The following is a 58,549-nucleotide window of genomic DNA, read 5'->3' as shown; positions in this document are numbered from 1 at the left end:
AGAATATTACTTGAGCACTTAAAATGGGACTTAAACTTTTAGAAGTCTGACTAAGCCCAGAAATATGACTATGGAAGCTCTTGCTTGGAGGCTGCCTGTGCTTTGAGGCTCCATGAAAATGCCTCTGGAAGCATAAAGGTTTCCCAAGTTCTTACAGTTTTCTTTAATCTGTCTTGCCCTGCACATTAAGTGGCTGTCGCTTTCCTAAAACTTATTAACATAACTACACCGTAGCTCAATTTAAGCCCACTTTAATCTGTTTATTAGCAATTTAATATTTCTACTAAAAATTAACAATGAAACACAGTTAACATTATGATTAATCTACTTCCCATGTTAAAAGGTCTGTCTGCAGTGGTTTTTTCTGTGCTGTTTTAGAATGACAATTGCAAGACCTTTAAAAAAATGTAATGGGAGCTGTGTAGTGCTATTGGTGCTTGTGAATTTGCAAGGTTGGATAACTGATATTGCTTTTATTATTATATAGTTCCATAAAAATCAATTAAAATACATACAGAGGGCATGATTGTTCTCATGTGACCTCTTCACTGATGCATGGGTTTGACAGCTTCTGGAGAAAACATGCTCTGAGCATAATAGATAAGACAGATAAATATTATGAATGTGAGCAGACATGTAGAAAATTGCCTCTTTTCCAGGAGTTCCTTGGGATTAAGCTGTTTCAGAAACAGAGCTTAGTTCTCCCTAGACATTTCAAGATATCTCATCAAGTATTTGTCCAAGTACCATCTCTGAATTGTCTGCAGTACATTCAGTACAAATCATGAGGGCTTTGGTCTGGGGGATTGTGTTCAGTTTTTGTTCTGATTCAGACTTTGAGTATGACCTTGGACAAAACTTCTGGTATTCAACTTGTATTTCTTTGTGCCTGTAATCTGAGATACCTCAGAAGTACATGACTTAAAACACCGAAGAATCATTTGGCTGAAAAGGAAAAGAATAATTCACATCTCTCTTCTAATATTGTTTATTGGACAAACTGATTTTGTTAATTTTTGGAATGCAATGATTTCCAGAGAAAAAATGCTGACCTGCACCATGGAGGTTAACTGGTCTTAAATTGTTTTTTTACAATGCATGGACATAGTGATTGTAACTTTTTAATCCTCATTACATATTTTTCTTAAACTACTAGAAATTTTACCACAAACATTAATTGAGGGTGTCACACTGCTCTGAAACTGGAAGCATTATATATGTCATGGCAGTCTTGAAAGCTGTGGCTAATTACAGGTGGGAAGATCTATGAGCATAAAAGGAAATATAATGTAAATCAAATTGGATAAAGGTTCCTCTTCACAGAAGACCCTCAACTTAGGATACAAGACGCTAAATCACAGTAATTCATTAGAATGTGTAAATCTACCCTTGATGTAAAAGAAGAATTACACCTGTTTAATGCCTTTTAAAAACGCTGTCCCCTTTAAACAGATGCTTTATTTGTAAAGCAAAGCAGTGCTGTGATTTGCTGCAGGCATTTCAAAGCCATTTCGGGATTAGTGGTCAGTGTGCTGTTTCTAAGGGCATGTGAAGGGCAAGAATCTGCATGAAGACACAAATAGTCTTAATGCCAAACTTGCACTATTGACTTTATAATATTTATTGGTTCAGGGTGGAGTCAATAAGGTTTTTGGCATGGGTACGAGAGGACTGATAAAGAACATGTTGAATGTGTGTTACAGTCAAGGCTTGCTAGGGAAGAACACATTTCATCTGGGCAGAATATGAAATTGAGATTCCCTTATTTTAACACAGATGATCACACTTATGATTGACTTTTATTTTTGAGTAGCAGAAACATTTATAACAGAGAATCTTGAAAGAAGTGCTTCCAGATCCCTATTTCAGCATTGTTTAGATGAAAAAAACCTCTTCCATTATGCTTCAGACCTTTCAGGAAGGCTGCCTTCATTTTTATGAGTTCTCATTTGACTGGTTCATTTATAATGATCACTGCTGCATATATAAAACCCTAGGCTTTCCAGGTGTGCAGGTCCTACAAAGTTGCCAGGCATCTTGGGCACAAGTACACTTTCATATTTTTTAAATCTGGAAAAGGTTTACAGAGGTAAAGGAGGACAGATCAAGAGTGTGAGACAGCGTCTAGTCATCCCAAGTTCATCAGACTTCTGTTACAGCCTGATGGATACCATTTTAATCCCTTTCGTCCTAGTGCAGGAATAATAGTATCCGTTTTTCTCATCTGTTGCTTTTCAGACTTTTCCATAATTGAATATTATGCAAGACACAATTGCAATATGACTTAGCTTTACAGGCCAGCAAACTACCAGTCTGTGGAATGTTTAGCTGGCTAGTTTCAAGATTTCTATGCACAGTGAAACTCTTCAAGGTGGGAAATTATGGCAAATATTTCCCATACTGATGAGAACTTGAGCAATGTCGAACTACCAAGCCCAGACTACCAGTTGTAGTCACAATCAAATTTGGGAACCATTCTTGCTTTGCCTAGTGCTTAGCCTGTTGGCTTCTCCCTCTTGCATATTTCTGTCCCCAGGCCTTGGTATGGTGCTTATGGTGAGGTTATTCTCAGCAAACTTTGCACAGAGTTTCTGGCAGAGCCTGCAGTTTTCTGGTAGAGGCTTCTTGCCGCGTTTTGAAGAAAGAGCTAGATGAGCTTGCCGGAGATTGGTCCATTGGATTTGTGAGCCTTGCAGACTTCAAGGACACAGAGCTTGAGTTTGGGGTCCATTCTACCCAATTCCAAGAGAAATTCAGTAAGCAGAAGGAACAGATGACTTATATGAGCCGGTCTTCAAGTTGTGAGCCACTGTAGGGGACAGGCATTGTTTTGGTAGGAGGGTGGTGGATGAGCTGAATGATTTGAGATGATACAGAGCTGGATCAGGGGACAAGAGCCTCCATCATGCCCCATGCCAGCTGAAATAGTTGGCAGAGAGGAGGAGAATCCTCTGCCTGGCACAGACTTTACTGAAGTGATTGCACTTCTCAGGAACTCTGGAGAAGTAGTGTTTCTCTAGAGCACTCTGTTTATTAGACCTTGCTCTGGGGTCTAGAAGGACACCAAATAAAAGAAGTGGTGGCCTATTAGCATTGCTTTCTATGTTTTGATGAAAAAGGGGCTTCAAAAAGGAAACTGAAACCCCCAGTATTAAAGTATCAAGCTATGGAATAGTGCTATGTTTATGCTCTCCTGCTGTCATCGGTGATCTGTATCAGTGAGAAGGCTTCGTTCCTGGCTTTCATAATTGCACTGGGTGCTCCTTGATTTCTGAAAGTACAAAGACCAGAAAAAACAGCTTCAGACACACTCCATAGGTGCAGACCCCCATGAGGAAATTTGGCCCTAAAACTACCACTAGAATTCCTCTCCTGAGGGAACTTAGATCTTCCTCACTCATGCACTTTAGGTGGCCCTAGGGAAGGACAAGTGGAGTTGAAGTATTTAATCCCCTGGGATGCATATAATGATCCCATCCACATGACAACCAAGGCAGTCAGTGATGCAGGGCGGGTGGATTACACTGAAGACTTGTAGTTGATACAAACATTTTCAATGAAAGGCTTATGCTGCACTAGGGCATTGTTTCTGCGTAGATCTACAGGCAGTCTTTTTGGGTTCCTGACCACATGAGAAGGAACACGCCCATTTACGTGCACTTTTTGTAAGATATGCATTATCATACATATATATCACTGCAAAAACAATAGGCAGCTACCAAAATATTTGGGGCAGTAGCAATTAGATAGCATTAAAAATATTTTGCCATATTTTAGCAAGACAGTTCAAGAGGAATTGTCTTCACTTTGTACAAATCAGCACCACTAAACTGAGCAGATACAGTGAGCTCTAAATATGTACACAAGAATATATGAACAAAATAATGCCACATTGTTTAAAAAAAATGCTGCCAAAGGTCTGTTCCAAGGTTTTAAGGGAAGAGAAATGACTGGAAAGTGGCTCATTGAATTGCTTTGGAGTAGACACCAATATGATTCAAGGAGGTTTTTTTCTGAACCATAGCATTGTGATGGTATTTTACTGTTTTCACTCTTCTCACTATATTGTGCTTTCTTGAACGAAGGGAGGAGTAAAATCCATGACATGAACTCTCAAAGCTTAGCCTGTGATTTTCTAATTTATTTTACTTCTTCCTCTATTTTTCAAAGCATTGATTCACTGGCTTGTTGTTCTGCAGAAGAAAACAAAGTAGAGTTTGTAATAGTCCCTTGAGGCATAAAAAATCAGTGGAATTAATTTGCTGCTTATAAACATTCATTTGGACTAAGTCTTTACAGAATTTGAAAATAGATGCACTTAGCCTGTCAGAAACAATTTGTAGGCAAAACTTTCTATTCTCAGCAGAAAAGTCTCACCCTTAGCAATTCCTTTAGAAATGGAAGGAAAGACAAAAATATAGTTTTATTGGCTTTGTCATACCCTTATCTAATTACTTTTTGAGAGCATATTTCTTCCTTCTAGCCTCCAGGAACTCGGAATCCTTTAAGGCTCTGCTGCAATAAGCATATCACATAAATAAATTGAGAATAGTTAAGCATCCCCTGCAAATATCCTTTCTGTTTTACAGACAAGAATTAATTTGGCTGCCGAGATAAGCAAAAGGTTCTACAGAAGAGACAATATATGATTTACAGGAAGGACAGCATGCAGTCCTCTTGATTTAGATTAAACAATTGCAGAAAGGCATGATTCTTATAACTCATTTATGCTCCAGGCTTCTTATTCAACAACTCTTAGCAATATATTTCTTAAGAAGCAGAAAACTTACTTATAACTTTCTATTGCAAACTTTCTTTATCACTATAGTGAATTACCCCTTATTGATTTTTTTTTTTTTAGCAAACGCCTCTGTGTGCTGACAAGGTTCTCTGTTGTATGTAGGGATACTCTGAGCCAAGACATGAAAGATGCTGAATACATCTAAGTTCTACTTCCCTGCCTGTTCCTGGTGTTGGCCTTAGGTGTGTGAGATGGACTGTCTCTGATACCATGCAGTTTTACCTCATCTGTGCCTACAGGCTACAATCATTCTGCACTTCCCCAAAAAGCCATAGGAGCACAGGGTTTTACAAGTCCATGACCTAATTTAAAAGTATCTTTCTTGAACTTGACCAAAACCTCTCCTTTCTTTGTCTTCTGTACATTGCCCATTCTTCTGATATTTCTGATAATCCTGCCAATCTTAAGCAATAATGTTAGAGTCTCCATAAAGGTATTTAACAATCAATTGAAAGTGAAGGTTTTTAAAAGGGTCCATGATTTAGATGATTCACGTATCTTCTCTAATATACTGAATACACTGATACACCAAACAGTTATCCAAGTCCTAAGAGAGTTCGTTATTTTAAGGGCGGAAAGTAGTGAAAATATGTTACACAGCCCTCACAATACAGTCTCAAAATTTTTGCTTATTTCTGGACAACATAACTCTTCTGCAGATGAAATTTTTAAACACAGAAGTCGGCTGTTACATTGAAGCTGCTGCATTTGCAGACCTAATGTTCTTCAGGCTGACTGACGATCTGCAGCTTGTACTAATTTAGTGGAATTTGCAGCTAATTGACATACTTGTAGCTGTCAAGACTGAAATGGTAAGCAGGTGCTAAAACAGTGACATATGTACTGAGATGTAGGTACCAAGGACAGAGTGATCTCAAGCATCTACATGGTTTCCATTAAGACTTCCAGAAATTAAATGCTACATGACAGATAACATAGATAATTCAGTATTTATAGATTTTATAATTAAAAAGCAAGTCTGCTATGTACTTATTGTACTTATAGCTAAACACGACATCTAATAGAAGCTTGCAGTTATAGCACCATGCTGGGCTGTGACAAGGTAAGAAAGTGACGTCTAGTATTTCAACATTCATAACTGAATCTCCATTTGCTATTTGAAATGCTGGCGATATAAACCAGTCTTGAATCCTTGGGGCAGCCTAGCATCACAGGTATAAGATACATATCTGTTGCCTTGCATTTTAAAGTAAATGAAATGTATTTTGTTGAGGAAATAAATGTCACTGGAATGCAAAGAAGCTTGTATTCTTAGTTGCTTTAGGGGTACAGACACAGAAAACTGGGAAGGCAAATATCTAGGAAACTAATGGCAGCAGATAAAAGACTACAAAGAATGGTGATGAAAGATTAATTGACTTTTCACATGCTGATGCTTTTATACTACACTTAACAGAATCTTAGTGTGCTCTCGTGATCATCCGCCTTAATTCCTCTGCTCAGTCTCTGAGATGCCAAATCTGTTTGCTTTACTTGGACAATAAAAAGAAAAATATTGCACAATATTTTGCCCAATCAGACTTCCGGCTTCTGATTAAATCTGGAGTGGTGAGCTGCAATTACTGTTTTGAAAGCTCCTATGATTTGCTTGTGGTGCAGGAGGCCAACCACATCCAGGGCTGCATCAGAAGCAGTGTGGCCAACAGGTCAAGGGAGGTAATTCTCCCCCTCTACTCCACTCTCATGAGGCCATACCTTGAGTACTGCATCCAACAGTTCTGGATTTCATGTTTTCCAATGCAAACAGTCCATCCTGCCAAGATAATTCCTTAGGACACCAAAATGCATGAGGCTAGGGGTGACACTCACTGATGTCACTTCTGCAGTAAGCATGCTTTGCAGGTGTTCATAATGGCCAGAACAAACTGGACCCAATCTGTGGGGTCTGTTCTGAGAAAAAAGAGGACATGGATGACCAGTTCATAGGAGGACTACCTAGAAGGCTTTAAAAATCCTTTCAGCCAAAATGAGTGGCTAAAACCTGCCTGCAACATAATTTTGAAATAATGTTTTGCACCAGTTATTACATATATAGACAAATAGATTTTTTGTAATGCATGTACTTTCTTTCTTCATGTAATTTCTCTTAATTATAGTGCGTAATGCTTTACAATGGGTAGTTTAATGCAAATTACTTTGTTGAATGTATTAAGGTAAAGATGAGAGCTGAAAATGAGGAGAATGGCTGGTGCATCTTGTGCTAATTCCTGTATAGCAGAAGTGAGAATCTGGAAATATGTTTGTAGGTGCTGGTAGTTCTCCTTAGGACAGGAGATTTTACTTGGAAACAGATTGGAAGTGAAGAATACTTTACCTGGTGGGTCATGGAAAAACATGGGTAGTTTCAGAATTAGAATTGTTGAATGCATCAGGCATGGTTGATGTGATGTGCTTCTAGTTCTAATTTTTATAAGCTTGATGGACAGATTGAAAAATCTGGACTGGACAAGCAAAAATAAACATATGCATGATGAGAGATGTGTGAGAAAAAGGCATTTTTTTCATTTTTTTTTAACATGTTGAAAGAGAAGCCCAGAAGATAAGGAGCTACTGTGTATGTCACAAATATCTATAGCTCGATAATCATGGAGCCAACTAAAGTTTGTTGGTAAGAACACACTGTGAAAAAAACAGGATGTGGCTGGAGAAGAGGGCCACATGGAGGTCAGGCAGCACTTTTCTGGGATGAATGGCCTTGTTCTGTCTCCTGGAGATAAGCACAACACACTACAGCACAAGTGCAGGAATGAGGTTGAGAAGTGGGCATGGGATGTCAATCAAAGGCCAATCCAGTAGGAGAGGTTCAAGACTGCCAAAAATCCCCCAAAGCCCTCTGAGCCATTTCCAGAAAGGTCTACAAGAATGGATTGTGCATGACACCTAAGTGGCATAAGAAAGTAAGAAACCTAGCTCCAGGGTGGGAGAAACCTGTCTATAGAAAAGTAACCCCACAACGTCTGGGCATGCATGCACCCCTGGACACCCCATCAGCTGGATCGGTGCTGGAGCCAGGACTGGTCATTCATTCATTCATTCATTCATTCATTCTCTCTCAAATAAAATTTGTCAGCTTTTGCAGACCCTCTGACTTCTGTTGTTCCTTTCAATGACAGGCATCTATGAATCTTGGGTGTTCTTTGCTCTTAAGGATGGGATGACACAATACTCCAGAGGATGTTGAATGTACAATTACAGGATATATATGGATAATTTGAGAATACATGTACACAATGGCATATATGCTTTTGTGTGGGGAAACGAGTCATCTTCTGCTGAAAACATGTGAAGTTCCACAAATGAGACATTTAAAAGTTAGAAATAGAAGCAATATAACGATATTCCTGTTATAATATTTTCTTTAGTAAACAATGTAATAATCGTTCCATGATTTTCAATTAGTTTTCAAAATGTATAGTTTGAGAAAATCTGTCTTTCACTATCAGTCAGTATCTTTTCCAAGCATTGTGTGTTCTTACTAAAGAAAGTTACTGTAATCCTAAGAGGGAAGCTGTGAAAGATTTTAACATGCACATAGTTTCCACTTCTTTCATGGAAACATGACTTTGTTTCTGGTAGGCTTGACAGCAGGGTACTGCTGCCTCTTTGTGCCTGGGTGACTGGCTGAGTGCCACTGCATCAGCATGTTCTTACCGGTAGTTCAGTCCTGTAAAGCATCATTTACTTAAATGTGACAACAAGTTGAATTCACCCTATCTTACTCAATACACACACCAATAAATGTCTGTTTTGAAGCAGCTGAGTCAGCTTGTGCCCAACAGCCAGGGTTTGTTCCAGTCTGCATGAGAGAACTGACATAAACCAGCTGATGATCCAACTATAAAGATGACTTAATGCTGCAAGTGTAGAACATGTTTTCTTTTTCTATTTACCTGTAATGTAAAAATATCCTCTGTAGCGTGTGTTTTTTGTTGTGAAGTTTTCTTATAAACCACAAGGTTTTCCCCAAATTCCAGCTCAATCATAATTCCCCAAGAGAGATTTTCACCTGTAAATTTCTGAGCAGGGTCATCTACCATTATATTTGGTATGTGAACTGTATCCTGATCTTGGTTTACAAACACAAAGAATTTTTTTTCACTTGTAATTGTGTTTGCTTCTCCATGAGATACTTTTAATAAGGTTTTTGTATAGCAGATTTGCCTATATGCAAAGGAAAAGTTTAAAAGTTTTTTGAAAACTCCTCTCAGCCAAATAATATTGTTCACAAGCTATGATAGAGTCCTGCCTAGGCTAAGAGGCAAGGCGAGGGTGACTCACTTCTTGCCTCACCTTGAGAAATTGTTATATGGCTATATGCCTACGTTTATATGACTTTCTAGATTTTATGCAATGATTTTTTCTTGGAAAACTCTGTAAGTCATGTCAAACTTCCCAGTCCAAACAGGTACGGGGTGCATAGGGTCTGCTATGCGTACTGCGATAGAATTTCTTATATCCCTGTATGACAAACAGCATAGCAGGGATTCTTCTGATCAGTGAGATCTATGAGTGGAAATACAAATCATTAAAATAAAAACCTGGCTGGCTTACAAGATATGGGAAGAAGGTATTGCTTTTTATTCATACTGCAGAACCACAGCAGAATGCTGGATGGCCCCTTTGTTAAGAAATGATGTTAGAAATTTCCACATTTATGTCTAATTATGAAAAGATAACTCACAGATCTGAAGATGTTTTTCTCTCTATGATAAAGGCATTACAGAGAGTCCAGTACAGTTCACCTAAAACATCTTATTACTAAGACTAAGGGATTTTGGGTTCTAAACTGTTGTAGTGCTAGGTTTAGCTTAGCAAGCTGCGGCTTTCCCTGAGAGCTCAGCGGGGCTGCTTAGGGCAGTGTGATCATTGTCGCCCTCCCGTAGTCCTTTTTGGATGGCTCCGTGGTTTTGCTCTGGTGGCTGTCAGCTTTACAACACAGTGATGGTGAAGGAGGTGAGAAGGGTCTCTCCATAATGGCTTCAGAGGGCCTTTAATGGTTACATCCCGTCCCGGCGATCCCCAGAGGCAGAGAGACCTCATCATCCGGGCGCAGAGGGGTTTTGTCAGGGGCTCAGGGGCGGTACATGGGTGGAGTTGGGGTACAGGAACCAATAGGGAGAGCCTGAGGGAGAGGCCAGGACTAAGGGGAATGTGGGGGAGGAGCAGATGGGATCAGAAAAGCAGTGGGTAAACAGATTGCCACACTAAACCTTTGTTTGTACCTGCTACAAACTGTACTGTTAGTGTCTTTTCTAATAGTTGCCATAAAAACTAAATTCTTTAATGCCTTTATGTGAGTCCTACACATATTTTTCTGTCAGATCCTCACTTTGTCCCTTTACCAGCCACCCAATCTTACGCCAGATTTCCTTGTGTTCTGTAAAGTCTCAGTTTACTGTTTCTGAAGTCGTAGCACCTGTGTATTATAGGTTGAGCCTAAAATTAGGCAATATGTCTCTTCTTTGCTGCAATGAGAGGCTAAGCCTAGGGCAAAATTATGAGAAGACTTGCGTGTAGTCCAGCATGCCTGTTGTCCTCCCCATGTCTCATTGTGTAGTGATGCGCAGGGAAGTGCTGCCTCAGGTGGTATCACCTCCACAGAAGAAAATCAAAGACTAGAACTGGCACCTGTCCATCAGGTGTAGCATAAATTTTGCACCACTTTTTTAAGTGGACAGATAGTGATAGGACAATGCTTATAAACAGAAAGAGGAGAGATTTAGATTAGGTGTTAGGAAGAAACTATTTACTCAGAAGGTAGTAAGACACTACAAGTGTGGAAGTTGTGGATGTCCTGTCCCTGGAAGAACTCAAGACCAGGTTGGATGGGGATCTAGGTAATCTGACCTAGTGGATGCCATGGTGGGAAGTTGAAACAGGATGATCTTTTGGGTCCATTCCACCCCCAGCCATTCTCTGATTCAATGATTCTCTGATAATTGAACCAATCACACGCTGATGATGCAATGAAATGGGGTAGTTGACCTATCTCACGGTGATAGGTCACATTCACTCACTCATAAGTCACATTCACTTATGAACAGTTCTCCTTGTTGTACATAGTTGATATGTGACTTTCGTGAGTTGAAATGAAATAAAAAGACAAATGTACAAAAGACAAAAAGATGAAAGATCAGCTGTTCTCAACAATGGCTTCTGGGGTAAAATGAACTCAGCATTGGAAACAACCTACCTGAGACAGAAGTAGTTTTTTTCCTGATATATTCACAGAATTCTAGTTGGTTATTGGGGCTCAAATTACAGAATTTTTGAATAGTTCAAATTATGCAAGATTAATCCCCTCCTTGCTCTAGAAACTGCATTGATGCCGTTCAAGAAGTTGACTGACTGACAGCTCCTTGAAAATATGTGGGCCAAGTGTCTTTTCATGGGAAGAATATAAAGGCTGTGTCAATCCCAAGGACTAATTGCAAACATAAATAAGCCATCTGCGAAATGCAACAATTTATTCCAATGTCCATTTCTTCTTAATGTGCTTCTAAAGGGCCACAGTCTGGTTTAAATTTCACTCTTGAACACTGGCCACAGACACTGGAGGATTACAAAAGCCATGCATATGCATATCCAGAGATGGAGCCAGATCTTTGGCTGACACAAAGAAATTGAACACTATGTAAATGAAGACAAATATTAAGTTCACTCCATCTTTTGGATTTGCCTCTTCATAATTTCTTAACTAGTCTCATTCTGTAAAAATCCCCCATTTCTCAATTCCACGTCAAATGAGTTTAACTTTGGATTTCATGTGAGATCTAACAAGTTAGAGCTCTAAATTGTTATCACCCGTAAGTAGGAAATTTCTCCTCTGACTCTATTATTATAGTGGATGGTTTCCTAGACACATCCACAAATTCATAAACAGATTCTAGCCTCATAAAAAAATCAGTTAAAAGCCACAAACAATTCTCTTAGAACTTGCAGCATATATTACTTGGCAATCAACATACATTTCTTCTTGCAAAATAAAATTTGTGAGACTATTAAACTAAGGGAGAAAATAATATCATTTGGAGGAGCTCTCTATGCCTTACAAGAGTGCAATGCAAGTTTCTCTGTTGCTAGTGCCCAGGGCCTCTTTCATCTCACTGAACACAGCAATGTCATCTCCCTTAATTAAAAGCCCACGATTTTTGCAACTTTGAATCTATAGCCAGAGCCTCACTAAGAAAAGTGGTGGATTTGCAGTTACCTGAGATAGTACCTCAGCTCAGGCAGGTGGCACAATTAGCAACCGAAAAGTTCCTTCCTTAGGTTTTTTCTCCTGGCCTGGAACTGAATACTACTCTAAATGGAATGGATTCTCTACTGTGTCCCTTAGTTGAATATCATGCTTCTGTCAAGAATAAACTTGTGAAGCTTCTTCAAGAGCATGACTATTCTTGCTTCTGTCTTTAAAATATAGGTGCACTTCATAAACAGTGTTTAAAATTGTGTTTTAATGTTTGTTGTAATAACTGTGTTTAAAAACACTTATAAACAATGCTTGAAATTATGCCCAGCAGGTTAGTCTTCCTAAACATACTGATTCTTGCAATTTACTTTAGATTTTGCAAGGTTTATGCTTATTGCATATCTGATATTTATTCTTGCATTTTACATATCTCAGTGATAATTTACAACAAAAAAAAGAAGGGTTGTTTGTTTGGTTTGGGTTTTTTTTTCTTCTTTTTATAAAGGCCTATTGAAACTTTCTTCATAGAGTTTATTAGGACAAAAATTTGTGCATTATGAATGTGCTTAAATTCATTAATTTGATTCCTCCTCAGAACTAATCCAATTTGCAGCTGTCTGATGAATGTGTGTGGCTACATTCGATCACCAACAGGAAAATTATGGAAGACAGTCTGTACCCAGGAAAAGCAGTATTAGTCACAAATAACCCTTTGTCCGTGGTGATGTTTGGTAGCTGAGAGTGCCTGGGAGGGTGGCAGGGGGTGCCATGTGGCTGCCCCACCATCCAGAGGCCAACAGCATGTACCACATCTGGGGCCAGGGTGTGGGGTGAGGCTGGAAGGCTTAAAACTGCGCTATCTGCTGCACAACCCCTCCTCCACAGGGCACCTCAGAGACCCTGAGAGCAGAGTTAGCCATAACCCTCACCAGTGAGCTGAGGAACACCCCAGTAAAGTCCTTTGGTAAGACCCATGGAGATCACTGGACCTCTGGAGACGTAGAGGAGATGCCTCTCTGCTGAGGAACTGCCCACATGGCAGCCTTGAGGAGAAGCAGGCAGCTGCCCAAGCCAGCAAAGCCGAAGAGCTAGCTGGTGATCTGGACTTCTCCCTGTCCATGGTCTCAGTGCAAGCGATGTATTTTGTTACAGGTGTAAAATATCTGGGCCCGATCCCATCCTTCTTGCTCTGTGGTGATTGCATCATTATTGCCAATTACACTTTGCAGTTACTCATGGATTTTCATCTTATTGTTTTATGAACTGCAACTAATTAATCCTCTCATTCCTCTCAGCTTAACAGACACTATTGAGAATCATCTGCATTTTTGTTTCAGTTGAAGAACCACAGCAGAGTTTTCAGGAGGCTTGTCAGTGTAATTAGAGGAGTCAAGGTGGTGGAAATTGGTCTCCCATCACTTGGAATCTGAGCACAGCTCTGGCTATGCATCTGTTATTTGGAGGAGTCACACCGTAAAATTAATAGCTGTGAGATGAAATGAGGATGAGTCTTGTTGTCTTTTGTTTGATGTGTCTCAGTTTCTGAAGACGGTCAGGGCCAACCTATTCCATTGACAGAGAGACACTGGCAGATACTGTCTGGCAGTCAGTTGTTGAGATTTAGTTCAGAGAGACTGGCAGAAGTTGTCCTGAGTGCTGAAACATTTTCCTTTTCAATTATCTTATTTCTCAGCTTCCTATCAGGCTTCATGCTGAGACAAAGCTGTTGCTGAATGCTAAATACCTGCTGCTAGAGGAAAACGGTATTTTTTTCTGCAAGTAATTTTTCCAGTTCTACATGCATGAACACAGACAGCTATGGACTGTGGTCACAGTCAGTGTACTCTCTGATGTACAGAGGTGTACAACAGAAATGACGATGCTATTTAAAAATACTGCATAAATCCACAGCTTAAAAATACTTTGCTTTACATTCACTGTCCAATACATGGTTCCCCCGTTGCAAATAACCACATTTGTCTTCAAAACATCTTTCTGTGTCAGGCCAACCCTAAACAGTCTCAATACCTGGGGACAAGGTTCCTGAAGTGTGTCCTGGCTGCACCTCCAAAGAGAGGCAGGGGCAAAGAGCTGAAGGAGCAGAGTGCTGCCTGCTCAGCAGATCAAATAAATGGCACTCCCAAATTTGACCAGGCCAAGGAAACCAACCTGTTAAACAAACCTTAAGGCAGAGTGATTTCCCAGAAGGTACACTTTTAGGGCCTTCTTATTTTTCACTCTGGTCCCTGCCCAGTTGAGCTGAAAGGGAACTGATTTTGTTTTGCTTCTCTTAACTGTCAGCTTCTTACTTAGACCATGTCTAGAGAAGGTCAGCAAAGCTGATGAAGGGTCTGGAGCAGAAGTCTTATGAGGATAAGCTGAGGGAGCTGGGGTTGTTTAGCCTGGGAAAAAGAAAGCTTAGGGGAGACCTTATCACTCTCTCTATAATTACCTGAAAGGAGGCTGTAGTGAGGTGGGGGTCGATCTATTCGCTCAGATAACAAGTTACAGGATGAGAGAAAATGGCCTCAAGTTGCACAGGAGAGGTTTAGATTGGGTATTAGGAAAAATTTCTTCTCTGAAAGGGTGATCAAGCACTGGAACAGGCTGCCCGAAGGAGTGGTGGAGTCACCATCCCTGGAGGCATTGAAAAGACGTGCAGATGTAGCACTTGGGGACATGGTTCAGTGGTGGACGTGACAGTGCTGAGTTAACAGTTGGACTCAGTGATCTCAAAGCTCTTTTCTAACCTGATTCCATGATTGTCTCCATGGTCTTGCTTTTGCAACACATGTTGCGCTGGTGGATTGGTCTAAATGCATTCACTGGTGCCAGCTTTCTGCTGTCAGTATTCATTGGATTCAGCTGAAAAAGTTAAAACCAGAACTGAAATAAAGGAAAGATGTTCTTACTGTACAGACTGTACTGTCTGACACAGGAGAGACTCATTATGGCGTATGTTATGAAACTGCTGTTTCCTTTTGTTGTAACATTGTGTATCTTTTAAATGTTTCCATAGTGAACAAAATTACCACCTCATTTTAAAAAGATGTGTAGGCTACGACCTATGAGTATGACAGCTGTCTGGAAAGGTGATGCAAAATGCAGACCTGCTGAGTGATCTAAACTGCACCGACCCAAAAAACTTCAAGACTAAAAAAAAGAAAACCATTTTCGTTGTGGACTCACAATTTACCTAGTCTTAAAAGGAAGAAAAACATGCTTTCCCCCAGGGTATCCTTTTGGAAATACAACTCACTTTTCAGGGTTAGATATGTGAAGACAATGTCTTTTTTTCAGCATGGATAGAGGATTTAAAACCTCCATTCTGTTAGGTGGGCTGTCGTGTAAAAAGAAGGAATACATGACAGCTGCAAGGAGATCCACGGGAATTCTGTCTTGGCAAGGACAGCAGACTCTGCCCTAGCTGAGAGCAAAACCCCTCTGCCCTCATGATCTGCTGCAAAAGCTAGATTCAACCCTTCTGTTTGTTACATGACCATTGTAAGAAGAAATACTAACAGTGTGGAAAAGGAAAAAGAAATCAGTAATCAAATCCTTAAGTATTTTCTTAAAATACAATTTCATAAAAAGCCGTGTATATATCGTTGTCAAAAGAAGAAAACTTAATTTTTAAAATTTTAAGGTTTTTCAGAAGTCAGAAAATTTTTCCTGTGATGTTTTTTGCAGTTTTACAAAGGAATGTTGCATAAATAAACTCTGGAGATGTTTTCTTCTGTGTTCAGCGAGCACAACCCATGAGCCTGATGCCAGAGAGGAACTACGATAATTCTGTACACAGCATGGCTTGACCGATGCAGGGATGAAAACTCTCCAGTTATTTCTGCAGCGTGGGAGTGTATTTACACAAGGTGGGCTCTTATTCTAAGTGGGGCAACTGAAACCCAGCTGCTCTGAAAAGCCATTTTTTGCATACATCACTCTTGGGGAAACCTGGCAGGCTCCCTCTGCTGCAGTGTGCCCTGGGCCTTATTAAAAAGAAAAGAACAGGTAAGAGGGGAAGCAAAGATTGTTAAAGGATTCAATTTTTTTTTCTTTGCTTCAATCTTCACAAAAATTTAAGACAATATGATAATTTAAATTAAGTAGTTACAGAAGGGAGAGAAGTTCACAAGAGGCTAAAGAGCAGACTCAAGTATATTTAGCTAATGGAGGTGTGCTACAATTCCTTGGCAAAGCAATATTAAAAAGCACTTTATAAGGGAATTTAAAGAAGCAGCCAAGGTAGTTTGTGAAACACTAGCTCTTACCTGGAGACTTAATGAAGGACAGGGAAGGTCTTAGAAGACTGGAAAAGAATCAACGTTATGCATTTTTAAAAGGCAGAAGGTCCATAACTTTTTGTTTTCTTTTTTTTCCTGAACTTTGATAACTGCAAAGGTTCTGCTCAAGTTATTAATTTTGATTTGCAAGATGATAAAATGGGTTTGTTAAGAACAGAGCATAATAAAATAGTCTAATTTCCTGACAAGTTGTCTGGCCTGGTGAATTAGGAAAATGTGAACCATGACCTAAGTAGAGTTTTTGGCAGTGTCTCCCAGGATATTCTCAAAAGAGGCATTCTTAAAAGCAGGCAACACATATAAAAAGATGGCCACCAAAACTTACCATCCCTGTATGAAAGAATACAGCTTTCAGAGAGAAATGGGGAATTTTTAGTCAGTCTGGAAAAGTATTTCAGATGTGGAAAGACCTGTCAGAATATTTTGACCTTTTGAGTATATTGAGGTTGTATAAGCATTACAGGTGTCAGGGTGTTGGGAAAGCTATTGGCCCTGCACTGAGTTTGTGATTACACTGAACAAAAAGTAAATTGGTATCATGCCATCTGCAGAAGATGTTCTTCCCCAGTCAAATTGCCTCAATATCTTTATAAAATATGTGCATTACAGTTTTAAAATATCACAGTTGAATCTAGAGGCCACTGATGAGTTTCTGTGGTAAAACTTGTACTTCCCCCCCATCCTGCCCATGAAAGAAACACAAATTCTTTCATATCCTCTAAAACTTAATGTACCAAAGGGCCAGTGGCCATGAATATAATCTCCAGTCCAGAACATTTGCATAACAGTCAGTCCGAACGGAGTTTTGACCTAATTGCTTTTGGCTAATTATGCTTTTTCTTTATGGTCAATGACCCCTTATAGCATGGTTTTAATGTAGTGCTCTTCAAATGAAGAGCTATTTTCTTATGGGTTTTCTGCTGTTTTTTTTTTTTAAATCCAATCACTTTACTTTTAAATATATTTTTGACTTCATTGAAACAAGTCTTTCTACCTCTTCAGCTTTCTGTTGGGTAGTTTGAAACAGCTCATAGCTTGATACTTAACACTAAAATGTAAGAGGATGTGGCAAGTTAGCCCTGGTTGGATGCCAGGTGCCCACCAAAGCCATTCTATCACTCACCTCCTCAGCTGGATAGGGGAGAGAAAACATAATGAAAGGCTCATGGGTGGAGATAAGGACAGGGAGAGATAACGCAGCAGTTACTGCCACAGGACATGGGCTCATCTTGGGAAAACTGACTGAATTTATTATCAATCAAATCAGACTACGATAATGAGAAATAAAACCAAATCTTAAAACACCTTCCCACCATCCCTCCCTCCTTCCCAGGCTTAACTTTACTCTTGATTTTTCTACCTCTCCTCCAATGGCACAGAGGGACATGGAACAGGGGCTGCAGTCAGTTCATCACGTCTCTGCCACTCCTTCCTCCTCAGGGGGAGGACTCCTCACACTCTTCTGCTACAGCTTCTTGTCAGTTTTCCAGAACGCATTCCCAAAAACTGTAATTCTCAGTGAAATAAAATTGCTCATTTTTCCTGGAGTTGGGGACTAGAAAATTATGATGGCTTCACCTCCAAGGCAGTTCACTGGTTGGTTTACCTGGAAATAAAAGATCAGAAAGCTTCCAGCCTCAGCAGTTCATTACCCTGCCAAGTACATTGGCAGCAAAGAAGGTGAAGTATGAAAGGTGTCTGGAAAGCACTTTTTTGCTGGTAACCTGCCTGACTTTTAACCTTGAAGTTAATCAAAGTTGACAGTATTCCATAAGGTACTTTGACTTAAGAAATATACAGCTGTAGAATATCTAATTGGAATTTTTCATAACAGTGGTAACTGCCAAGAAACATAGAAAATATTTGCCATTTGGTTTGTTGCACGATGCCTTTATCTGAGACTTCTGATGTACAAGCTGAAGTGAATAACCAGTTCATCTTAAAGCCCCACTGCACTTTTCCAGGAGTGAGAAACTGTAGGAGTCAGACTCTACTGGAAGCATAGTAAGCAGATGCAGTACACAGATGCTTCTTGAAGTACCAAAAATGAGGTGTAAAAGTGAGACTTTCATGGGCAAGGGAGTTATCAAACTAAATATAGGTGCATTTTTTTTCCTTTTGCATGTCCCATGTGAATTTTAGAGAATTTGTAAAAGATGGGTGGCTAGGTGCTGCTTCTATACCAGAATTTTTAATGTGAGAAGAGCAGCATGACCTACCGTAGTACCACAGTGCCTGGAGTAAGGAAATAGGAGAGAATAAATTTTGTGGGGCAAGGCAGACTTTCTTTTATAAGTACTGACCACAGATTAACAAAGTCAAAACATCTGAGTGCTGAAGAGAAAAGGTGTTGTCCAGGTTAAATTAAGGCTGTTTATTTTATGAGAAAAGAAATTGTACTAAGCTGTCCTGAAACTCTCCTACAGTGAGGTCGAGTGACTTAGCAGAAACACATTTGAGGAGAAAAGGCAGCTCTTTTCCTGAATCTTTCCTAACTAATCAGAGTGCTTGCAAGTGAGCGGGAAGATTCCAGCAAGAGCTGGAAGCTTGCCTATAAAGCATTTTATTCAACTGTGGAATGCTGAAAAAGACAAGAAAAGTGCAACAGACTCTCTTTCCCCTCCCTTTAACCTCACAATTTTTATGAGGCTGAGGGGTCAGAGCAAGGCCAGTTTGGCACAGTAAAATTTTCCAGACTCCATTTTTTCTGGTTTAGATAATAGATTAAAAAGGATGGCGGTGTTTTGTGTGAGAGCTTATTTTTCTCCCGTTTTTTCTTTTGTCTTTTTTTTTTTCATCAGATTCCCCTAAGAGATTAAAAAAAACCCCATTAAACCACTCCTCAAGATCTATTCTGCATAACAGACTCTGCATGTTAGCTCAGGTATAAAATAAAACCTTGAGAATACATGTGGAGTATTTGTCAAGCTTGCACAAACTCACTTTTGCTTTAATGAATGGCACTTTCCAGTTTTGACACGTGGTTATTCCGTTATGTGACTAAACTGTGCATGACCAGAGGCACACAATGATTTCAGTCTTTACCATTTCCTCACAAACTTTCTTCCCTTTTTAAATTAGATTTAAGGTAGCAACTTCCCAGACTGTCTTTCCCATGATTCTTTGATGACTGGGCTGCTAGTTTTTGCCCCAGAATAAATATATTCCCAATTTGAAATAACAGACCCCTTTCCTTAATATCAGCATGTGCCTGGGAGTAAGGGACATACTCTGATTTTACTGCTGTAGCATTTATCATGCTGTGTATATATAGAGGGGCACTGAGTTCTCAGAGTTAGACCAAAACACTGCTGTCCCTTCACTACTTGTCAGTGTTGTCTGTCATTTACACCAAAGACAAACAAGGTCTTTTTTTAATTCTCTTTAAAACTTGAAATTACTCAAAAATATGCAAAATAATTTTTAGAGCCCGCTGGGGAATTGCCTGGGAGACATCAGCCTCTAATCACGTACAAGGCCTCACAGAGGCTCTGGAATATGATTCTGTAGTAATATAAAAGAAGCTATTCATAGTTGCAAAATGAAGCAATTACGACTGATTTCCCCAGTGTCTTGTAGCCTGTAAACACAGTAACACATTTTGAGCTGATGAACAAATTCATAAAGATTTAAGTCTGAGAGTTGCTTCTGGAGGCAGGGACATCAACTATTATAACACCAGTCTCTCTGAGGGTCTTGGAGGCTTCTCTAGGCTGCAGGAAATGAGCAGGGAGAGGAAGGGTTGCTGCCATGTGAGGTGTTGGTGTCTGAAACAGGGTGGGGGTGTCCTTTCACAAAACAGGAATCCAACATCCCAGTTTCTGGATATTCAATGCATCACAAAGAGTGGGGCAATAAGGTATTTTCCTTGTAGTACTAGTAGCAGAACCTGTAGCACACGTTCTGATGCAATGAATGCTGAGGTTTCACTGAGATGTTACTGCTCCTACCTGGAGGAAATTCTGGTAAAGGTGTGGAGAAGGTGCACTGAAATCTGTTCCAGGAGGAAAGAGGTCAGTGATTATGGTGGATACTCTTTCTGTCTCAGCAGAAGAAATACATAATGTCCTTTTGTCTTAAATGTCTATCTGCATTTCTTAGTAATTACTAAAAATTTGGCCCCATCTGCCTACTTTGCCTGAGGAATTTTTAGTCAACTATAGTTGTTTAATCTCCCAAGTGTTTCTTTCCTTCTAGTTTTACATTCAAATGATGCTACTCTTGCAGACAACATTGTCAGGAAGAGAGAAGCACCATTTAAGAGTGGCACTCCTGACTGCTGTTTTGGGGCAGTGAACGTGAGAAAATTGCATCTCTGCAGGCCTGGTTCATCTGCCTGAAGCTTGAGGTGTGAGCAGTCAGCAGTGAACTCCAGCTGACTACTGCATGCACTGTTCTGCTGAGGATGGAAAGAGGATGGAAACCTGCATGCCGACTTTACAAAGTGATGTTTTCTCAAAGAAATCTGAGCATTGGAACCCTGAGCCCAGCCCAGGTGCAATACTGTAGCACTAATACAATAAATAGGAAAATAATATAGAAACCCTAGGGCTGGGAAAGATAAGATTTTTTGCCTGTGTACAAAGATATATTTCTGAGAAAGAAAATGCATATGGGTGTTCAGATACCTGAAAGCACAATGGAAATGCTTTTCTGTCTCTTGGATTTGTGTTCACTCTTGCCTCAAAGCATTTCCACTTGAAATATCAAGTCAGAAGATTTTAATTTCAGCATTTTTAACGGGAAATTAATTTACTGATTCAGAACACCAGGGAGGAGAAGGGAAAAGATGAGTGAGAGAAGGTACACAGGATGGAGGTGTTGTTTGGTCCAGACCATCGTGTGAAGTACCTTTCATGTGATGCTGATTTTGGTGCTGTGTGGTTGAAGAGCGGATGAAGTGTTTTAGATCTGTGTGCAACCATTTTTGTGTGACACAGCTGCTTCATGGTTTTGTCACTGTATTATACTAGGAAGCCAATTCTTAAGATGTGTTGGTGTTAATAATTATGCCTGCCAGAATTAACACACTGTGACTAAGCCTCCCACCAAACTCCTAGAGCAAGCACCCATGCATGTAATGACTTCCTACGCTGTCACTCATCCTGAAATACAGTCTATCCCACCATCAATCAAGTGGAAGCTGGCAGAGATGATAGGCTGAGATGCTCTCTTTAAACTTGCAGAGACAAAACGGCAGTCTTTGTTTCAGATAAAGGTGACCCAATAGCACTTTGCTGCCAACCAAAAGTATTAATCTGTGCAAAAGCACCCTTCAGGCAAGTCAAGTTAATCCTGTCAGAATGCCTCAGTGTTGCTATGGTCGTTACACAGAGCTCCTCATGGCCTATACTTGACCAGTGGAAAATCTTGTAAGATTTTCCTTTGAGAGATGCTGTGCTATCTTAGGCAGAGAACTTCCTGGCACATTCATCAAATATATACATAGTGTCTGATTCAGAAAGAGGGCAGGTGAAGAAAATGTGCTGCCTTACTTCATTTTATTACATGAAATTCAGATCAGAAAAAATCAGAAAAAAAAATTTTTCCACACCAGTGCATGCTCTCTTCCACAGTTTCATGGAAAATGTTAGCTACAAAAGGCAACAGTCTAGTATTCCACCTTGAATACTACAAAAGTTTTAGAAAACTAGCAAGTCTCAAGTGCCAGAAACTCTGTCAAGAATACCAGAGCACAGCAGGGGAGTATTTCCACTGAGCTAAGTAATTGGAAATAAAATGTGTGTTTAGAATCATACCTAACACCTCTGATAATACCAAGAAAATTGTCCACTAGAGATATGATTAGAGACATGAGAGAAAAATCAAGAGCCACAATTTTTTGCTACCAAAGTTTTAAAATTAGATGGAATTTAATTACTCTGTCATGAAATAAAAGGTGATGAATTACGTATTCTGCTTAATTGTTGTGTTAAAACCAATTACAAGTCAGGAGAGATGCTTTCAGCTTTGTCCTGCAGCAGTGATAACCTTTCTCATAAGCAATAACAAAACCTAGCTAGTCTCCTTGGTAATCATAACCTGTTTAGCAATGTTGTCAAGGTACTCTTGGCACACCTGTTTCAATATTTTATAATGTGTTGGCCTTTTTCTTCAAGGAATTTGAAATCTTATTTTTTGTTCTCAGTTACAGCAATGTCTTTTAGAATATACAGTACTCACAAGGTGTTTGACAGGGGATGAACCTTTTGTTCTGTACTTGCTTGGTCTTCACCTAAGATGTGGGAGATCCAACTGCTACAGGAATAGAGATCTGTAATAATAATGGATTCTTTGTTCTCTCTGGCATTATGAAGATTCATGGTAGATCCTTTTAAACTGAAGCTGTGTTACTGGAGTTGAGTGTCTGGGCTCAGTTCCAGCAGCTTAGACTCTAACTCCCCGCTAATGCTGCTCAGCAGATAAAGCCGGTTATTACTGTGCTCTGTTCTAGTGAGTGCCACCAGATTAAATACTCGGGAGAAACTCAGCAGCATCCTTGCAGCTTTGCCGACCTGAGAGGCTGCAGGCTGGTGTAAACCTGCTCTGCCTGCAGACTGCACCACGAGGGTGTCAGCCAGCTCTAAGCTGTAATGCCAGTTCTTGTGACACCCTGGTGTTGAGCCTAAGCTGCCAACTCCCAGGCAAGGTCTATAATCTCAAGATGTGCTGTGTTATCACCATGGGGTTTTTCATCCTAGAAAAAAGAAGGTTAAGGAGGGCAACCACCACTGATCTAAGGAGGGATTATAGTGAAGACAGGCTCTTCTTGGAGTATACAATGAAAGGACAAGGATCAATGAGCACACATTGCAGCAAGGAACAAGGGTAACTCCTAGTGGATGTAAGGAAGAAAATTACTCACTGTGAAAGAGGCTCAGCACTGCAAGAGGTTGAGCAGAAGGTCCCTGGAATCTCTGCCCTTGGAAACATTCAAAGCTGGACTGGATGAAGTGTGAGCAACCTGATATAACTTAGAAACTGGTCCTTTTTGAAAGAGGAGGTTGAGCTCTAGGACCTCAGATGTCCCTTCCAATCTCAAGCGTTCAGTGGGAAGGGGCACATCCTACACATCTCTTCCTCTGTCTCCCTCTGACACACTGATTCTTATGTAAAAATACATTTTCCATCATAGCAGGATTTAATTTAGAGGTTATTTTGTAGTGGTAACTTCTTGTGGGTTGTTACAGTATGAATGCAAAACACCACCCTAATCCTCAGGAAAACAAATGTGTGAGGAAAAATGTTCTTGACCCTCCTGTCATGCCACAGAATATTCAATGAACCACAAAATAGTCTGTCTTTGGTTGCCACCTGTAACCTGAGCTGACAGAAGCATGTCCAGTGCTCTGGTTCCTCAACCTCAAACTAATGTTGTAGCACAGGCAGTTTATTGCAGAGCTCAGCCCACTCTTCCAGTGTCCCAATGTACACATCCTTGCCTCCTGCTCTGGCTTGGGAGCAGAGGGAGTATCCACACACAGGAAGAAGACTGTCATTCCTGCATTTATATTATGGACTTCTCAATTCCCTCTTCACACTCAAGATGCACATTGACACCAAGTTGGAGCAGGAAGACACTTCTAACTTCACTTCAGCCATCACCCCAACTCTTGTCTGCTGGTGCATCCCCACTCCCTGCCTCCCCTTTTCAGTCTGCACTGTAAACTGAGAATTAGCTAGAGAAAAACTAGAGAAATTAATTGAAGCAAAAAGCACTGGGACTGCAGGGAGACACTCTACTCCCTTGCGTAAGGATAAGTTCTTTAATGTAACTCAGATGCAACTCCTGACCCAAGCACCATGTTCAGGAGAAGACACTTTGGAAAAAAACATGGCAAGGCATATCTACATCTATATCTATATCATCTATACCTATATCTACATCTATATCTACATACACATGTATAAATATATATATACACAGTTATTTCTGCTTTTCCAGTCTGTTTCTGTTTCTCCATCTCTAAGGCACTTCCTAAGACAGAGGATTAGAACATAGATTTATATCAGACTTTCACAGCTCTTAATGGACTCTTCTTCCATGCATTTGTCCAGTCCCTCTGGGACACTGCATCAGCAGAAGCAACATGTTGTAGTAGGGAATCCTATAGGAAAAAATAATTTCCTTTGGTTCGTTTTAAACCCATTACCCAATAAAATGAGCTTCTGTGATGAACTCATATTTCAAAGAATTAACTTGGTTGCAAAAACAGGTTCTGTGTCTCCTGTGCAGGGAGAGGTTTTGGTTTTCCTAAATGAGTTGCTGGACTTATTTAAGAAGGACAACCCTAAGTTTCTTATAAAAATGACAAAACCACTAAACATTTTCAGGACTCTTTCATATTAGCAATTCCATGGCAGAGTTTTATGCAATGCATTTTCTTAACCTGCTGAGATTTTCACTGTTTCTTGTTACTCCCAGTGGTTTCTGGGATGAATAGAACAATTATGCCAGTCTCAAAACACTTAGACACATGAAAAATATTTGAATTCAGCAGTACTTGACTGAATAACTGATAGTCTTAACTGAATTTCCATTGACAGAAGGTGGTATGAACTCTTTACTCTTTCCATTCTTTCAACAAATGAGGCACTAAAATGGAGATTATTTTTGTTCTTTTCATTTTGACCCTGTGTAGCTCAAGAATGACCATCTTCTAGGAAAAGTGCCAAAGAAATAGTTTCTTTTTTTTTTTTTTCCACTTTCATGTCACAGTAGGAAAAAAATGAATGGGGAAAAGATCCTTGTACATATCCTCTTACCCATGAAGTGCAGTTCTTGGTTCTCCAGAGCTGAATGCCTACTCTAACAGACTGAAATTACTACCATAACTCTTTAAAAATTCCACGGAGCTTTTCAGGACATGGGATCATGAAACAAATACTCATTTTCTTGTCTCTGTCTCCTTGTGGGACTGCAATTCCTTCATGAATGAAGAACTAATGTGGGGACAACTTATGGCTGGCTATTAGGAGAACAATGCTTGTACACACTGTTTTCCTCCTGACTTTCAAGCTTAATAAGAATGCTCATGTTATAACTCATCTCAGTGAAGTAATTATGTGTAATTGCATAATTACCCATTACAGCTTTTTGACTTACTGCGACTTAAGTTAATTAAACTAATGTGATGCACAACCACAAGGTAATTTAAAGCAAGGAAACCCTAGAAGGATCCCCCTTGAGGGTGTCTACACAAGCAGTAATACTGTGGCTGAACAAAAAGGGAAACATGGATCCTGTATCTTTTCTTGTACCTAGAGCTTCTACCCAGTTTACTTTTAACTGATGATGAGACACAGAATTAAATAATAAACTCTGTCATAATCCTAAACAAAACAAAATACAAGGCTCGGAAATGAAAATAATCTCTTGCTCAAGAACACCTGCCACACTCTACGTAGTAGGAAATAAAATTTCTTGCAGGCAAATAATCATACATTTGTTTATTATAAATATTTCTCAGTGGTGGCCAAAACTAAACTTGGATTTAGGTCAGTGCCTGCTGGTATATTTTATTTTCCCCTAGTTTAAAATTCAGTATTTGAGTCTTGTGCTCAGTCAACTATTCTGATATGCAAATGACTTTAATGGATTGACTTTTTCCTCCTACAGTGAACTCCCAAATAATACGAAAAGGAATAAGATTCAGAATATGAACATCAATAAAGAAAACTGAAAGATTAACATAATGAATAACAAACAGATTTCTGTCTTTAAATCTATAGTTTTGGAGACATTCATAATCCTACAATTATTTTACTGAAAAGAATATGTTACGTAGTTTTGACTCAGAAAAGCACTATTTATGTACTTACCGTCTTCATTTGAAATCGGGTCTATGGATTTCTTCAAAGAAAACTATCAAAATCCACTCTTGCTGCAACAGATGAACAAAGCCTTCATTCTGTTTCCCTCCCCCAGCCTTCTGTTGTTAAATTTTATTGCTATAAATAGAGGGTCTGGTTACTGTGATGCATTTTACTTGTAATGGGGATAAGCAGAGAAGTTCATGTCTGCTCTGTGCTCTGAAAATCTGAAAGAATTTCCTGTAATAAATAGTGTTGGAAGCCTAAATACTTCTCTATGAAGGAGAAAGTTTTCTAAGTTCCTGCAGACTTCTGCCCTCTGGAGCTGAGTCTGGTGTAGGTTGTCAGTTCATACATTGAGGAAACAGCCTGCCTGGGTAGAGGATTCTCCTTCTGAGAAAACTGTGCAAGGAAACAGAAGCATTTGACTTCCTCAGGGGAGAAACTCCATGACCTCTAGCAATGTCTCCCACTCTTTACAAGCAGCAGCTCAAACAGTTCACTGAGAAAGTAAGAAAAGACAGAGATGTCCTTGAGACTGAAGTTGCTTATGCAAACTGAGGGTTGCTTGGAGAAGATGCCAGCCACAAGATGGAGGAGTCATCTACTCTTTTATGATTATTATGTATTATTTCATATTAATTTATGCTTTTTAATATCTTAAGACATCATTTTTTGGCATTAACTAATAACCACAGGAGGGTCTATTAATCTAATAAAGTATTACAGTGTGTAATACTGCATGCAGTGCTTTTCTCCCAAGGTTTTACCCATTCTCCAAATTTTCTTTCACTCTCCTGAGGGCTAATTTGAGGCATTCTGCTACACTTGTGTGCCTCAGATGATATGGGGGTTTTAATGCTTCTTTTGGTGACACAAACCAACTGTTTTAATAGACTGCTTCAATCTGCTGTTTGACACTGAGAAGTTGTAAGGTGCATGTCAATGTCTTTTGTCAGTTCCCTGGCTAATGCTCTATAAATGAGATTTTTTATTAGCTAGGTGCTGATAGTGAAACTTGTGGGTTTTTTCAGCGTGTTTGAAAAATTAAGAAATAGTTCTGAAAGCATCACAATTTAAGGCTGCTAAGATAGCAAAAAGAGGCAGCACTCCTGACCTCTGAAAAAGACACCATCAGCAAATGAGAATAGCAAAATCATTCCACTTTGTGCAGCAAAAGAAACTGGTGGAACAAGAATCAAAGTGTTTCAATGAATTTGGATGAGGCAAATTTTTTTTTATGATGAAGCATTTAGATATTACGTGTTCTCTGTAAGAGTTGTCCTTTGTAGATTATGAACAGAGAGATGATAATTAATATATATATTTGTTACTTTGAGTTTCCACCAATGTCACGCTTTGATAAGTTAACCAGAAATTTAATTTTTACTTGCCAGTAAAAATAGAGGCTCCTGTTGCACTGAGCAGAGAAGGTTGTTCTAGTTTAGTGCACAAGAATACAAAAAAATCATCTAGAGATCAGTATTTTTCGTCTCAGATCTAGGCTTTCCATTGTCAAAACAACTGAATTGTGTAGATGTCTCAGTAAAATTCTAAAATTTATAAAATGCTATTTTATAAACTGCTATACATGCCTGGATTCAAATATCTTGAAGTGGATTTCAGACAACATCATAAAGGTTTTTTAAAAAAAAATTATAGCTGGGGCTCAGTGAGATGTTTATCAATGGCACCTTGTACTTGAAAAGCAGTATTTCTGCAGAAATAAAAAAAAAATCTAAACCAAAACTGCAGGTATGATGCATCAAATACTGCAATTTATCTTTTCTCTTTTTTTTTTTTAACAACAGTGCTGACTTTTTCAACTCAGGAAAGCTAGGTGTGAGGCCTTTAAATAGAAGGCTAGTTAAGTGATACACTGAGAAAATGTGATTATCGGCTTTAAAGAAATGGACACAATTTTGACTATGTTACAATTTTTTGGTTTTTAATTTGGTCTTTATAAATTAGCCAGTTTTTGTTAGACCCCTCATATTGAACAGATAGCTGGGATACTGTTAATATGCTTTTAAAATCAAATATATGATTCTCCAGATACAGATCCTAAACTGTTTTTTGGCTTCTTTGCACTGAATGATTGCTGCCATACAAACTGAGTTCACAGTTTATGGTATGTGTGGGCCACTAGAGATATTTGAATGCCTTCTATCCTAACTTTTAAAATGAAGAATTCATATCAATCCTTCATGGTCTGCTGGGGCAGGGCTCAGGGACTAGTTATGTGACTGCTGGAAGGTCTAACCACAGCCAAAGTACCTTGCAGTTACTGACTGCAGAGATCCACTCTGGTCTGCACTGCACTGTGTTTTCTCACAGCTGAAGGCTGGATCTGTGAATCAACTGACAAAGACTATCTTAAAAAGCTCCCCAAGAGCAAGATTTTGGCTGCTTCCATGCTGGGAACTTGTCTCTAACTAGAGGTTGAAAAGCCTGCTTCTATTGTGCAGATGAGCTCTTCATCGTGATACTGAGCAGACAGCTCAGAGAGTGCACAAAGGGAATCATGGTCTTTTTCTTCTCATCTGTGATAGAACAGAGGAAAGAACTACTTTAAACCCAGAAACTGCTTGAGGATAAAAAGAAGAGCTGCACACAAAGGATGAGAGGGTTTCTCTGGTCAAAGCATTTCTTTTTCTGCGAAGCTTCTCACAGTTTGGAAGTAAAACACCATACAGGGTGCCAACCTGCTTTGGTACTGGTGTACAGTCATGCACATTATTGTTTGAATAGGTGACCATCATAAGTGTGGAATAAAAGTTTCCATCAACTTTGAGAAATTAGCTCTTCTGAAACAGCCCAGTGCTTCACACCATGTTACCATCACGAATTCACCTCAGCTTGGCCACACAGAACGCAATTGCTGCTCCCTTTGCCAGCCTCCAGTCCAACCACTAATTCAGGGCATTTTACCTGTGTACACTTCCTGTGTTAGGAAAAGACAAGCAAATGTCAAAAGATAGAACACATTGAAGAGCTGTCCCAATGGCATATGTCCCAATTATCACCCTCTTGCTGAGTGGTTGTTGTAAGCAAATTAATGCAGCCCAGAGAACAATTAATGTTCTTCTGAGAAAATACTGACACCCTAAACCACTGTATCACACCCAAACCTGAAATCAGAGCAACAAAATATGAGATTTTTTTGCAAAGCTCTCACACTAGGTTTTGCATCAGGGAGTTCCAGAGCTGGCACACCTACTTTTTATAGCTCCTCTTTTAACATTTTCTTGATAAAGCAGCCCTTTTCTTGGAGACATGAGAGACTTAGCTGGCTGTTACAGTACTCCAGTGCTGCTCAAGAACATAAATAGAAGCTGGATCACCTCTATTTGAAACCCATAAAGGTAACAAACAGTCAAATATGTTGAAATTGAACTTGCCAACATCTTAAGCCAAGACCAAATGTGTTAACATCATTAGCAATATTTTCTTGCATAAATGCTATTGGCAGAGCATCTGCAAATCTAATGCAAACTTCTCCATAAAGTATTCAGGGCTGGATTTTTAAAACTTGAGCTTGCTAGAAATTTTTGTGGGTTGTAAGGATAGCAATGGCAAAGCACTACAAAAATGATATCAAGCCCTGCCACTAACACTGGTTTTAATAGCAATCATGCAGTTCAACCCTTGATATGATAACAAAATATTTTGCACAGTTGTCTCATGATTTTGATTATGCAGTGCGTTTTCCAGACCGCTGGGCAAAGGCCAGTATATTTTAAGTTATAGTTGCTCCTTTACATGCAGTTAAGTTTTAGCAATGCACATTGAAATTAATTACCATTAAAGCATCAATTTATTCACATTAAAGCCCTTATTAGCAATGCATTCCCATATAAACAAGGAATCTCCTTCTTGTCATTAAATTTCACGTTACTGGTATCCTTTGACATTTTTCCTCAAACGATGTGGAACACATAGTCTTAATGGGACTATAATTAGCCATTGAATTTAGTTGTACATACTGAGAATGAATATTTTCTACCAGTCTGGAACCCTCTATAGTTTGACCAACACAGAAATCTTTTTTGCTTGAGAAAACACAAACTACCAGCTTTTTAAAGGCACCTTATATATCTTTCTGTAAGGGACAGATTTACATCTCAAAGCACTTCATTATTCATGTGATGTTTAAGCATGAGAATCATTCTATTAAAGTCATTACCTAAATTAGCACTTGCTCAAGTGTTTGCCTGAATGTCATTTTAATTAGGAGAACATTACACGCAGGAGATAGGTGACAGACGTGGTTTGCCTTTCCACTGGCCTCTCATTTCTTCCTCATCTCTGCACTTAAGGACAGGGCTTTGAGTTGGCCCACGGATTTTTAAAAAATCTGGCATTGCCTGTGTGTACAAAGTGCCAACACGTATGAAATGACGTTACTCTCCTGGCTGGCATTAGCTCTATTAGATAGGGAAATGGTGTGAATGAACCTACTTTTTCTTTTTCACATGTGAAACTCCTGAAATTTACAAATTTCTTGAAAACTAAATATTGGTAGGGGTTCCAGAGTAAATTCCTTTTAGAATTATCAGCTTTAAGTTTTACATGTACCTGAATATTCAGAATAATATTCTGGTCTCCTTAGAAATCGTAGGAGACAGGCTACTGGCTTCAAAAGGGCTGTACTACTCACAATCCTGCTCAAATAGAACTACTTCTGTGCTTCAATATTTAATATATTGAAAACAGGTTTCAGTAATAGCATATTAAAATAAAAATTAGTCTTAGTCCTCTCTGTATAAGAAATTAATTTAAAGAATAAGAAAAGTGTGAGTTCCCACTTTTTTATACATAATTTTATATCAGTGGGAATATTAAAAAGAGCTTTTCTCATATTTGCAGATGCTCTGTGAGCGCATGCTCCTTGTGAGAATCTATAGCAGGTATGGATATTTGTGGATACATTTTTCTCTGAGGTCCTACTCAAGTTTTAATGTATTACCAAAAATACTTTTCCCCTTAAATTTGCCTTCAAGCTCCAGATGTCATGTGTGCCTATTGGCAAGCATTTCTTTTGTTATGCCCACCAACTGTAACAGGCTTATTTGTGGATTAGCTGTGTCTCAGCTGTAAAATTAATTCAGGAGCACAGCCTGCTGTTCCAAACGAAACTGTAACAGAAGGAAATGTTGTTTCCATGAGTTTATCTTTTAAAGATTTGTATAATTGGTTAATGCTGTTTTGTCTTTTTGTTTTTTGGAGACAATTAATCAATAATTTATCATGTGTAACTTTTATTTTCTATTTTCAGTACATTGCAATATACAAACAGCAAAGTCAGATGATCGTGTCCTCTAGTATGCAAGGAACCAGAGAGCCCTAATTAACTGATCTTATTGTATAGCAGATTTAGCAATTAATTTTGAGTCACAGACCCATGAACCAAAGACTTCAGTTTTCAGCTTTCTGGATTTTTAAAAATTTAAATCAGTTTTTGCAGAATAAATGTATATTTTCACTTTTTTGCCACTCCCAGTAAAACAGAAGGCAGATGGCTCAGTGCCTAAAGCCCTGCTTTTGCACTCGGGTGCTGCGGGCTCGGTTCTTTGGCCAGTCTTTCTGCCTGAATGTGTGAAGACCCCACAAGATGTGGGGAGACAATTGAGACTTCCTTTAGGGACGTTTTCTTAATGCACCAGATATAATTTTTTGGACACACCGAGCCTGTCCTCAGTTTTGTCAGGTATTGCTCTTAGCTGGAAAAAAATAACTCCCTGCCAAAAGCCGTGAGGAGCCTTTTGGCTGTAACTGGCTGTGTAGGCACCCAGAGCCAATTTTAGTGCAAAACCCAAGAGATGTGCTTAAAGCACTTTGGGCTTATGTAGGTGAACAATTTGGTGCTCTGTGGACACCACCAAGCTGAGGCAATGTGCTGCAGCTGCAGTGTTGGTGGCCTGACCTGTCTGGAAGGAGATGCTGGAAGTCAGCCTGTGTGCATGCAGGGCTTTGCCTTCAGTCTGCTCAGCTGCACAACACTACCTGGTGACAGAGAGCAAATGCTTTCCTCCAGCTGGAGCAGTGGAAAGCTAAGCTTTAAATGCAAACAGGACTGACTGTTGCCTGAGCCAATTTAGTGCTGAATTGTAGCAGCTCGAGGCTTTAAATGGCTAAAGATTTCCACTGGGTAAATTACTTCCCACCTTTTCCTTCTGCCAGTGCTCAAGCCAGTTTCTTATGCACGTTTCTAGGTCAGTAGAAGACAAGTGCTTTGCAAAGGAAAGTAGGTGCACTGTGAAGGTTCTTGCTATCTCTTTGTTATGACAGAGATCATTTTTACATACACAAAAAGCAAAATGTATGATACTTGCCTTTAGCGGCTGTCCAGGTGATAATTTAGTGAAAGTTAGCAACTTCATGGTAAAGCCAAAGCATGAGTTAAACTTTCTCCCTGTCCATCTTGCAACTTCCTCTTAGATGGCATTTTTTTCAATATCCTCGTGTTCAACCAGGGTATATTTAACACTGTGAGTTAATAAAATGAAGACATACTCTTATTCTAGTTCAGATTCCTGATACTCAAGTGAACCCCAGTCCCCTGGGCTGCAACAATTGTATAATAATCATTGACAACAGGGCTCAAGGTGATTTAACAACAGCACAGGGTACTCCAAAGTGGATTATTAGAACCAGACATCTTTTCAGGTGCTCATTAAGTATAAGTAACAATAATTTTGGCAATTATACATGTAGCTCAAGAGAACTGGGTCCAACTTGCACAGGAGGAAGATGAAAAGTCCTAAAGCTTTCACACAAATGCATTCACATAAAATTTATGTAAAATAAACCAGTGAAAACTGATTTATACTCTACAGTCTCCCTCAAGCCCTGACCCAAGTTTTTAAACCACCTTTCACAAAAACAAAAGCTTCCCTTTATCTGACTGGCATTGACAAAATGGGAAGCTCTTGCCTACAATAAAGGCCAATTTCTGTTCTCAATATGAGGACTCTGGTGACACAGCTGTGTCTGCCAGGAGTAGAGAGAAATGCTACTTCTGTCTACAGCCCAGAATGGGTGGTGTTGGACCAAACCCCAGACTTCAGTCAGCTGGCCAGTAAAATAATGCCTTTGCACATTGCACAGTGCAAGGTGTAGCTGCTTGTAGATCTTCAAGAGGTAGAAGAGCTAAATGGGTGAAAAATCTTCATTTTTCAGTAAATATTGCATCGTCCCAACACAACTGTGAGGGTACAGCTAAACCACAGGCATCTCTGTAACAGGGGTGTAAAACAGCTCTAACCAGAAAAATCTGAACATGTTGAAGGATCTCATGTGTATGTCAGAATCTCATTTATGGCCTTAGTTTTGACTATATGTAGGTGGAAAGAAAAATACATTATGTAGGCTTCTACAGTTATTAAATCAAGCCCTGAATTACACTAACAGAGTTCCTCTTCCACAAAAGGATGAAGCTTTTTTTCCAACAATCTCTCATGTTTTTTTCTTGAAATAATTATAGTCTCCATAGTGATGAGTTTTGTAAGTTCAGCATGCAATATTTCTGACATACATTCTATAAATTGCTGAGATTGAAGTGTCCAGAACCTAATGATTTTGCTGCCAACATTAAATTGACAAAGGGAGACAAATAAAAATGTAAAACTATGCAACTATTCTGCAATCTTTCATTGTAAAAATATGCAATCCATCTCTTTTATTCCTGTTTAGCTTCTGATAACTGCTGCTAGGAGGATAATTTAACCCCAGGATTTTTTTCAGTAGGATTATGAAAGGTATGTAGAAGAGAAGCTATGACTTTAAAAAGTGATTTAAGACAGGTTGGATGACTTCAAACTGCATTAGGAAGAGCCATTTGGGTTAGGACAAAAGCTGCGTGTTTCCTTACTGAAAGGCTGGGAGACAAAAGCATTTCACTGTATCTGAAGGACTCATTTTACTTCTTTGCAGTTCTTGCATTCAGACTTTCTGTTCTGCCCTCTTTGCAAACAGCACAAGAAATACTTCTATGTAATGGAACCTCACTTGTGTAACACTTCCACTTACAACCCTTAAATATTTCAGTGGATCAACTGCAACAATTTCATGCAGAACTGGGCATGGGCTATTCCTGGCCAGTCTGTTTTCTAGCATATGCAACAAAAATTGTAATGTGGCTTTTAAGATCAACCCCAGCTCCCCGTTTAACCTGCTCAAAGAACTCTTCCAGAAGGTATGGAGGCACCTCCTTCCAGAAGGGCTGAGTCCCACACCAAGAAGGAAAAGTTAAGAATGAATCTTCCAGAGGTGAAGCAGGATTATTATACATTACTGTCATGCTGTTTTAGAAACTACAGCACTTACCCCACATCTGCCAGAGGAAATCCACAGAAGAGGAGATAAAAGGAAACATCATACTCCATTTTTCAATCACTAGAATCAACTTCTAACACTGTGCAGGTAGTCTGGGAGAACTCTGTGTCCAACAACATCTTAAATAGAAATTATTGAAATTAAGGATTAGGTGCATGCATGAATTGCATTGCACCTCTCTGGTTTGAGACAAATCTACCAGTGATATCTACTAGTTAGGTGCTCTCAAAGGTATATTTGTACTAATTTCTGTTATAAGTATAATGATTAAACTGCAGGTTTTTAGTTTCCACATAAAGTATGATTAGACTAGGAGTTTGCCTTTCTTTACTGCAAAAGTATTTGGCCCTTCCCTCTCCTTTATCTTGTATCAACAATACCCTGTCCACAATATAATTCTCAAGGGAAAGGATTGGTTGCACAAATTGGGAACTGGATAGAAATGCAAAGCTTTTCGTTTGCTGACAGGTTTTCCACTAAAGAAAATGGTACGTAACTTTCAGTGTAAACATTGCTCTGCAGCAAACTAATTTAATGGACCTTCTAGGTAGCTGTAAATCATCAGATGTCACACTGTAGGTTTGCGATATGCTATAAAACGTGTCTGCATATATATATGATCTACCTAAATTGTCAATTAAAAAATTGCACTGATTCAAAGGTTCCATATAAACTAAATAAAACTTAATAATAAACTAAATAAAACTTAATGAAGCAGAAGCTTCTTTACCTTTATTATATATTATTTATTATATATATTAAAAATTAATTGCTTTGGTCTTCATTAGGCAAAAAATTATGTTCACTTGCGGCTCAATATGCAATATAATAACTTACAAATTAGTTGTATAGGCACAATTTTTCATGAGACTCTACCCATATCTTAACATTTTTGACACTCTTTTTTGCCACAGTAGTCCATGAATTATCAGAAGGAAGATTTAATCTGTCATAAGATTGACCAGGAACAAAATATGAAGAGAGAAACAAGCTCTCAATGTGTGACTTTCTCACTGTGTTTAATTCAGTTCACCTTCGGTGCATGTAGCAAGCTGGATTTTTCTAAATTAAATTGAATTCTACAAATATTTTTTTATATTAAAGTTTTCTCTAAAAGTATTTTCTTTTTAACTCCACGTTTTCTGGGGTGGATGTTCCCTTCTTTATCCATATCAGATGGAGCCTTTACTACCCTCAGCTGTTCTTTGCTTTCCTGTGCAACTCCCTACCTCTTTACTGAAAGGCTTCTAAGAGCCCAGCCTAGGTTACCTCAATCAAAACCAGCTGGGTTTATAGACACTTCTTTCATTGATTAGTTGATTTAAAGTAACTGACTTTGGTCATCATGAGTTGGGAATTCACACACTTTCTTTTACTGGATGGGGGAGTAAGGGGTAATCTCCAGTAAAGGGCACTGAACAATCAAAGGCGGAAATTTCTTTAGCAAAAACATCAGCTCCTGATCTGTAAATCAGAGTATCCAGACACATGCAGGATCTTACAGTAATGTTTCAACATTGAATCAACATTCAGAATTGATCTAGCTGGAAAATAGCCATCTTATACCAATGGGACTTCAAAGGGAAGTGAAGGAGGATTGATAGGAAGAGAAAGAACATAAGAAAATAAAGGCAAAAGATTAGAACAACAGGCTGACCTTGTCCCTGTCTTCATTCTCTTCAGTCTTGGATCTGGGTACACACTGAGCTCCTTCAGTAAGGTTCATGTTTTAGCCATCACACCCACATGAAAATACCAACCATCAGAGGGATCGAAAGACGAAAGGAAGCAGTGGAGGACAGTGAGTTAAAACTCCGGAATGCCTTGCTGCTATCCCCCTGGCAGTGGCCAGTCTTCCTCTACTGCAGAATGGTGGCACAAAGGATCTTTAAGTCCTCAGACAGGCATATTTTGAAAAGAGATTGATTATAGCTTTCACCAAAAAATATTGTGTAAGAACATTGTTTCCTTGACTACTCATTCAAGCAGCAAAGTGGTCACCAAAGCTGCATAATATTGCTCTTACCTGGGTCAGCTGATATAATGAAATGAAAATGAATAATACATTTTCAGTATGAATTTTAGACAACATTCAAACATACTAGAATTAATGAAATCTTTGACATTTTTTGAACTCAGCAGTGGCTGATTATTTAATGAGTCTCAGATGACAAATTCAGTGTAATGCAAGAATTGCTGATAATATTAATCATTTAGCTTCAACAATTTCTTAAATTTTTTTTGTGGTCAGAACATTGAAACAATTAATTAGTTGCAGCTGCAATGAGTAGGAATTGCAATAAAGTAAGCATTCACCTTTAAATGGAAATTCAAGACACAGGTAGCATTTGTGGTAGAACACTGCCTAATTGCCAAGAAATTATTTGGTGTGTTAGAATGACATCTAGTGACTAGTTCAGGTCCTAATGCTGAGTTATAAAAATAGAAACAAAAAATTAATTTAATCTTCTGATTCTTTCTTTACTGCCCCCTAATGAAAGACATAAATATAATGAACAGTAAATCTATCCAGAGACAGTAAAACTTGAAAGAAAATCAAGTTAAATTAGGGTTAAAGGCAAACAGTGCATTAGTGTAAGGGGGAAAAGCAATAAAAAGACTTCATGCTTCTTGGATTCTGGGAATTCAAAATTATGATTTCATCCCACTCTTCAATATGAATTTATTCTTCAGGAAATAATAATTTCCTTTTTGTATGGAGCAAACCCAGTGAAAAATCAGTTAAAAGCCCTTTAAAATAGGTTCCTGATCAGAAATGTAAATTCACCTGCATTGTAAAAACAGTTGGACAGAAGCCCAAAATATCCCTTTGGAATGGATAATCAGCAGCCCTCTTCCATTGAACATAGTCCAGCTACTGACTCACAGAGCATGGCACAACAGGGAAAGAGTTCAAAAGGTATCTTATACTCATTTAATATTCACATATTTGATCAATCCTAACAAGATGCAAACATCTTTTTTTCCATGTCTAGTGCTACAACTACAACCTCTTCAGAATGGAAATTTGAGAGACAAATGAAATGGTAGTGAGATAAAAAGTAATTTCTCCTTTTTTTTTTTCTGCAAGTGGAGACTAAAAGTAATTTTTAACCTTATTGTTGGTTTATATTATTTTCATTAAGTATGTGATTTCATATATACCTGAAAAAGATTGAACCGTGCTTTTCTCCCTGAAACCTGTGAGTATGTTCATTGGATTAAGATTGTTTTCTAATCGCTTTTCTTCCTCTGAATACACATCAGACCAGTGTTCCTAAATAAGGAGAATGCTTCCTTTATAGGATAGGACAGCTGTCAGTTTTCCTCTGACAGTAAACTTCATTTTGAAAGGAAAGTTGACCCTCTAATTGCAGTGCTCAAAATAAACCGTGAGAATACAATGGACAACCCAACCACTACACATGTATCTGTCTCAGTCTGAAACAATAGTGGTGAGGTACAAATATCAGTCACACTATTCTAAAGGTTACTGTTAAATATTTTAGTGCTCATGACACTAGAAAGGAAAGAATATGCGAGAGAGGTGGTGTTTTCTGATTCATAGAGTACTTGTACTCTGATTCATAGTGAAAATGTCTCAGGGATAAGTTTATAACGCATAGGAAAATATTCTGAAGTTATAGAACACATTGAGGACTGGTTTTGTGTTCCCCAGATAGTTTATCATAATTTCAGCTAATGTTATACTAACTTTCCAGCTTGGAAGCATTCAACCATACCGCTTCACCTGACGTTGCTGAATCAACTAAACTAAAGTTTAGTACTTTGCCCTGAAATTGGTAAACTCTACAGCATCTAGATTTTACCTGGAATCTTTCTTAGTGGGTGAAATCTGTGTTCTGCTCTGGATCTCCCCAGCCTTTTGATAATGCATCATTGGTCTTGTCCTGTGATAAATTTCAACCTCTGTTTATTTGTTTAACATGTGGAGATATTAGCAGTTGCTGCAGTGGCTTTGGTACTGGCATTCCTGCAGCTTTGCCTCTGATGCGGGTCAGTGATCAAGACTATCCTTACTGTTCCCAGCACTTTCTAGTTAGGTTTACCTGGTAACACCTTGAGGAACCCAACCATATAAAAACCTCGGGGAAACATTCAGTTTTTGAACCCCATTTTGTGTCAAGATCCTACCTACTTGGCACTGGAAAGGTTTGGATTATTTAGGGCAGTCTCAGGAAAACTTGGCTGGACATCTAGTGACCTTCATAGTGCAAAATTAGTTACTTAGGGACTTTACATATTCTAGGGGTAGGCAGTGGGTAAATTGAGATTCTAAATTCTCATCATGTTTACATGCTGCTAGGGCTGCTGAAGCAATATAATATTAAGTTCATTTGGCAGATCCAACCTCTATTATTTCTATACCTCAAATTCGCATCTATAGAGGAGAGAGAGTTGTAAAATGTAGGGCTACCAAGGATAAATATATTGAATAACAGGATACAGTTATATACAGAAAGGCTGGAGAGCCGATATATGCTTCAGAGAGAGGGCATTCTGCACAGTCAGTGCACACAAAACTTTTCTTCACCCTTATTAATTTCCTAATTGACAGCATTGAACACTGCAGTATATGAGAGACAAAGAATTTACAAATGAATAGGCAGGAACAGAGAAAATGAGATGTGAACTGGAAGCCTGAAAAGAATATACTGTTATTGTCTGTATTTTAATGTTTGTTTTTATGCACTTTATGTGAGCATTTCTTACAAGGGAACCAGTCAGAGAAAAGGTCAGAAAATGTCAGTGTCAGATAGTAAGGGTCTGATCTGACAGGCTTTCAGAGGAAAAATAGTGTTCTGTGTTAAAGGCGTGGGCAGAAAACCCCTTAAAATTTCAGTGAAAACATCCTGGGTAAGTTTCTGTTCTGCAAACCTAAAGCTGAACTTAATGCAAAATGCTTCCCATGGGATATTAAAACCTGGTGATAAGAACACTGACAAAATCAAGAGTTTTTGTAAAGCTTTTTAAAATACTTACTACACACTGCTTACCAAACATTTTGTTCTACAAAAGCCCAACATGTCTACACAAATTCTAAAATGCATTTTCAGCTGGGTATTTGCATGCACTGGTTGGCTTCTGCAGGGGTTTTATTTGGATAATAAACACGAAGAAATTACTAGAGTAAGGTTATGAAAACACAGAGGCAAAAGAACACCACAACATTTTGCTCATTTACCCACCTAATTGCATGACAGGCTGGTCCTTCAGCTCACTGCAGTGCCCAGCATTGTGCTGATAACCAACCCAACAATATATCACACTCCATTTTGCAGTGAGAAATGTTTTAAATAAAAATTGCACTTAGATATATGTGCAATTGGTATAATGTCTTTTGAGGAATTAATCTCTGGCTAGTCACCATGTATGGAAACTGCACTGGCAAAAAGTGGCCTGTGTTGTTACTGTGTCTGGAAGAATTCCATGAAGTTTTCTGGTTCCTCAGCTAATCCTTTTCTGCAGTGTAAGCAGGAGCATAGGAAGAAGCCCGACTTTTACCCAATTTCAATCACATGAGAATGGCATCAAAATGAGATGAGGAAACACCTGTGACACAGAACACACGTGGGAATGAGCCAAGGCCCCTTCGAGTGCAAACCTTTCCTACAATACATCGGCTGCGTGTACTCCCGCCCTTAACCTGTCTCTCCCGAGAGGCAGGATTGCTCAGGGAGATCACCCATCTGCTGCACCCTGCGAGGTGAGAGCAGCAGGAGAGCTGCAGCCCTGTGCAGTGTTGCAGCAACACGGGATGAGGTGCAGGCGTGGGCAGGGCAGAATCTAGGAATACAGACAGCACCAAAGCTTTCTTTAATCTTGTGAAGCCTGACAAGACTTCAGCAGCCAGAGAGAACTGATTCTTTATTTCAGCCATGATCCCTTCTTTAGAAAGAATGCTGAAGTTAATCACAGAATTACAGGATTATTTAGGTTGGAGAAGACCTCTAGGATGATTGAGTTCAACCATTAATCCAGCACTGCCAAGTGCACCACTAAACCATGTCTCCAAGTGCCACGTCCACATGTCTTCTAAATACCTACTCCAACACTTCCCTGGGCAGCCTGTTCCAATGCTTGACCACACTTTCAGTGAAGAAATACCTAGTTCTAAACCTTCCTTGGTGCAACTTGGGGCCTTTCCCTCTCACTCTATTGCTTGCTACTTGGGACAAGAGGCTGAGCCCCTCTCACTACAGACTCCTTTCAGGTACTTACAGAGAGTGATAATACACGTTATAAAAAAGGATTCTGACAGTAGTTACTAGAAAACATGCAAATGGGACTTATAATAGAAGATAATCTGTTTTTATCTTTTGATTTTATGTTTGTTTGTTTTCCTCAGACAGATACAAATTACTGAGTTACTGAGATCTGAAGAGAGTAGAATATATCCAGAAAGTTCATGTTAATAAATCCTGAGTTGACAGTCTAGTGCTGGCATACTGTGTGGGTCTCTGCTCTCTGCAGTGCCTTGCTGAAATCAGCTAGACTGTGTGGGTGTATAAAGCTAAAATTAGGGGGTTTTGACTGCCGCAAAAAGCAAAGTGAGTGAGTGGGTTTGTCCAAATTGCCTGCAGATAATTCATTCTGAGAATTTACTTCCTTTAACCAAAGTCACCTACCAAAGGGGTAAGTGTAATATTTTACTGGAAATTTTTCTTACAGTTCATGTAAAGCACTGTTTCATTGTATATTTTGGTCTTCTTACATTGCTAGCTTTTTAAAATAAGCTGAAAGGAAATTAATGACCTGAACCATTTTTATTCTCTGACCATAGAAAACACTTATTGCAAGAATATTGCAGTAAAGTAAAATATTGCTAATATCCTGGACTTATATCTATTAAAAATATTTTCATATTGTTCATATTTTATAGGAGAACAAGATCAGTTCCATACCACCACAGCACTGCAAAGCTATTCTGCTTTACAGGCAGGCAAGCTACCTAACTGCAGCTGTCTTAAATCATGACTTTACATTTTCTTAACTCAGGTGGGAGCCGTTTGAAAACTTTCACAAAAAGTGAAATAATGTAATAAGCATCACATGCTAGGCTGTACTTCATGTTCAGCATCTCAAAGAGTTGGAGGCAAGAAATATGTGACTTTTTAGTTCCCATGTCAAGTAAAAATACTGTAATTGAATCTTCTTAGAAAACATCTGTCTTCATTAATTTCAGCCAGGAGACACAGGTTTGTCAATTACCTACGGGTATACTCTAATCAGAACCACACTGAGTTGCTTCCTGAGATTCTCCTTGTTTTCAGTTCTTGATCCATGCCCAAAAGTGGTTTTAGACAGATTTTCTGTGACTGTAATTCAGGGTTTCTCAGTGTGTTTATAGCTGTAGGTACAACAAATACATTAGAAGAAGTATAATTTCTGTCCTCTTTTTTTCTCCTTTAATTTGTCTAGGTATGTTGTGGCATTTCTTAACTGATATACAGATGTAGTAGAACCTGTCACTCTCCATGAAGTGTGTTCATCCCCTCATATCTGATTTTTAAGTCAGATTGGTTTTATTGAAAAATAGTGTCGTCCAAAGTGACAGGGAACTGAATGTGTTTTATTTCCATACACTGACTAGGAGCAATCCTTGTGCAAGGCTGCATCATTTAGATATAATCAAGATCTGTAAGCCAGCTACTTAAAGAGAATCACTGGAGCTGGCAGCTTTCCTTAAATCTGATAATGGAATTAGCTCTTGTACTGCCTTTGACGGGTGATGGATACTAAACGAGGAAACTTCAGCTGGGAAATACTGATTCTCTTGTGGACTATGGATGTAAGGGAGGTAAGGCTAGATTCCCTTGTTTTGGTAAGTGGAGTGAACTGTTCTAAGTGTCATATTCCCACTTCCCATGGCAAAGAGAAATGTACTTTTAGTAAAGCAAGCAACACCTTGCACTACTGCTGGTATCTCATATCTACCCTGCTATGTCAGATGAAATTGGAAGATGTTTCCCTGCAGACCATGAGCAGGAGCACATCTCAGCTCACTCTCTGCTCTAATGGAGAGGGAATGAAGGGAGGATGTATTCTTCTTTCCTTTGGAGTTGGAAGTAATTCCATAGAAATTAATGGAGCCTCCCAGCACAAGATGAATGTGAAAGAACCTGGCTTAGATGTTATAGATTAAGCATAAGTGAAATTCAGAGAGAGAGAGGTTTGTGCCATAAGAAGTCATATAAAAATAAAATGTATTCTACTTGACTGGCTGAGAACAAAAGTGAATCAAAGTATTAATGAATACTGCAGACCAAGAAATAACTTCTGCTTCAGTGCCTCTTTCTTTCCTCTTCTTCTGCTATTTTCACACTGGTTGAGGTTATTGAGAAAGCTAACTCATGATATGCAAGTGATTAGGAGAGTCCTTTCAGACACAAATTATAATATCTGTAACCTGGAAGGAAAGAACGTACTAAACACTTATTTAAAATAAGCTCCAAATTATGAGTCTAATTTGTTAAAAAGAAACCACAACATTCTAATTAAAAACGGAGGTCTTTTTGCTTTGGAAAATTTCATGGGTAATTTCAGATGATGCTGAAAGTCTGAACGTTGTTGTGGTGTTTGCCAGACATTGTACTCCACTAATAACCAGCACTCAGCCTGATGGGAATAGGGAAACATAAAAGACTGTGAATCAGTGCTTCTAAAAATAGCCCTGGCTACCCCTTTCCTCCTCAAAAGAAATATAAAACCTTGAAAAAGATGAGGCTGAGAACAAGGTGAAGTAGCTGAGTGGAGAAAAGCAGCTTTTGCAAAAACGCCCCACTTTTCTAGAAAGTGGTCTTTTCTGCCTGCCTCACTTGCATGCAGTAAAATAAGTGTTCTGTGCTGATTTAATTGCTGGAGTAGTGTTGAGATGGTAAGAGAAGTCATATAAACCTAGAAAGATGCAGAAAAACACAGAAAATCAGATATCTTGTTTAGCTGGAATTGATTTTTATAGAATTTTTTTTCTGAAGTGAACTGCTGCTAAGAGAAAACACTGAGGAACAGCTCATGTTCCAGTTGGGTATCTGTAGTTGAAGTTCATTTTTTGTCTCATACACTAATATTGAGGGTTGATTACTATGGGATATACTGCTCCTGAGTGAATGTTCAAGCTCAGGAGACACTGAAGTTTTAAGTCCCCTAAAAACAGGTGGGCATATATAATTATGCCTAAGAGTTTGCAATGTGTGACTGTTGTAAAACACATAAAATTTGTCGGTTAAAAAACTTTATTTTCTGTTTTATTTCAAGGCTACAGTTGATTAGCCTTTGATGTGAATTAATTTTCTTCTTTCTAATATGTGAGGGTGTGCTTGTCCATGTACCAATCAACTTGTGCAATAATTCCACCTCATTCCATGTGTGGCCTAATTGCTCACTGGCTGCCGACTGAAGAGAGGAGGAAGCTTGTGCAAGCAGGGTGACAGAACCTGGTTCCCTTCCCAAAGTCAGCTGAAATGGACCTTGCTTCAGAGGTTAAATATATCCACTTCACTTGGAGGGAATTATTATTACTTCTCCACAGCTCTTCTGGCTGATTTGCACTTGGAAAATACAAAAGAGTAGGAATATATCTTTTTATGGAACCTAATTTTGTATCTGTTTCAGTAATTTGAAAATACCCTCAAGCAAGCATGTTAAAAAACCCTAATTTTCCTAATGCCCCAGCTGTGTAACCAGTGCGTCGTTTTTGCTATGTGCAATACCTTTGCAAAAGTGTTTTGAATTAGTGGCTGACAAGTTCCTTTATAAGTAATGTTCAATCTTCTAAGCAGGCAGACTAATTTTTTTGTTCTGCCTGAATTTGCAGAAAGGGTAACCAAATTAAGTACACATGACTGGGAAATGATATTGCTGGTCTTCTCAGGGTTTCCATGGAAGATTAGAGAAGAGTTATCTGATCCCTTTCATAGCTGGAAAACGCTAGAAATGCTAGTGTTATATTTTCATTGCAGGGTTAATCTGAATAACTGGTTAAACTGAGTGAAAAAGAGGTTTATGACTTCAGTGATCTTCTGAACTATTCACAGATTCACCCTTCCCTTTGCCTGGGGCGATACTGGGGACCCTGAACCTGAAGGAGTTTATGGATATTTGGAGGACTGTTGGCTCTGCACAAGTTCTACACCTTCAAAACAAGCAACACTCTAAACTTTGAACCTGGGAAACCCAGGGAGTCTAAACCAGAAGCCTTTCAGTGCCCAGTAGCCAAGTTTTGGACAACATGCAAGCAACATGCCAGATTAACTTCCTAGACAAGAAAGGTATTAGTACATTTGGCACCATGCCTTAAAATCACAGAGGGATTTTCTCAATTACTAGAATTGTTCTATGCCACTGGAACATTAATTGCACATTCCACTCTCATATAATAACCAGTGTTTTTGCTGTTCATTACCTTGGCCATCAAAGTTTCTGTGCCATTTTGAAATCTCCTCTATTATACCTGTCGTGTTACACATTTCAGGAGTGCTGGGGCTCAGGTTAAGCACTGCACCCTCACTACCTTTCAACAGCTTCATCTAACAACAGAAATCTGAAAAAAAATGTTGCACCTAATGGAACCAGTGCTTTTCTCCATGTCTAGTCCCAATGCCACAGGTGAATTTTTTTCACAGGAAATCACCTGCTAATGAACAAGTTCAGAGCTTTTTGTCACACTTTCCACATTTGGCCATACACCTTACATACTTTTAAATTAAAAGTTTACCTGTGTCCTCTTTGAAGCTGAGATAAACTCATCCTTGCCAAACTCAAGCACACAGCAACTTTTCCAGAAATAAATGGTCTCACCTGTCAGAAAAATGTAACAATTACCTGAAAAGTAGGGAATTCATTTGTAGTACTACTGATTTTACATTTAAAGAGTTCACACACAACATGGAACATGTTTGTTTTGGAACAATCAAATCCAGAAACCAAATTATTTGTATTTTGGGAATTTCCTCCAGTCTGTTGTTTTGGGAAAAAAGGAGCAAACCCCATTTATTTATAAATGGGATTGTACAAAAGCATTGAGAACAATATACTTTGTCAGTAGATAGAAGTTTTTTAAGGCATCAAAAGGAAGAATAAACTTATATGTGGGCTATTTTTTGAATATTTCATATACTTCTGATCTGCTCTGCCTTTTCTCTTTGTAAAACAGAAATAACATTGCTTTGGTTTTCAGCTGTTTATGGAGGTGTTTTCTTCATGAAATGATTTTGCTGAACAATTTTTGGGAGATTTTCCTCCCTCTGAATGGTGCAGAAAAGGGGTTTTTTTGAAAATATCAAAAGATAGACAAGAGAAAGTACAGTACAGTATTTTATCATTCTTTTCTGAAGGGAAAAGAGAAGACTGGGATATTTGGGACTTAATTAACTTCCTTTTGACACTGGAGGGCATCAATAAGGTCCTTCATATTACACAAAAAATTCTTCAAGGCAAATTCTCTTTCCTGCATTGCATATGAAAATGACTATTGCAATGAGAATTCAATTTCCTTTTGATAATAACACAATAAATAGGATAACCCTGAGAAATTGGTCTTTTACTTCCTTAACACTACGAAGTACAAAAAACCAGACTTGTAGATTTGGGGCTAGCTTATGGAATTTAATCACTTGCTTACTTCTCAGAGTATGCATTATCTTCTGTTACTTACTTGATTTTTGCTAAAAACAAATATACATGTCGGTGGATGTATAAGCATATTTTAATGCAATGACAGCCAAGTGCCAAATAAGGTAAGAGTTCTAAAAGTTGCATAAGGATCCATGGAGTCAAAATTAGCAACATGATTCTAATAAATACTTATAAGGTATAATTTTTCAGTCAGCCTACAAGGAAACCTGCATTATTCTTTTGCAATTAAATTCAAATGACATCCTTTCCTACCATTTAATAATTTACAATATTTCAAAGGACTCGAACCTTCCAAACCATGTATTTGAGGTTTTAAAAGAAAAAATCTGGCCTATATCTTATTAAATAAAATAAGAAAAAATACGATCCTACAATTTTAAGTGATGATGTATCCATTATCTCTTAATAATTTTGCTTGGGGGTATTTTTTTTTTTATGGATTATAATAAGGGCAGACTACAAAAGGATATTTAACATACAGTTAAAGTAGATGGCCCAAACTTTCAGGTCAGTTTTCTGTTATTGGAATTAATAGTCAATTTTTAGGTTGGTTTATTACTAAGAATGCCACCTTTCTAGTTAATTTTAAAGACTGGGATTTCTGTTCTAGCAAGTGTAATTAAAATGAGTTACCTAGGTTACAATGGGTCATTGATACGTGGAATCAAAATGACATTTTGTGTTGAGTCTTTAACAACTGGGGCTCGCTGCAAGAGCCATAGAGTGCTTTAAGTGTGTCTTTTATGCTTTAGTCCTTAAAATATGAGTTTGTGCTTAAACCATGTAGTTTGTTAAAGAGTGTGTTGAAGTTGTGAATAGAGACCTGTGACAATGAACTCAATGTTCTTTCACAGGATCTCTGTGACATGAAATTGAAATGCAACAAAATACATATGGCAAATAAAACACCCTTTTAGAAATGGTTCTGCAGTATGGGAATAGGTGGGAAATGCCATCTGAAAGCAAACAATGGAGATGTTAGGATCAGAAGAATATGCTGTGAAAGAAAATCCTCATTCTGTTGATAGGACTGACTCTACAATGAACTTCAGTCAATGTGCAGCCATTGCCAACTATTACACACAAAATTTATTTTGACCAATTTTAGTCTCCTTTCATCCTTACCTTGCTCTTTCAGAAGGGTCTGATGTTCTCCGGCCATTTATTAGGAAAGTAAACATTTCAGATGTAAAAATCCTAAACTCTGAAGATATTGTTAAATTCCTAATGTTTTAATAAGCTGTCTGGCTTTGCAGTGTGTAGAAAGATGGAGAGAGAAAAAACCTCAAAACATTTCTTGAAGACTACTTACTCATTCTAAATTAGATATTTAAAATATTTAAAGATTCTAAAGGGAGAAATATGAAACTTCATTTCCCTGTTCATGGAAGAGGCAAATAACATAGGTATGATTTGCATTTATGCAAGCTGAATGAAAATAATCTTTCATTTCAATACTTCTCTCTCTCTGTCTGTCTTTCCTGTTGACCTACATGGCATAAGGTAATGGAGACATACTGCTGGTTTCACATTGATTATTCACTACTAAATAATTTCTAGCTTTTATCATCCTGGAGAAATGAGGTACTTCTCTCTCCTTCTACTTTATTTTCAGCTCTCCAGTAAAAAAAAGGGATTTATATGCTATACTTTTGCTGGTTGTGTACTATTTACACAATATTTCAATTTAAGAACACAGTCTCTTTCCATAGATTGAAAGCTGGATATCATATTTGTCTTGATACTTTGCAGAAAAATGCTCTTTTTATCTCTGCTGGAAAATATAGCAGTATATTAACAAGGTGCTATTTTAGAATCCACCCTCCTTTTGCTGCACAATACCTTTTTTTTTTCTTCTTTCTTCCTAATATGTGTAGTCTCTATCTCAGGTTTTGTTCTTTCTCACTGGGAAGCATTCTGTAATAAAGATTATTAATTTTGTTCCTTCCCTCTTTTTATTTTTAAAGGTCATTCCCTTCTATTCAGACTTTATGACATTTTATCATTTTACAAGCAGAGGCAACAGCAAATATTGACCCTTGCTAAAGAGTGAATTTCTGTTTGTCTTCTATAATCTGCTAAATAGGCTGATTGATCTTTGTGTTACTGGAACTCTGACACTGCACAGCAGCCAAGACATTCTCGACAGTGGTTTCTGGTTTCCTGTCAGCAAAGCTAATGCCATATGTCTAGGAAACGTCCCAAAAAGCAATGTTTGCAGAATATAATTCAACACTTATCATATAATTTAGGTAATGACAGCTAAACAGCATCTAATAAAACATTTATAAATATAAGGTAATGCCATGCCCACCTCCACGTGTGTTATAGCAATGCCATGATATCCATTTTGCAGGCCAGAATCTGGTGGCCTGCAAAAGGACCCAGTGAAGGCTAAATTACCCATTCAAGGATTAACTAATTTCCCTGTAATTAGTATCTGAGGAACAGATTTAAAGCTTTGTTGAATCATGAAGATGTGACAGTTGTAATTCAAACTTTGATGTGCAGTTTCGCAGCACTTCAAGTTTGCTTGTTGGGAACAAAATTCCAGATTTCATTGTTTTTTAACAGAAAAAAAATCACAGTTGAATTCTGGCTGGGATCTATTGTAATAAAATAAAAAGGAAAATCTTGGTTTATTTTTTACTTTTTGGTGGGATGGTGGTGAAATCATTAAAGAGAAGCCCTTAAGCCCTTCTTAGTTCTGCAAATTTTTATGAATATGAATTGAAGAATAACTTTTAGAAGTGGTAGGCTCTCGGAGTTCACTGCCACAGATAAGATTGAATTTCTGGCAGGAAAAGTTGATTGGGTAGTAGTATTTAAAAAGAAAAACATAATAATCTGAGAGCAATATGTTTGTTTCTTCTGCTCTCATGTGTGCCTTTTAAATGACTGGAATATAATTTTGTCAGAGAATAAAAAACTGAATCTGAGAGACTGAGATGGTTGTAGACATTTCAACCATTATCTGAGACCTCAAGTCTGTCCACTATAAGGGAAATGGACTAAATGAACACTCACTATCACCTAACTGCTCTTGCAGCAACAAAAATTGTTTCCAGGAAAAAGAAAATTCAGAAAGGAAAAACACATGCAGGAAAAAATCTGCTCTCTTTCTACTTCCCACCACTGAAATGTTGGAAGCCATCTGTCCTTTCCTTGCCTGGACAGGCCATCTGGAGCAGAATAGATGAGACTTAAATCACCAGCCAGGCCGACATACTCACTTTGTACCTGTGTAAGGAAATCTGAATGCATTACAAATGAAACTTGAGAGCTGATAACTCCAAAAATGATTAAAAACCCCTCCCTTATCATCACTTTATTTCAGTGACAAACTTTTCATTTCCCCATTAGTGTAACACAAGCCTGTTTTTAAAGAGGGAGAGATAGCAGTATACAGAAGTATTTATAGCAATAGATATCTGAATAAAGGTTTGGAAGCATGGTCATGACTAATGAACAAGCAGGATAGGGAGAGCAAGGGTAAAGGTGAGGAAGGTCTTTTCTTGTCTGTGGTTGTGATGCTGGTAGAGCAACCACCTTACAGCGTACTACTCTAACCAGAGATCCTAAGCACAAACAAAAACACACAATCAAAAGAGTCAGAAGATCCTCCTGAATCAAAAAGCAGGCATTGAAAACTATTTTTTTTTAAATTTAATTTTTAATTTTAATAATTTAACTATTTAATGCCACTGTATCACTGGCATTTCTGTATCAGTATGGGAAGTTTCTCTGTTATTTTAAGGAGGTTTGGAAAACTAACCACAGTTTTGTCTGAAAAGTCGTTGTACTTGTTCAGGCTCAGGCAAAAGGTGATTGCATCTGCAGCAGCTTAGCAGAACAGATACCTATATGCTGTAGATACCTGCATCCTATTGCTGTGTGTGGCCTTTACAAAGGTGATTTAGCAGACCTGCAAATCTATAGGAAAGAAGAGACAGAGTGTCCAGAAACTGTGTTAACAGGAGAGGCAGGTCAAAACATCTTTTTTTTTCATAAGAGACAAAAGAAGAGAATTGGAAGTGGAGAGGGACAAAGTCTTTTGTGACAGGGTTTTGGAGGTTTTTTACTGCTGCTCCCCATTCCTTAGAAAAAACAGATGCCACTTTTCTTTCTCTGCATCATTCTGACATGCAGACTGGGGTATACCAATAGACTTGAAAGAAAGAGCAGACTTTCAACACAGAGGTGACCCAAGAGTAAGAGGGAAACCACGAATCTGAGCTCTGGCACCCCAAATGATTTCTGAACAATAAAATGCACTGAGATTGCTGGGATTTTTTTTTCAGCTGCACAGAACATTGAGCAAGAGCAGGCAGTGACAATCCTATGCCTTGATTTAGACTTCTTATGCAACCATACTGAGCATTTTCCATTTGCTGGGTCTAAGAATGCCCTTAGAATGTACTCAGTCAGGGTAAGTCCTCCTAATGTCCAGCCAGTCGCAAAATCATGTGGGTTGCAAGTCTGAGCCTTAGCCACAGCTTCCCTTTTAAAACTATTCTTTCACAAGCAACCTCATCTTTTGAATTGATTACTTACACATTGTTTTGTTGTGTCTGCTGAACATAATTGTTCAATCTGAACTGTACTCTTTAACCTCTATTTATATCCAGTACAACTATAATTATTATAACCCTGGGTAATATGGGTTATTAGTTGCTAATCCTTTAAAATAAAAGTATTTAAAAAGGAGCATAGGACTGATCTAATCACAGAAGTCACAACATGGCTGATGGAATCCAAGAGCATAAATAATGCTGGGTAAAAATTCTGTGAATTACTTAGTGCTGCCTCAAAATGTAGGACTTCATCCTTACTTTTCGGCTTCTGGGTGCAGGTTGTCTGATAACTTCCACTGAAATTTGAGCTCTCCATATTCCAGATCCATGTGGCACAACAGATTCTTTGTTCTCTCTTTGTGGAAAGATCTTCTCTACTATGCCCAAGCCAGTAAATATTTCATAAATTTTTTTTCAGAGCTAAAATATTATTTTACTGTATTCCATTAACCGAGTGTTTATTTGCTTGATTATCTTGCCATGGTTGCTTATTCTACAAAGTGTTGAAATGCCCCAAGTAGTCTGGATTCACCTAGCTCACTGCACTGTCCCAGACAGAGAAGCTATGTCAGGAAAGAGGGAGGATGCACTTCCTTCTGCATGACTCAATTTCTGTGGTCAGCAGGTTGGGGATTACTAGAACCACAAATTCAGACCAAACCGTTGAGTCCATCAGTAATTATTAAATGTATCTCCTCTGGCTCTGACTAATTTTTCTCAACATTTAATTTTTCAGTGCATGAAAATGTACTTCTTTTTGTATGCATTAAAACTGCAGTCTGGTCGTTTGTTTGGAGGATTCCCAGTTTCTGCATTTGGAGGGAAAAAAAAGGAGGGATAATCACACATTAATTGCCTTCTCCTAGCTGTTAGTTTCCAAAATGAAGAATTCTGACACATTTAGTTTCCTTTGTACAAAAGCCACCCACAGATCTGCCTATCTTTATTTCACTTCTTCTTGTACTTTTTAAAAATTATATATTTTGGAGGTGCAATTATCAGAACTGCAACCATGAATTTATTCATTTTAAAAGGGGAGTCTTTTTATAAAACACATAAAAAATATATTTCTGACTTAATTCCTGATCTATCAGTGAAACTTGTGTGCATGCAAACAACATAAATTCACTGCAGGACTGCAACAGAATATTTTCTGGATATTTTAATCTCCCTCTTTCTGCAAATTCCCCATGTCCCTAGGATAATGAGAACAGCCCTGGAAATTGGATAGTTTAGTGTTGACTCTTAAAGCATTTGGGTCATTTAAACTCTTTCTAGACTTAGCTGAACGTAAGGAGCTCTAAAATCATCAGCTAAGAATTTTGAACTAAGCCAAATGCAGGAATAGCTAAAATGATCATATGATTTTCAGGAAATTAAAGCAAGAAAGTATTTTCTGTTGAACCACAAACAATATAAATTAATAATTTTGTGTTTTGTTACAGGACTATATATTTTCAAATCCTTTATTTGTTCACCTAGTTTTTTATGAACTTCTGTATTTACTAAAAGGACAATATAGGAAAAAGAAAGATGAAACAAAGAAAACAGAGAGGACTAGAAATTTAAGTTACAGGCCATGTAGATGTTGGGTAATTGTGTCAGTATTGGTTGGTCACTTTGTGCACAGTTTCTCCAATATGAAGTTTGTCATGTGAATTTTTCTTTGCTTTCCACAGAAGTTGAGTTGCAATATTTTTTCCCTTTGTTACCTTTATTGTTGTTTTATTTCAGTGACAAACTTTGGAAACTTTGTTTAGGTAAACAGCTGGGATCTACGGGGAGGGTACCCAGTGGTATAAAAGGGCAGCTGTAGAAATCCTCGTGACAAACAGAGAAAGAAAATGCTAACTCCAAAGTAAATAAAATAACCAATTTATCCCCAGTACAATAGAAAAAAGACAGAACAGGAGGATGTTAGCCTTTCAGTGCAGTACACAGTAACTTGATAGGTAATCTTGCCCTCCTAGGCTGTCAAGTCCTATTCCCTACCATCACTAAAACTCAGATTTCTCTTCTAATACGTGTTAGAAAATAGATGCTAAGTAAGCTAGGGAGAACACTTACTTTCATATGTAGAAGGTATTACGAACAAAAAAACCTCTCCCTAACACAAAACTTATTTTCCAGATCGCCTGCATCTGACTTTATGTTCCTTTGGTTATGTGTCACTAATCCTCAATTTAAATATAATTTCACACTCATTCATCGATCTGTTGATTCTCTCCAAAAGCATTCTGAAGCAGAACCTATTTCCCTTGCATTTTTTTCATTGTCTCTTCATTTCAGTTTTCATTAAATACTTGCCATGTATTCTGTCAAAAAATCTTGGGGGAAAAAATTAGACCCTTGGCAGAAAATGTTCAGATCCAAGATGCTGTTGGTGCTTCAGTGGTTTTATTTTTGTTTGTTTGCTTGTTTTAATATTTATTCCTAAATAAATTTAAACATTTAAGACCTTAGTGGTTTTGTTATATTGAGAACACAAAAAATGATTTCATAACCACAGCTCATAAGAATTCAATATTTATTACTGGTTTTGCCACAAGCACATGGAAAAATTAATCTTAACAAGTTTTCACTTGTGAAAAACTCTCTGAGCAACAATACACAATTAGAGCACCTAATTAGATTTTGGCAGACTGATTTCCACAGCAGTTTAAAGTTGTTCTTATTAAGTATATGGAGCTCCATGAACTTAATTTTTGTCATTTTGCTTCAGATCAAGATAAATTATCAGCATTGAGAAGTAAATTAAAAGACTCACATTTTTGCAAGATGCAGACATATGAGCATGTTTCTACATCCCTACAATTGAATCAGCAGATGCTGAATGGAGGACAGACATAAATTCCTGATGTAGGGATTCTTTTCATTTTTTCCTTTATACAGACCATAGGAGTTGGGTTCTCTTCTGTGACTGGGACCTATAGGTACTGATACCAACTATAAGTAATATGAATAGATGGCTATCCTAAGGCTGCCCTAGAATTTTGTCGGATACTTGTTCTTTGCTGTCTTTGGGATAGGAAGTGAACTAGCAGGAAAAATCAACCTCTTGAGCTTCAAAGGCCCTCAGATGGTGCTACAAACAGTCTCAGATTGCTGCAGGTTATGCCAAAGGCTATTTTTGCCTTTTTCAGCCTTAATTTTTGTAACTGATGCTGTGGCCTGGAGACTGGAAAGGTCTTGTGGCACAATGCACCAGATCACCACTAATCTACAAACACACTTAGAAACACACTGCAAGAGAAGCTACCCACTGAAGGAAGGAGTTTTAGCTAACCCTAAGAGAGGTAGCCTAAAACTATGATTCAAAATGTACTTTAAATCTAACACTTAATAAGATTTTAAAAAATGCAACAAAACCAACAAAACAAAACAAAAACTAAACAGAAAAATCCGACAACCCTTCAAGTTTTGAATTCTTTATATGTTGTCTGGAAAATTCACTGCAGTTTGTAAATATTTCTAGAATTTCAGTCTGGGTGTTTTTGGTATCTGGCATAATATGTATAACACTCTTTCATGCCAGAGCATCTTACTACCCCAAGGAGTAACTGCGACACTCTTATAATATTTGATGGTTTTTTTGCCAAACGTATATTTACTGTCAGTTCTTGAAATTCTGAGGGACTGGCAAGTGCTTGGTCAGGACAGAATCTTTAGAATTTCACTTGTTCTAAGAAATCAGCTGCATCAGCAATATTTGGGAAGGTGCTCATGCCCATGATTGAGAAAACAGAAAATATTAAAGGCCACTACTTCTCTTTCAAAATATAGGTAAATTCAATTATGAATGGTCTTGCTCTTTTTCTCTCAAGGACCAAGAGATGTGGAGAATTTGGAGGATTTTTGCTTTCTCTTTTTTTTTGGGTTTTGTTTGGTTGGTTTTTGTTTTTTTCCTACACAGAGAAATTTTTCCTAGGTTTGGGAAAAGCTCATCTTAGGAAAACCACTTTACATAGAATTTTTTTTTAAACTGAACAAATTAATGGTTACTTAAAGGATAGCCAAATAAATGTAAATTTTGTAGTGAGAAGTATAAGCAACAACAATTATGGCAGCATCACTATCTCAACACAACTGTCACTACATGACCCTTTGCATAAATGGGGTTGTATTAATGAAAATACACTTAATAATTTTTAGCACTCCCTTTTTTCACAGCATAAGCAGAAAAGTAGCAAGATGATTCTTTAGGGAAACTTTAGATTATTATTTAGGTTTGCAATACACTGAAGAGTTTTTCTGAGGACAGAAACATTGCTTCAGCTCTTAAGGAGGTTCAAATTATTTAAACACTATCTTACAAGCTAAACAAAGCTGGTACTGAGAACTGAACAAAACAGTGGAATTCCAACAACTGTAACCTTTGCCAAAGTTATCTGTGACTTATGCAACTTAAATGAGGCTGTGACAGAAAGCTTAATCAGAAAACATCTGTCTTCTAAGATGTAAGATTCTTCTTTCTCTGAAGTCTGTTTAACAAACTCTGATTGCTTTTTCCTAATTGCAGCAGAACTAGTGGGACCAGATTGTTTCTATTTATATATGCAAAGGAATTGCATCTCTGAGGATAAGATTTTAGCCACAAAAGACAAAGCAAAGCAAAAGTCCTCAAGCCTTCCAGAAACTCTTCTATCAATTTATTCCACCACTGAAGTGATTACCAGCCAAACTGCATGATTTAGTTTCGTGCTCTGGATTTTAAGGCTTGAACGACATTTTTAGAAGTGAGGTTAGGGAAGGAGTCCAAGAGTGTAAGCTTATCCTGCAATTGTCTCTTAGTATTTCTTAGTCACTCTCCTTTTCCAAAAACATTCTAAGGAACAGATATTAATCCAAATGCAGGAAATAGAGGTTTCAGAGTAGTTCTGATGTAAGTTATTCAGGCCATTTAAATTCTGATTTCTGTAATAATAGTATTTGATATTAGTTAATGATGATTATGTCTCCCTCTGCATTTATTTTTCACCTGCACAAGTTACAGTGAAATAACCACCATGGTTCCCAAAACTACTTTTGTATCAATCCTTCTTCACACTGCACTTACACAGCAATAAAAATAATTTTTACTGACACATTATCCTTGCTACGTAGATTTCAAACAACTGTGCATGTACCATTTTAAAGGAATATGAACATGATCTAATGCAAGATACTGTCTTTTCCACATAAGATGCTTATGATAGTATGGCATAGCAAATAGTTCTATTCATGACACAAAAAAAATTACAAATTGCCTAATCTCAAGATTATAATCATAGAACCATAGAATCATAGGTAGTTCTGAGGTCAGAGGCACTCACAGGGATCATCAAAGTCCAGCTTCTGGCCCTGCACACGACAGCCCCAAGAATCACACCATGTGCCTGAGAGTGAAAGAGGTTTCAGGCCTGAAGTTGTCGTACAAAAAACCCCCCAAACTTTCTCAAAATACTGCCAATCTGACATTATATTTAATAATGAGATTATAATGGATGTAATGAGGTTAGGTCATATGACCCAAAACTTAAGTATGTTGTTATATTTCTCATTATTTATTGGTGTTTTATGTGTTTGTGCTACACACTGAGGAACACTAACTTTCCCTGATCACCCTGACAAAATTTGATTTAATCTTTAACCATATTAATCTTAATCTTTAAAAATCTTACACAGACCATGCATTTTCTTGGAATTGTCAGGCGTGTTCTCATGCTTCCTATCCTGAGCTTTTTAACTCCAGGCATTTTAACTCCTTGTTGACCTTACAAGAAGGGTTACTTAAAAGTTATTGTGCAGGATCCTGGAATGCTGCTGCCCTGTATAATAAAGTGTGACTAATAAAAATCATGCTGCTAAATCCAAATAAAAGAGAAACCAAAAGTATTTACAAAAAATACCAACAAAGTAATTGCTACACGTAGGATTAATAATGAAACCCTGTTACGCTCATTTATCAATTTTTATTACTACCATTAAGGAAAACAGAACAGGCAAGGAGGAAAGCTGAAGCAGTAATGGCAAAAGATTTAAGCAAAACCACAGGGAATATTTCATGTAGTTCTCTGTAGTGAGGAGAAAGCTGATCGCAAAATTTTGCCTGTGGCTCCAAGGGGGTTGCTTGGATCTAAGGGAGGTTTGTGCCTTGACTGCAGTTCACTGGGTTTGTTTGGGGACAGGTGGTGTGAGTAGGAAAGAGCTCTTGTAAAAAAAAGTCAAAGAATCATTCTGCTTTCCTGGGCTGTCATTTACAGCCTAAATAAGGCAGTTGGGCTGGCTTAGCTAAAAGTGAAGAAAAAGTGACAGTCAGCAACCAGAGAGCAAATAGACATGGCTTGACAGTACTAGAATATAAAGATAGGGTGTAAGTAAGACGGAACGATGTTGGTACTAATGGTTAAACTTGCAGTAAAAAAGAAGACAGTACAAAAGTTTCAAGATTGAAAAGGTACTTTAGTATTTTATTGCTGATAAAAAGTGTTTTAAACAGATAAATGACAAACATTGTGACAAAATCTAGCTGCCTTTCTGCCAAAGCTACACAGACCATGGAGGCAGCCAGGTGAAATTTGGCAATGTGTGTAGGAATATTGACTGAAGGAGAGACAAACTTGAGATAGATCATTACGGAAGATAAAAACCAGCTAGCTAAAAAAGAGTTTACTACAGCTGATTCAAAGACTGGGTATGAGCAATAAGAATTAACACGAACGTGTGGCAGTAGATTACCTGGGGAACACAATGTGAGATTTTAATTTAGTATTGCAGACTGCCAAACTGGATATTACATAGGCAGCACATTCATGTGTGTATTCTTTTAACAACCATCTCTAAGAAATGATCTAAGCAACATACCACTCTCTACCTCCTTGGATAGTGGAACCTCTGACACAGCTTCAACGATGCTTGTATCAGGTTCAGTTCTTACACTTGGTGATGACAGTAGTTCAAGATACTTTTGCTCCCTCAAAGTGTTCTGGCATTCCTTCCTGCCTGTTGTCTTACAGCACCCTATGTCCACAATTATAAAGCCACAATGTTTGAGGTGTTACTCTTGCGAATGGATTCCAGAAGGGACCAGATGAAAAATCATTAAACCTCTCTCTCCTCCCCTATCCAAAAAAAATTGCTGTTACTTTTCTCCAGCAGATCAGTGTCTTGGTTATGTTAACAGAACATCGTCATGCACAATTGTGCCCGTGCAGGATGGGAAATGTGTTAATTTCACACATGCACTTTCTATGGCAGCACTTGTTGGACTTCATGAAACATATGAATTTTGGAATGACTGACAGATGTGTTTTTTATAGTAGCTTAGGTGGTTTTGCAGCTGTTGCTCTGATGAGATCTTGTTTGATTTTGTGTTTGCTGATCCATCGAAGACTCACTTTTGGATGCTTAGATTGAAAAAAAGAATGAATGAAGAAGGAATTCTCATCTTCTTCCAGAATAACCTATAATTGTTTAAGAACTTTCTGAAGAAATTCCATTGCAGGAGGAAACACAGCAGAGCAATGCATATCCAATGGAATTTCTTCTCACAATAATAATGAAGTGCAACATTGTTGCTCATTCAAAGAAGTGATCTACATATTGTGCAGTCATCTTTTTACTGAAGAAAGTAATATTTAAAGAAGAGGCTTCAAGTGTTATCATCAGATCAGATATCTGCATGAAGTCATCTACCACAACTGTGAGTTATGCTGCTGCTCTTGCAGTGTCCTACTGCTGGAGATTCAATTAAACATGACACATCTATCTTCCAAAATTCCCCTTTTTTATGCTTCCACAAACATTTCTATATATACAAGTTAATATATTATTCCATACGTTGTCTCATGCTCATCACGGTAGTCACTTA

General features: G+C 38.2%; 1 long non-coding RNA gene across 2 annotated transcripts; it reads right to left on the bottom strand.

The window, feature by feature from the left end:
- Positions 1-972: 972 nt before the first annotated feature.
- LOC116451126 lies at positions 973-26,551 on the bottom strand. 2 transcript variants are annotated; one of them, XR_004243104.1, is made up of 5 exons: positions 26,141-26,551; positions 17,679-17,924; positions 14,765-14,879; positions 4,044-4,193; positions 973-3,271 (listed from the first exon to the last, which is right to left on the bottom strand). It is a non-coding gene; the product is annotated as an uncharacterized LOC116451126 (long non-coding RNA). The 2 variants fall into 2 exon arrangements; XR_004243106.1 differs by lacking the exon at positions 17,679-17,924 and having other exon boundaries at positions 26,141-26,533.
- Between the last annotated feature and the right edge of the window lie 31,998 nt (positions 26,552-58,549).

The sequence above is a fragment of the Corvus moneduloides genome, chromosome 1 (genome assembly GCF_009650955.1).
Source record: "Corvus moneduloides isolate bCorMon1 chromosome 1, bCorMon1.pri, whole genome shotgun sequence".
Lineage (NCBI taxonomy): Eukaryota > Metazoa > Chordata > Aves > Passeriformes > Corvidae > Corvus > Corvus moneduloides.
Note: the sequence above shows the minus strand (reverse complement) of the source record. Positions and strands in the feature narration are given on the sequence as shown.